This window comes from Miscanthus floridulus, chromosome 8, assembly GCF_019320115.1.
Source record: "Miscanthus floridulus cultivar M001 chromosome 8, ASM1932011v1, whole genome shotgun sequence".
Taxonomy (NCBI): domain Eukaryota; kingdom Viridiplantae; phylum Streptophyta; class Magnoliopsida; order Poales; family Poaceae; genus Miscanthus; species Miscanthus floridulus.
Genome location: NC_089587.1, coordinates 30063722 through 30135596, shown reverse-complemented (window position 1 = coordinate 30135596; position 71875 = coordinate 30063722). Strand labels below are relative to the sequence as shown.

Sequence of the window (71875 nt, the reverse complement as noted above, 5' to 3'; positions counted from 1 at the left end):
GGTTCCCCACCCGGGAGCAAGCATCCAGGACTAAAGGGGGGTCATTTAGTCCCGGGTCAGGAACCGGGACTAAAGGAGGACCTTTAGTCCCGGTGGGTAACACCAACCGGGACTAAAGGTGTCTCCTGACATGCCACGATGGCCGGCACTTTTAGTCCCGGTTGGTAATACGAAACCGGGACTAAAGGTTTTTTTATTTTTTTCTTTTCTTTTCATTTTTTTGTTTTCTTTTCAAAATAGGTTTTCGAAGTCGTATTGTACGCTGCTAATTATACATTTATACGCGCGTATAGTATGTTTCAGTTCAAGCACAATGAACGTATTAAATCACACAATTCAAGCATAGAAATATATATATATATATATATGCATGCATGCATCATATATATTTACATGCATGCATGCATATGTGTATTTTACATTATATTATTTCATGTGCATATATTACAAAAAGATTGCATTACAGTTGTTGTGATATAACAAGTTTTCTCTCATCCTCTAGCTTGGCTTCCATGGTAGTGTTGGGTCGAAGTAGAACTCGCCCTTGGAATCGATGACCTGCTCATTAAAAAATCCGGCTATAGACTCTTGAATTGCTTTGATTTGGTCTTGCCGTATGACCTTTTCCTCCAACCATCGAGTCTACAGGTTTGAATTAAAGGAAAATAAATTAATATATGTACATATATATATATATAAAGACATAGTAACACAATCAATAATAATAATTAAATGAATATATAGTGTATTTTTAACGTACTTTTAGTCTCTCTGTAGGAGTTCTTTGGGAGACCACTTTGATAAACTTGCAAACATAGTAACCACAGTAGTTGTTCCCCTGTTCCTGCCTCAGACACCACTTTACGAGAAAAAGATTTGTCATCCAATCTGGTGATCCGGTGAAAGCTATATGTTTAATTAATAAAGATGATGCGATTTATGGGACTTACTTTCAAAGGGATTACATTCAGTGGCGCTTTGCATTTTCCCATGTGTTGCTTCTCAATAAAGGTTTTCCAAACACTGCCCAATAAAAAATTTGCCACATCATCATATATAGTTAATCATCATGTTTGTGTGTATATATAGTTGCTAGAGATACCGAAATTACCTCTGGATAATATCTATCATATCTTGGTAGTCTTGTTGTGGTTTTCTCATCGAGTCATAGATTATCAAGTGACTCGTCGAGTAAACAGCTCCAAATAATGTTTACAATGATTGGAACCCTCGAAGAGGTTCACAACAACACGCCAAATTTACAACAAATACAACAACACACGTTACATCGATAAAAAAATAGACATCAAGTCGACCCTTGGCATGCCATATCCCTCGCCATCTCCATAACTGTATTTTCAAGCACACTCTCAACCACTTCATCTGCTACACCCTTCATAGACTCAGCTATATCATCCACAACCACCTGCAAACCAACCTTCACCGACCAAAAATGATCGAACGAGGGCGAACGAGGGCAGCGGTGCTCCGCCGTATAAACCCTAGGGCGAACGAGGGCGGCGGTGCTCCGCCGTATAAACCCTAGGGAGAACGAGGGCGGCGGTGCTCCGCCGTATACATAGAAACGCATGGCGCTTATACATAGAAACGCATGGCGCTTATAGATGGCGCGTATACACTGGAGTTTTTTCGATCTGTTCCTTTGGCGCTTTCTTTCTTATAATAGTTAGCGCGACAAAGAATAATGCCCGTCTGAACGCCGTGTGCGACGTGCCATGAAAATTAGCTAAGTATACGTTTGGGTTTGTGATCGATACACACATTTGTTGACGTACGTACGTATGCAAGTGACAACCAACAAAGTTTCGCTACTGTATCAAAGCATGCACGTAGGAATAAAAAAACGTGAACAACATGTATGTACGGTTACCATGATCGTTGCCTAAAACATATGTACGTAGTGTTTCATGCATGGAGATCGATGGAATAGGATCGGAGCAAGCACAGCTAGCGTACCTCGGGGTGGCCGGCGGTGTGGCCGCGCGTCTGGCCGGGGCGAGGGTACCGGCGCGGTGTGGCTACGCGCGCGTCTGGCTGGGGCGGCCGGGCAGTAGCTGGCGCCGCGAGGTCGTCGGTGCGTGGGGTGGCGTGGGGACCACGGACACGCGCAAGGCGGTGGCGACGACCGACGTCGGGCGGGGTGGCGGCGCGGCGTCCTCGGTGTGGCGGGCCGAGTGGCGTGGGCGCAGGGGGAGAGGAATCGATGAAGAACGCAAGGAAGAAGATGGCACTGGTATATATATGCCATATCCCTTTACTCCCGGTGCCATCCCCCCACTGGGAGTAAAGGACCTTTACTCCCGGTGCGTGTTACCAACCGGGAGTAAAGGTATACCTTTACTCCCGGTTGGTAACACGCACCACTCCTGGTTGGTAATAAGCACCGGGAGTAAAGGTTTTTTTGGCGGGCCTCAAAACTGCAGGCCACCTTTACTCCCGGGTGGGCTTCCAACCCGGGAGTAAAGGTGGGATGCAGTTTCGTTTCCTGCGTGTTTTAAGCAATAGTCTTGTTAAATACAATAAAAATGCAATAGTTTTTGTTAAATACATAGTAAATTAAATAAAAGGCATAAAATTATTTTGTTAAAAATATGGATTTTCTTTTTCTTTATTGCACATAGGAAAAATCTATAACCTAACTTTTTTTATTTTTTGTTACAATTATAAAACATAATGTAACTAATATTTATTATTTCATTAATGCAAAAATGTAGTGTTTAATTAAAATTATTAAAACTATTGGTTTTGGACAGGAAATTTGTTTTCACATCATTTTAACGTTAATATTTTAATTTTTCATCACTCAATATCCTAATTTACCTTTTTGAGAGAGAAATCCCACCAAATCAAACATTGATTTAATTTGAAACATGACATAATAAACATTTGAATTCACAATTATTTCATAATATCTCAAACACACACTACATTAAATCACTATATCATCAAGTGGGCACAGCAGTGAACTTCTTCTTTACGTATGTCCCTTGGTTATGATCGCGTCGTAACCATGGAGTGTCCTCATCATTTACCAAGATGCTAGGGTCTTTGTTCACTTTGAATGGCGGAATTCGGTCATCCTTTTCATAATCTTCTGACATGTCCGACTTGTCCTCAATTCCCACGATGACTCTTTTCCCTGAAAGAACTACGTGGCGCTTTGGCTCTTTGGTTGAGTCATTATCGTTTTTCCCTCTTTTTGGTTTGGTAGACATATCATTGACCTAGAACACCTGATTCACATCCTTGGCAAGGACGAATGGTTCGTCTTTGTACCCAATATTACTAAGGTCTACTGTTGTCATTCCATACTCGTTGTCTACTGTTTCCCCGCCTCCGGTCACCTTGACCCATTGGCACTTGAACAATGGGATCTTCAAAGTAGGTGCATATTCTAGTTCCCATATTTCATCTATGCGTCCATAATATGTCTGCTTATTCCCATTCGGGTCTGTGGCATCTATGCGGACACCACTATTTTGGTTGGTACTCCTTTTATCTTGGGCTACTGTGTAGAATATGTTCCCATTTATCTCGTACCCTTTGTATGTGACGATATGCCATGATGGTTGCATAGCCAATAAATACAGTTGCTCATGGATGCTCTCATCACCTTGACATTTTTTTCGCAACCAACCGCCGAAAGTTTCCATGTGCTTACGCGTAATCCAAGCTTCAGTCTTCCCTAGAAACTCGGATCGTAAGAGATCCTTGTGTGTCTTAATATACGGATCTACCAAAGAGGAGTTCTGTATAACTGTGTAGTGCGCTTTATTGAAATAATCATCATCCGTACCAATATATGTTTTCCTCCCTAGTGTCCCCTTTCCGCTTAGTCTCCCCTCATGTCTCGATTCAGGAACACCAATCGAGTCAAGGTCGGGAATAAAGTCAACACAGAACTCAATGACCTCTTCTGTTCCATAGCCCTTGGCGATGCTTCCTTCTGGGCGAGCACGGTTGTGAACATATTTCTTCAGGACTCCCATGAATCTCTCTAAGGGGAACATGTTGTGTAGGAACATAGGACCGAGAATGAAAATCTCCTTGACTAGGTGAACTAGGAGGTGTGTTATGATATCAAAGAAGGAAGGAGGGAACACCAACTCAAAGCTGATGAGACATTGAACCACATCATTCTGTAGTTTAGCTAGATCAGTTGGATCAATTGCCTTCTAAGAAATTGCATTGAGGAATGCACATAGCTTCACGGTGGCTAGACGTACATTTGGAGGTAGAATTCCTCTTAATGCAACTGGAAGTAATTGCGTCATGAGAACGTGACAGTCATGGGACTTTAAGTTACAGAATTTCTTCTCTGGCACATTTATAATACCCTTTATATTCGAGGAGAATCCAGATGGTACCTTGATGTTGTTTAAGCATTCAAACATGATTTCCTTCTCCTCTTTGCTTAGAGTGTAGCTGGCAGGACATAAGTAATGGGGTCCATCATCTATCTTCTCTGGATGCAGGTTGTCTCTTTCTCTCAAACAACGTAGGTCCTATCGTGCTTCAAATGTGTCCTTAGGCTTTCCATACACACCCATGAAGCCTAGTAGGTTCACACAAAGATTCTTCGTCAGGTGCATCACGTCGATCGAGCTACGGACCTCTAGGACTTGCCAATAGGGTAGGTCCCAAAATATGGACTTCTTCTTCCACATGGGTGCATGACCATTAGCGTCATTCAGAACAGGTTGGCTGCCATGTCCTTTTCCAAAGACGACTTTCACATCATTGACCATATCGAGTACATCCTCACCGGTTCGGTTGCGAGGCTTGGTCAGGTGGTCTGCCTTTCCTTTAAAATGCTTGCCTTTCTTTCTTACGGGGTGATTTGCAGGAAGAAATCGACGATGGCCAAGGTACACGACCTTTTGACATTTTTTCAAGAATACACCTCTAATATCACCGAAGCAGTGTGTGCATGCATTATATCCCTTATTTGACTGTCCTGAAAGATTACTTAGAGCAGGCCAATCATTGATTGTTACAAACAACAATGCTCGCAGATCAAAGTGTTCCTGTTTGTACTCATCCCACACACGTACACCTTCTTTATTCCACAAAATGAGAAGTTCGTCAATAAGTGGTCTTAGGTACACATCGATGTCATTGCCAGGTTGCTTCGGGCCTTGGATGAGCACAGGCATCATAATGAACTTCCGCTTCATGCATAACCAAGGAGGAATGTTGTAGATACTTAGAGTAATAGGCCAAGTGCTATGACTACTGTTCTACTCTCCAAAAGGATTGATACCATCTGTACTTAAAGCAAACCTTAAGTTTCTTGCGTCATTTGCAAACTCCAGGAATTCTCTGTCGATTGCTCTCCACTGGGACCCATCAGCAGGGTGTCTCAACATATTGTCTACCTTATGGTCTTCTTTGTGCCATCGCAACAATTTTGCATGTTCTTTGTTTCTAAACAGACGTTTCAAGCATGGTATTATAGGAGCATACCACATAACCTTGGCAGGGATTTTCTTCCATGGACGTTCGCCCTCAACATCACCAGGGTCATCTCGCCTGATCTTATACCACGATGCATGGCATACCGGGCATGCATCCAATTTCTCGTACTCTTTGCCACGGTACAGGATGCAGTCATTAGGACATGCATGTATCTTCTCGATTTCTAGCCCCATAGGACAGACAACTTGTTTTGCTTCGTAGGTAGTGGCGGGCAATTCATTGTCCGTCGGAAGCATCTTCTTTTGGATTTTTAGTAACTCTCCAAATCCCTTGTCAGATACACCATTCTTTGCCTTCCATTGCAGCAATTCTAGTGTGGTTCCCAACTTTTTCTGTCCTGCATCACAAGTTGGGTACAACAATTTCTTGTGATCTTCTAGCATCCGCTCGAACTTGATCTTCTCCTTTTCACTTTCACATTCTCTTTGTGCGTCACGAATGACCTGACAAAGATCATCAGCCGGATCATCTTCTGCGGCTACCTCTTCTTCAGCTTCTCCCATTGCAGTATCATTGAAGCATGCACCATCGGGAATAATATCATTGTCGTCCCATTGTTCTTCTTCACCTTCTTCCATTACAACACCGGTTTCTCCGTGCTTCGTCCAACAAATATAGTTTGACATGAAACCCGACTTGAACAAGTGTTAATGAAGAGTCTTTGAGCAAGGATATTCCACTGTATTCTTATATATGGCACATGGGCAGCACATAAAACTGTCGCGTTTGTTTGCCTCGGCCGCACGTAACAAAGAATGCACGCCGTCAATGAACTCTTGGGAGCGGCGATCAGCATTGTACATCCAATGCCGGCTCATCTGCATTACATGACATAAATACCATATTAAAACCTAGATCATAATTAATTATTTATACAACATGCGTGCCACCACAAAAGGTACAAATTTATGAAAGCATCGCTACAATGTAGACAATCCCAACTACCACTAAAAGAACTAAAGCTAAAATACATTTCAGGAGCACAAGGATTTCGCGACCAATCTCAACTAAAACAGACAGATCCCCCGATTGTGCAACATCTTTGGGCTTCTTCGGCTGGATCACTGCCTCATTAGCCGCCGTATCTGCCTGTTGTGCAAGATATTTTTGCACGAGTTCAACATACTCTTCCTCCCAGTAGAAGCCTGAACATCGTCCACTGCCATCCCACTGAAATTAAAACAAAAAATTAGAACTTTAATCACAACCATCATGAAAATAGGTATAAACTAACCATAATCATTAAATACGATAAAATAACTCACATTGCGATCCGGACACTTGTAGAAGATACGATCCTTGTTGGGACCCTCCTTCTTCACTCGGTACTCCATCACAATCTTTGTCTCATCACGACACTTGCCACATGGAATGAGAGGGAGGCCCGGCCTAAGTTGCTTTGGAAACCCATGAGAGGCCGAGAACCCGGAAGCAGTTGCCATCTACTCTCTAAACTCATTTTTTAATACACTATAAATTTCTCATTTTATAAACAAATAAAATTAAGAAACTATAAAATTATCTATATCTCTAAACAATGAAGCAGTTGCCATCTACTCTCTAATACACTATAAATTTCTTATTTTATAAACAAATAAAATTAAGAAACTATAAAATTATCTATATCTCTATACTCATTTTTTAATACACTATAGCTCAAAAACATGTTTTAATAAATAACCATCCGTACTAGTTGACCTTGCTTACGTGATCATCTCGGCAAGCATTTCTCCACCGGACGGCACCGTACTTGGTCAAGGAAGAGCTCCGATTCTATGAGGAAGGGAACACGGTCTTCCACGACCGTTGTCGCTCTCCCTCATAGAATCAAAGCTCCTCCTTGATGTCCGTTACCGCTCGACAGAGAACATGCTTGCCGAGCTGAACACGGTCCGCAAGTTCAACTAGTACGAATTTTCTATAATTTTCTAACTATTTTCTAAGTTTTTCATTTCATAAAAAGTTAAAATAAAAAGTACGGTGATTGACAGACTATTGCGACGATATCGGGACATGTGAATAAATAACCATCCGTACTAGTTGAACTTGCTTACGTGATCATCTCGGCGAGCATTTCTCCACCAGACGGCACCGTACTTGGTCAAGGAAGAGCTCCGATTCTACGAGGAAGGGAACACGGTCTTCCACGACCGTTGTCGCTCTCCCTCGTAGAATCAAAGCTCCTCCTTGATGTCCATTACCGCTCGACAGAGAACATGCTTGCCGAGCTGAACACGGTCCGCAAGTTCAACTAGTACGAATTTTCTATAATTATCTAACTATTTTCTAAGTTTTTCATTTCATAAAAAGTTAAAATAAAAAGTACGGTGATTGACAGACTACTGCGACGATATCGGGACATGTGAACAAATAACCATCCGTACTAGTTGAACTTGCTTACGTGATCATCTCGGCGAGCATTTCTCCACCGGACGGCACCGTACTTGGTCAAGGAAGAGCTCCGATTCTACGAGGAAGGGAACACGGTCTTCCACGACCGTTGTCGCTCTCCCTCGTAGAATCAAAGCTCCTCCTTGATGTCCGTTACCGCTCGACAGAGAACATGCTTGCCGAGCTGAACACGGTCCGCAAGTTCAACTAGTACGAAATTTCTATAATTTTCTAACTATTTTCTAAGTTTTTCATTTCATAAAAAGTTAAAATAAAAAGTACGATGATTGACAGACTACTGCGGCGATATCGGGACATGTGAATAAATAACCATCCATACTAGTTGAACTTGCTTACGTGATCATCTCGGCGAGCATTTCTCCACCGGACGGCACCGTACTTGGTCAAGGAAGAGCTCTGATTCTACGAGGAAGGGAACACGGTCTTCCACGACCGTTGTCGCTCTCCCTCGTAGAATCAAAGCTCCTCCTTGATGTCCATTACCGCTCGACAGAGAACATGCTCGCCGAGCTGAACACGGTCCGCAAGTTCAACTAGTACGGATTTTCTATAATTTTCTAACTATTTTCTAAGTTTTTCATTTCATAAAAAGTTAAAATAAAAAGTACGGTGATTGACAGACTACTGCGACGATACCGGGACATGTGAATAAATAACCATCCGTACTAGTTGAACTTGCTTACGTGATCATCTCGGCGAGCATTTCTCCACCGGACGGCACCGTACTTGCCACGGAAGAGCTCCGATTCTACGAGGAAGGGAACACGGTCTTCCACGACCGTTGTCGCTCTCCCTCGTAGAATCAAAGCTCCTCCTTGATGTCCATTACCGCTCGACAGAGAACATGCTTGCCGAGCTGAACACGGTCCGCAAGTTCAACTAGTACGAATTTTCTATAATTTTCTAACTATTTTCTAAGTTTTTCATTTCATAAAAAGTTAAAATAAAAAGTACGGTGATTGACAGACTACTGCGGCGATATCGGGACATGTGAATAAATAACCATCCGTACTAGTTGAACTTGCTTACGTGATCATCTCGGCGAGCATTTCTCCACCAGACGGCACCGTACTTGGTCAAGGAAGAGCTCCGATTCTACGAGGAAGGAAACACGGTCTTCCACGACCGTTGTCGCTCTCCCTCGTAGAATCAAAGCTCCTCCTTGATGTCCATTACCGCTCGACAGAGAACATGCTCGCCGAGCTGAACACGGTCCGCAAGTTCAACTAGTACGGATTTTCTATAATTTTCTAACTATTTTCTAAGTTTTTCATTTCATAAAAAGTTAAAATAAAAAGTACGGTGATTGACAGACTACTGCGACGATACCGGGACATGTGAATAAATAACCATCCGTACTAGTTGAACTTGCTTACGTGATCATCTCGGCGAGCATTTCTCCACCGGACGGCACCGTACTTGCCACGGAAGAGCTCCGATTCTACGAGGAAGGGAACACGGTCTTCCACGACCGTTGTCGCTCTCCCTCGTAGAATCAAAGCTCCTCCTTGATGTCCGTTACCGCTCGACAGAGAACATGCTTGCCGAGCTGAACACGGTCCGCAAGTTCAACTAGTACGAATTTTCTATAATTTTCTAACTATTTTCTAAGTTTTTCATTTCATAAAAAGTTAAAATAAAAAGTACGGTGATTGACAGACTACTGCGGCGATATCGGGACATGTGAATAAATAACCATCCGTACTAGTTGAACTTGCTTACGTGATCATCTCGGCGAGCATTTCTCCACCAGACGGCACCGTACTTGGTCAAGGAAGAGCTCCGATTCTACGAGGAAGGGAACACGGTCTTCCACGACCGTTGTCGCTCTCCCTCGTAGAATCAAAGCTCCTCCTTGATGTCCGTTACCGCTCGACAGAGAACATGCTCGCCGAGCTGAACACGGTCCGCAAGTTCAACTAGTACGGATTTTCTATAATTTTTTAACTATTTTCTAAGTTTTTCATTTCATAAAAAGTTAAAATAAAAAGTACGGTGATTGACAGACTACTGCGACGATATCGGGACATGTGAATAAATAACCATCCGTACTAGTTGAACTTGCTTACGTGATCATCTCGGCGAGCATTTCTCCACCGGACGGCACCGTACTTGCCACGGAAGAGCTCCGATTCTACGAGGAAGGGAACACGGTCTTCCACGACCGTTGTCGCTCTCCCTCGTAGAATCAAAGCTCCTCCTTGATGTCCGTTACCGCTCGACAGAGAACATGCTCGCCGAGCTGAACACGGTCCGCAAGTTCAACTAGTACGGATTTTCTATAATTTTCTAACTATTTTCTAAGTTTTTTATTTAATAAAAAGTTAAAATAAAAAGTAAGGTGATTGACAGACTACTGCGGCGATATCGGGACATGTGAATAAATAACCATCCGTACTAGTTGAACTTGCTTACGTGATCATCTCGGCGAGCATTTCTCCACCGGATGGCACCGTACTTGGTCAAGGAAGAGCTCTGATTCTACGAGGAAGGGAACACGGTCTTCCACGACCGTCGTCGCTCTCCCTCGTAGAATCAAAGCTCCTCCTTGATGTCCGTTACCGCTCGACAGAGAACATGCTCGCCGAGCTGAACACGGTCCGCAAGTTCAACTAGTACGGATTTTCGATAATTTTCTAACTATTTTCTAAGTTTTTCCTTTCATAAAAAGTTAAAATAAAAAGTACGGTGATTGACAGACTACTGCAACGATATCGGGACATGTGAATAAATAACCATCCGTACTAGTTGAACTTGCTTACGTGATCATCTCGGCGAGCATTTCTCCACCGGACGGCACCGTACTTGCCACGGAAGAGCTCCGATTCTACGAGGAAGGGAACACGGTCTTCCACGACCGTTGTCGCTCTCCCTCGTAGAATCAAAGCTCCTCCTTGATGTCCGTTACCGCTCGACAGAGAACATGCTTGCCGAGCTGAACACGGTCCGCAAGTTCAACTAGTACGAATTTTCTATAATTTTCTAACTATTTTCTAAGTTTTTCATTTCATAAAAAGTTAAAATAAAAAGTACGGTGATTGACAGACTACTGCGGCGATATCGGGACATGTGAATAAATAACCATCCGTACTAGTTGAACTTGCTTACGTGATCATCTCGGCGAGCATTTCTCCACCGGACGGCATCGTACTTGGTCAAGGAAGAGCTCTGATTCTACGAGGAAGGGAACACGGTCTTCCACGACCGTTGTCGCTCTCCCTCGTAGAATCAAAGCTCATCCTTGATGTCCGTTACCGCTCGACAGAGAACATGCTCGCCGAGCTGAACACGGTCCGCAAGTTCAACTAGTACGGATTTTCTATAATTTTCTAAGTTTTTGATTTCATAAAAAGTTAAAATAAAAAGTACGGTGATTGACAGACTACTGCGACGATATCGGGACATGTGAATAAATAACCATCCGTACTAGTTGAACTTGCTTACGTGATCATCTCGGCTAGCATTTCTCCACCGGACGGCACCGTACTTGCCACGGAAGAGCTCCGATTCTACGAGGAAGGGAACACGGTCTTCCACGACCGTTGCCGCTCTCCCTCATAGAATCAAAGCTCCTCCTTGACGTCCGTTACCGCTCGGCAGAGAACATGATCGCCGAGATGAACACGGTCCGCAAGTTCAACTAGCTACTTTAACCTTCTTTCATGTAAATATGCAAGCTTGAAGTGATTTTGAGCTCAAATTGCTTACAAATGAAAAAAAAAATCACAATAAAGAACTATATATATATAGTGAACAAAATGAGATAAGACAATGGTGAAAACTAAGAGTATGAGATTGGTAACCTTTACAACTGAAGAATCGACGGAGAAATCGAAGAAATCGAGGGAGGAATCGAAGAATGGATGGAGGAACAATGGAGGGAGGGAGGAAGCAAGAACACTACTGCAGTGAGCTTCAAAATGTGCTGAGCTCGGGCTCGGGGAGGAAGGAGACGGCCGGGATATAAAGGGGGGTCCTTTAGTCCCGGTTGGTGGCTCCAACCGGGACTAAAGGTAACTTTCCAACCCCGGGCGCAGCCACGGCCCGGGAGTAGACCTTTACTCCCGGTTGGAGCCACCAACCGGGAGTAAAAGTATACCTTTAGTCCCGGTTGGTGGCTCCAACCGGGACTAAAGGTCCCTGCCACCTCTGTCTGGCGCAGTAGCCGTTGGGCAGGGACCTTTAGTCCCGGTTGGAGCCACCAACCGGGACTAAAGGTATCTCTAGTCCCGGCCGCAAAAAATTCCGGGACTAGAGCCCATTTTGGCCGAGGATCAAAGGTCTGTTCTCTACTAGTGATTTATAAATTGGCCAAATAATCATGGCAGGGTTGCTTGCACGTCCCCTAGGAGAGACGATTGCACAAGGAGAGTTAAAACATTTAGATTTAGAACACAAGTTTATTAGTATCCCCATGTTTCTTCTTCATAGATATTGTTTCCTGTAACAGGATGCACCATGGGAATCTTAACAAAAAATGTCTTTTGTGGATATGATTATGTTAACCTTAGTGTATATGAACTCTGCATCGGCCTTCTCTGTATGTTGTATGGGTGAAATTACAGTTGCTTAGATAGCATTGGCAGCATGGCGCCACGTATGTTCTTAGCATTCTTTAGGTGGCCACCTTAATTTTATCTGGCACCTTGCAATTTGTGTAGAGTTCTAACTTGTAATCAAGTGAGGTGAATTAATATTTTTCTTAATTAATTAATCCAGTGAGGTGGATTAGATTTGTCTTACAATTGAATGTTAGGCTAATTGCATAGCTGTAGTTAGTTTTTTTTTAGATAATGGAAACAAAAGTTTTGGCTTCATTGTTCCTCTCTAGAGGAAGAATCAGACCAATTATTACAAACTCACACTAAAAATAAAACCAGGGCACCAATCCTAATGTCCAAGGCGATAAGAGAAACTCCACCCATGAGAAGCAAATAGAAACATGGCATTAACTCTAAAAGCATGCATGCCTCCACAATGGAAGTCTTGTGCTCATCCAAGCGCTGTAATTGAGCCAATATGTCCCCCGGAATAGTACTTGCAAAAAAGTTTGTTTTTTGACTTTTGTTAAAAACGAAATCATTTCTTATGAGCAAGATTGCTCAACACAGGGCCGATGCTCCTGTCAAAACAAGCAAATTGTGTTTGCGGTGACCCAATTTTGACCATTCATCAAACAAGTGAGATACACTTGTTGGAGGGGTAATACCAAACACCCAATGAACTGCACGCCAAATAAAACGAGCATAATAACAATCAAAGAAAATATGTTGGATAGTTTCAAGTTTATTAAAAAAACAGTAAACTTTACTACCACTCCAATTCCTTCTGCTAGATTATCCTTTGTTAAAATTACCCCTTTTTTAGGAACCACATGAAGATTTTGTTTTTTAGGGGTATCTTCATTTGCCATATCTCCAGCGTGACTTTCAAACCATTGCTGACAAGGAACTTATACATTGAATACACCGAAATGACCTATTTTTATGTAAACCCTAAACAAAACTATCTAGCATATTGTTGAGGGTAACATGCATAATACTAGCAACTAGGCTATGCCTTTCTGTTAGTTTTGTTCCCACCAGAGCCCTTCTGAAGGACACATGTAGAGGAGCAGTTTGCAGAACCTCAGCTACCGTTGCCTGCTTTTTACGCACCACATTGTATAGGTTTGGATATCGGGTTTTAAATGCCTGATGTCCCAACCACTTGTCTTTCCAAAACCTGATTTGAGTTCCATTATTTAATATAAACCAACCTAGGTTTATGAACTGATCTTTGACACCCATAAGGCTATCCCAAAAATGGAAATCCCCTGCTTTCTTTTCAACTTGGCTCAACATTTTATTTTTCAAGTATTTGTTTTTAATCAAATCCTGCCACATGCCTTCTTCATTACATAACTTAAATAACCATTTACTTAGCAGACACCTATTTTGCAACTCTAAATTCATAATTCCCATTCCACCTTGGTCTTTTGGCTGGCAAAGAATAGGCCATTTGACTAACCTATACTTCTTTTTTTCCCTGATCATATTGCCAAAAAAATCTAGATCTGAAGTATTCAATCTTTTTTAGAACACCCCTAGAGATCGAAAAAAAGACATCATAAACATCGGTGGACTAGATAAAACAGAATTTATCAGGACTAAACACCCCCCAGCTCACAACAATTTACCATTCCAGCTGCTTAATTTTTTCTCGATTCTAACTTCTATCACTTTCCAGTCTTCTAACATGCATTAGGATGCCTAAGTACTTAAAGGGGAGTTGTCCTAGTTTGCAACCAAAGAGTTGTGAGTATTGTTCCTCGCACTCTTTGGCCTGCCCAAAACAAAAGATGTCACTTTTGTGATAGTTAATTTTTAGACCAGACAGTTGTTCAAAGACATAAAGTAACAATTTCATATTCTTTGCTAAGTCAATGTTGTGGTCTAAAAAAATAATTGTGTCATCAGCGTATTGCAAAATTGATGGTCCTTCATCAATTAGATGTGGGATTATTCCCCTAATAAGACCCTCCTGTTTGCCCCTATTTAAAATAATTGCCAACATGTCTGCCACTATGTTGAACATGATTGGAGATAAAGGGTCTCCTTGCCTGAGTTCTTTCTTGGTCTGGAAGTAAGGTCCCAAATGATCATTTATTTTAATCCCTACATTTCCTCCTTGAACCACCATCTTAATCCATTCACACCAAGTCGGACGAAAACCTTTTAGTCTAAGGGCTTGTTGCAGAAAGTTCCAATTTACTTTGTCATAGGCCTTCTCAAAATCGATCTTAAAAATCACTCCATCTTTTTTCCAAGTGTGCAGTTCGTGTAGCATCTCATGGAGAATCACTGCCCGCTCCATAATATTTCTACCAAGAATGAAGGCCGTCTGGGATTATTTTATCTGCAATTTTTATGATTCTGGTGGTAAGCACTTTAGTAAAGATTTTAAAGCAAACATATTGGTCTGTATTGCTGAATTTTGCTCGCATCTTTACTTTTTGGCAAAGGATTATTCTTCCAAAGTTCAGGCTATGGAGAGGTAACAATCCACAGTGGAATTCCCCAAAGAGTGCCAACAAGTCTTTTATTATCGTCCAGAAGACCTGATAGAACTCAGAAGGGAAACCATCTGGACCTGGCGCGGTGTTATGTTTCATTTTAAATAAAGCCTCCCTAACCTCTTCTTCCAAAAATTGTGCAACTAACAGATCATTTTCCTCGTTAGAAACTTGGGGTATGTCATCCTGGTAAGATTCAGCCATCATCACGGGAGGGCTAGATGTTGGGCCAAACAAGTTCTTATAATATTTTGTGATGTATCTTTTCAGCTCTTCTTCACCATGAATTACCCCCCTCTTCCTGGAAAATTCGTGTTTTTCCTGTGCCTGCCATTAGCTACCAAGTGGAAATATTTCGTATTCGCGTCCCCTTCTAATAGATGGAGCTTGTGCGCGTCTCTTAGGTATTCTCCGAATTGCACTTTATTAGTAATGATTGTGTTTCTTATGGTGCTACAGAGAAGACAAGGTTGTATTTTGATTGGTATTATTTAGACTCTGAAATCAAACAATGCAGATGAAACTAACAATGCATTTGTCATGATTATGAAGCTGAATTTGATTCTGGAATCTTATTTGATACAAATATTTAGGAGTGCATCTGGTTTTGTATCGTGTGCTTCCCTGCAGGCTGTTGTTGGTTCTAGCCTTGATGCAAGTGTTCCAGATGATTCTCCATCGACGACCAAGTCACATAGAAGTGTAACAAAAACACGAATTTTGTTGTTGGCATTGCTGGAATAAATTTGTATGATGATCATTCTGTTTGCTTGTTGCATGATATCCTTATGTTGATGTAATGTGACGGATTAATTCTAGGACTCGTGTATCGCCTGTCAAAGAAACAACAAACAATCTTTTACTGATAAAGATACTGGTTTCAAATATCAACCATCTTACGTTCAAGTTTCAGATACCCCTTGTTATAATCTGTAAACGTCATAACTGATGTCCTTTTCTGTTTACAGTGCCATCAAAGATACATAATCACCAGAAGATGAAGATCACGATGCTTTTGACTAGACCAGTTGTAGACAACTATTTATGTGTTTGCATAGATGTGACATGTTACGTTGTTGTGCCCAGCTCTGTCTTTCGAAAACATCATGGCTGCGAACTAAGTAGTTTGTTTCTCTTCTGTCTCTAGCGCTGTGAATCTGTCTAATGATCTCTATGCATATTTGGATTGGCATTCTAAGCCAATGATGTTCGGTACTCATGAATTCCGACCATGAAGTGTAATGTATGACTCGATAGAGTGGTCATGCATGTAACGAATGGCTGTGTAATGTATGGCTGAATAGAACCACGATGACGGCAGGGCCTTACAAACCGTGCTATACGTGATACTTTATATTTTTGTGCTATGCATCTAATGATGTCATATCCTTGATCTTGGATACTGGTACTAGGGGTGATCTTGAACTACCGAAGGGTGGACTAGGGGTGGTCGTGGCTCACCGATGAGGACGAGTACGACAGCCACGAAGAAGTTCAGCACGCTTGAGATGCGGAGGTGCTCCATGAAGCAGAACATCCATGTCCCCGAGCAAACACCTCTTTGCGAAGGATTGCAGTCCAGAAACAAGGTAACAACAAAGGCGGCGTAGGAGTAATATAATACACCGCCCTTGGCTGTATTATTAGCCCTGCTCTTACGCGCGCATGGGAGTCGGGACTCGAGGCGTCGTCAATCCTGGCCAGCGTGAGGCGAGCAGTTGCCATATGGAGACAGTCAGACATGCGTCGGCGTGACAAAAGAATTTTTTTTAACAACATCGTGACAAAAAGAATTGAAGAGCCCAGACGCCACCGATGGTTTCTTGGGCCGGGCTCTACTGAGCCGAGTAATGTGACTGTTGGAGGCCCAATAGGCAATATGTAGGTCACTTGCTGCCCTTCTCTCTCTCTCTTTTTTTGAACATAAAGTCGCAAGCTGCTTCGCAAATTAGGAATTCTCGATTTGTTGCTTTCTACGACGGCTTTTATGAACAATCAGGACGGTCTTGGGCCTCTACAGGCTACATGTTAAATATGTACATACATAGACAAAAAGAAAATGTTAAAGCAAAAAAAAAATTGACAAGAGAAAGAACAAAAGGAGAAAAAAAATAACAACCAAAACCCTATAGCCATTCTCGAAACGATTCGCCATGTTTTTATTTTTGAAATTTTCACCTCCACACGCGTTTCCTCAAACTTGTTTTTGGAATAGGACGAATTGGATTTATCTTTCACTTCTTATTGGAAATTTTAGTGTCTGCTTAGAACACGCTGAAGCCAGGAGATGGTGTAACACTCCCAATCCGGCGATCTCACAATGATGAGGACATAGAAACTCCAACAAGGTAGCCGGTTCTATTCGAGATACGGCGAGAAACCGATCAGGTGGTCAATTGGGTCAGAGAAATCTCAATATTTAATTCTCAATTTGAACGCTCTCTCTACATTTGACACCCTAATTTGGAGGGCCTTTAGAAATTTGACCCTGCGCATGTGAATTCTTTGAATCTGAAGGATTTCTCAGATTTTCTCCCATTTCTTATTTTCTGTGTACCACACATTTTTACTTTTCCTTAATTCCTATATTCAAACCTAAAACGTCTAATATTTTGGGATGCGGGGAGGAGGCTTGTATTTAGAACATTGCATGCATGTCTCAGTTATCTTTATAATTCCACTTTTCCACTTGCTATATTACTGGTTTATGAACATTGGTGCCATCTTTTTTTTCTCTCAACGAAAGGGATTGCAGGAAATTTCGCGTGGCTGCACAAAGGTACGAAAGGTTGCAGGTGACGCAACTGTTCCGTGTGTTCTCATGGACTAGGGACACGGTATCACTACGTAAAAACGGTTTGTAGTAACGGGATAAATTTTTTTGTAGGGGCGGCTGGTGATGGAGCCACCCCTACAGTGGCGTGCTCGAAAGCCCAGAGACCAGTCGCCCCTATAAATCGAACAGCAGGGTCGGCTGGTCATACGAGCCGTCCCTACAAATGGGTCGGATTTGTAGGGGCGGCTCACTCACTAGCCGCCCCCGATATTGTTATTTGTAGGGGCGGCTGGTGATTGAGCCGCCCCTACAAATGCCCGCGTATAAATACCTCTGATTTGTAGGTGCGGTTTCATCACCAGCCGCTCCTACAAATGACCCACATATAAAGCAAACTGCATCACCTTCTTCTCCCTCGGGTCACTCACTCCAGCCCGTGAAAGAAATGTGGTGAGGCCTTGAGCACCTCCCAAAAATTACTCTACTAAGGGGGGAAGGTTTTGGTCTCAAATCCTTTGGTGGAGAGATCGTAAACGGTAAGAAAATGCTATTCCACACTTTTTTTAAGTTTTAATGGTTGGTTAGTGAGTAATTAGAGTTTTACTTTTCTCTCTCTTCTATGATGCTTAAGCTACTTATGAAGCAAATTAGACCCAAGTTTTAAATGTACTAGGGTAAATTAGGGAGGGAAACAAGATCATACCCTTGTTTGGTTCATATTTCTTGATTTTAGTGAACAATTAGTTAGTTTTATGGATGTTTTATGTGCATGTAGATCTAGATCTAGGGTTTGTTTTTTTATTAATTTTGGTTTTGTAAATTTGTGTTTGATGAAATTAGACTAGGGTTTGCATGAAAGATATTGGGTAAAATATAATTGTTGCTAATTGTTGTCTTTGAAATTGTTTATTGTAATCAACAAATATGTATTTTAATTATTTATGGATAAATGGGCCATTAATTAATTTTCTTCTACCATGGTTTGTTTGTATGCTTCATGTAATTATATTTGATTTATATTCATATATATCTGAAGTATATACAATTATTCTCAAGTAATTATTAATTTGATTCATTTTTATATATATCTGAATAAGTAGTCCTTTATGTTTGTTTTGTTGTTGTTGTAAAAGATGGAGTACAGGAACTCTTGGATGTATGGTTCGTTAAGGTTTAAGGCAAGTTTCCTTGAAGAGGTGGATAAATTTATTGAGGCCGCAAAGAAGCATACAACGACATTGATAGAGAGCTAGCTGCTGCAAAGACTCTTCGGGAGAAAGAACACATCCGTACGGCGAAACTAAGGGAAGACTCCCTTAAGTTTGCGGCATACATTGCCCTGGCTTTCAAAATTCTCCAACAGCACTATACTATATGGCTACCATACAACTTCGAGTAAGTTCAACTCTATACTTAAAGCTTTGTTCGATATATTTTATTCGATGCAAAAGAGCTTATCTAGTTCTATGACTAAATTCATGCAGCAACCACTGGATTTGTATAGCCGTCGATGTCGGGAGGAGCATGGCATGGGTCTTTGATTCAATAGATAGGGACCCGGTGACATACAAAGACTTCATATCGGTTCTCAAGACGTATAAATATCGACAATCCTCATTAGCTCATATGTTTGTATACATACCTGTAACGTTCACTTTTGGATACTAACAAGTTGTATTTGCTAAAATAATTCGACCAGGGCATTTAGGTTCTATGTCACTAAACATCACGGAAGGCATAATCTAGCAAGGAAGGAAAAGCTGGCTATAAAAACACTATGTGCAGTAAGTGTAACTTACTTCTTCAGTACTCCATTACATGGATGTTAAAAGCATTACTTAACATTTTTATATGCAAAACATATAGTGTCCCAACCAGAAGCCTAGGAGTATACATTGTGGATACTATATATGTTCTATGATGAGTAACAACGGTGCCAACAGGAGACACCCCTTAAGGGTAAGTTTGAACCTCTTCACTCGTAGTATAAAAACTTCATACATGGTATGAAATACTAAACTGAAACTTATTCTCTTGTAGTGGAAAGAAGAGAAAGAAATGAAAAGAGACCCATACAAGGATGACCAACTCTTAAAGCTCGTCGGCGACCTTTGCAACTTCATATTGGACCAGATTGTACACGTCAAAGGCGTCTACCATGACCGAGAGTCTAACTTTGGTAGTAATCCTTAGTACCAACATGTCGGGTACCATAAAAAGGGGTCCCCTAAGCAAGAACCAAAAAAATCGCTTAGACCCTGTAAAAACCAAAGCCAAGGGACAACTACCGACAAACCCCCACCTCATCCGAGGCTCGGCTGGACCGCCCGGCCCACCTCGAACAAGATTCAGGCTCACCCGATGCGGGCTTGGCCCAAAATAGAACCACGAGGCCTCGGACGAGGTACCGATTCACCGCCTCGCTCGAGGCCCCGCACCTAAGACCTCGGACGAGGTACCGATTCTCCGCCTCGCCCGAGGCTCCAAACGAAAGGCCTCGGACGGGGTAGCAATTCTCCGCCTCGCTCGAGGCCCCGCACGAAAGGCCTCGAACGAGATACCGATTCTCCGCCTCGCTCGAGGCCCCGCACCAAAGACCTCGGACGAGGTACCGATTCTCCACCTCGCCCGAGGCTCCAAACGAAAGGCCTCGGACGGGGTACTGATTCTCCGCCTCGCTCGAGGCCCCGCACGAAAGGCCTCGGACGAGATACCAATTCTCCGCCTCGCTCGAGGCCTCGCACGAAAGGCCTCGGACGAGATACCGATTCTCCGCCTCGCTCGAGACCCCGCACGTAAGGCCTCGGATGGGGTACCGATTCTCTGCCTCGCTCGAGGCCCCACACGTAAGGCCTCGGACGAGGTACCGATTCCCTGCCTCGCTCGAGGCCGGCTCGGTAGCTACCCCGTCACCACCGCCTCGACCGGGACGTCACGTCCAACTAACGTGGCCAACCACTCCCGCGACGTCAGCTGAACGACGGCTCGACACAGCGGAGTGATGATGAGATGGGAGTCGCATCAACGCCATGCCGACTGAGACTGGATGGGGCAGGGGTTACCGGCCGCTGTGCTCGGCACTGTGCCCATGACTGACACCTATGCGGCACTGTGCTACCTAACCCCACCTGCTCCAAGGATGGTGTGGCATGGGGAGTCAAGTCTGGGTCCCTGTAGCCTCGGAATCAGCGTACAAAGACCAACTGCTCCCTCCAAGCCTCGGCTATCTGCTTTGGGGTCCCTGTAGCTTCGGGACTCACGCCCGCCGAGCCCCCCACAATGGTTCGGCCTCGGCACCGACTGGGCCTCGGCTCTCTACGTTGTCAACATACAGCGACCGGCATGTCGTTCATAGTATGCGCCATGCTCTGCGTCAAGCCATCACAGGAGCTCCCACGTCGCATAGGATCGAGCGTGACCGGCGCGTCGCTCCAGTGCACCGAGGACAAGATCGCTCCATCGACCATGCCGCCACAGTGACAAGCTACAGGGCTCGGACATGCCGCCTTTGTTCACACAACGCCTCGTAGCAACCACATGTATTGCCCCTGTTCCCCCTTCAACTATAAAAGGGAGTGACCAGGGCTGCTTATAGAGAGAGACTCACGACGCACGCACAGACAGAAACATCGCTCAGACACACACACATGGACGAACAACGCACAACGCTCTGTAACTCACACTCCTCCGCATTGCAAGAGATCAACATCTCAAGCAACCCATGCCGCTCCACGCAGACCTGGGACTAGCTCCCTCTCTGTCCCAGCTTGTAAACCCCTACTACAAGCACCTCGGTGCAAGGAATACAAGATCGCTCTCTCAGACTGGACGTAGGGCACCTATTGCCTGAACCAGTATAAACCTTGTGTCTCTTTGCATCACCATCCGGGATTAGAGGCACGTAGTACACTTTCACTAGTTGGTTGAGGGCTCGACGGTCCAAAACACTGACAGTTGGCGCGCCAAGTAGGGGCCTATACTGCGTGTCAGCTTCGTCATCCCAACAAGTTCTAGATGGCAGACCCCGTGCGATCACTGCGTCTCGGCATGGTGATCTGGCTCGGGAGCCTTGAGTTCATGTCTCTAGGATGTGAGTACAATATGGTACTCCTCACACCCAAAGCCCTACCGAGCGACGATGACACCACGCACCGGCAGCCCAGGCACATGCGGCACCCGGGCCGCCGCTGTCGTCACGCTCGCCAGGCACGATGCGGGCGGGACCACCCTGACACCGCGTAAGCTTAGGGCGACGCACTGCGCTCTGCCGGTAACCCATGCCCGGCTGTTGGTATAGAGTCCCTGGTTGGGGACCTATCCGGCCTAAGCCTGGGCAAGGGAAAGACGCCGGTGGCGCGCAGCGATGCCCTGTCGTCAAGCTCTGCTCCGCCACTACCTGAGGAGTCGACTCCGGCAGAGTGAAGCCCAGCGATGGCACCATCCCCGTACCCCTTCGGGTTGAGTAATGCCGCCACCGCCTATGCTTCCGCCTACGCTTCCGCTCACGCGGAGCCCTCAGGACGCCACCAACGCTTCGCCCTCGACCTCGACGCCGCTACTTCGACCCACACCCACGCTGACTCCTCAGAGGAGGACAAGGCGTGGGCCGGAGCGGACTTCTCCGGACTTTGTGACCCTGAAGCCATGCGCCGCTTCTTGGCCGCGAGCGACTACTGCTTTGGCTACTCTGACTCCGATGACGAAGGCACTTACGACCCCTCTCGTGAGTGCTTCCATGTTGAGCTCGGGATGCCAAGCACCGGCAATGAGGATGAAGGGGCAGGTTCTCGCTCCCTGCCCCCCAAGGGGGCAGGCGGTGCCACACCTCCACGCATCGAGCCCCGGGCAGCACGCAACGAGAACCTTGCCCCCGAAGAACTTCGACACCCGGACCTAGAGCAGTTCCGTGAGCTTTAGGCCAAGGTCGAACAAGACCGACTCCTTCTGCAGCAGCTCTGAGACACTCTCGAGCAAGAGCAGCGGGGTCGCGGTGATGGCGGAGCAGGCCGGCGGAGGGCTCACGACGTCAACCGCCACATCAACAACGACGAAGGGGACGATCAACCCCCTATCTTCCATCACGCTAGCCAGAACATCGCGGCAGCGGCGATGCTACTCCGAACGATGCCCGAGCCCTCTACCTTGGAGGGGCGATGGGTCCACGGCGAGCTCTGGGACCTCCTCGAGACCGCCATGGTACAGCAGGCCGAAAGTACCGCCTCTCGACGGCGCGGAGGCGCCTCAGAACTACCCACGGCACTGCCTCGACAGGATAGAGAGGCCTCGGTTCGTCCTGAGCCCACTCGGGCACCGACAGCCAACAGGCCCCACCCGAGGCTACCACCCACACCGAGGTGGTCGCTACGACAGTGAGGAGGATCGCAGTCCTTCTCCTAGGCCACCTGGCCCTCGAGTCTTCAGCAAGGCCATCCGTGGCGCTCACTTCCCAGCCTAGTTTTGGCAACCGGCCAACCTCGCAAAGTACAGCAACGAGACCAACCCCGAGCTGTGGCTGGCCAATTACCGCCTAGCTTGTCAGCTAGGCAGCGTGGATGATGACCTATTCATCATCCGCAATCTCCCCCTGTTCTTGTCAGACTCGGCGCGAGCCTGGCTAGAACACTTCCCTCCCTTGCAGATCCAAAACTGGCGCGACTTGGTAAAGGTCTTCGTCGGGAATTTCCAGGGCACATACGTACGCCCCGGGAACTCCTGGGACCTCAAGAGTTGTCGCCAGAAGCCGGGCGAGTCTCTCTGAGACTTCATCCGATGCTTCTCCAAACAATGCACTGAGTTGCCCCGCGTCGGTGACTCGGAAATTGTCCAGGCGTTCCTCTCTAGCACCTCCTGCCGAGACCTGGTCCAAGAGTTAGGCTGGAACATGCCGACCTCGGCGGCCACGCTCCTCGATATCGCCACCAACTTTGCCTCGGGCGAAGAGGCTGTCGGGGCCATCTTCCCCAACAATGACGCCAAGGGGAAGCGGAAGGACGTGGCCCCAGGGCCTCAGCCCACCACCTCCCCAAGAAAAAGAAAAATGGTCGCCAGGGGAAGCAGGAGGTCCTTGAGGCCGATCTGGTCGCGGCCGCAGATCGTAAGAACCCCCGAGGCCCCGCTAGAGGCCCCGGGCTCTTCGACGATATACTTAAGAAACCCTGCCCTTACTACTAGGGCCCAGTGAAGCACACCCTCGAAGAGTGCACCATGCTCCGGCGTTACTATGCCAAGCTCGGGCTCCCCAACGATGATGCCAAGAAGAGGGGCGCCGATGACAAGGACGACGACAAGGACGACGGGTTCCCCGAGGTGCACAACGCCTTCATGATCTTTGGTGGGTCTTCAGCGTGCCTCATGGCACGCCAGCGAAAGAGGGAGCGCCGGGAGGTCTTCTCAGTTAAGGTGGCCACTCCCCGGTACCTCGACTAGTCTCGGGAGGCGATCACCTTTGATCGGGATGACCACCCCGATTATGTCCCAAACCCTAGGCAGTACCCACTCGTCGTCGACCCGATCATCGGCAACACCCGGCTCACCAAGGTGTTGATGGACGGAGGCAGCGGCCTCAACATCCTCTACGCCAACACCCTAGAGCTCCTAGAGCTCGACTAGTTGTAGCTCCGGGGTGATGCCGCGCCTTTCCACAGCATCATGCCAGGGAAACGCACGCGACCCCTCGGGCGCATCGACTTGCCCATCTGCTTTGGCACTCCCTCTAACTACCGCAAGGAGGTCCTCACCTTCGAGGTGGTTGGGTTCAAGGGGGCCTATCATGCCATCCTGGGGCGGCCGTGCTACGCCAAGTTCATGGCGGTCCCCAACTACACCTACCTCAAGCTCAAGATGCTGGGTCCCAATGGCGTCATCACTGTCGAGTCCACATACGAGCACGCATATGACTGCGATGTCGAATGCATCGAGTATGCCGAGGCTCTCGTGGAGGCCGAGACCCTCATCGTCAACCTCGACCGACTTGGTAGCGAGGCGCTTGACTCCAAGCGTCGTGCCGGGACTTTCGAGCCCATGGAGGCCGTCAAGCTCATCCTGGTCGACCCCACCCGCTCTAACGACCGGGCACGGAGGATCAGCGCCACCCTCGACAGCAAATAGCAAGCCATGCTCGTCGACTTTCTCCGCGCGAATGCCGATGTTTTCGCATGGAGTCCCTCAGACATGCCGGGCATACCAAGGGAGGTTGCTGAGCATGCCTTGGACATCTGGGCCAGCTCTAGACCAGTGAGGCAGCGCCTGCGCCGATTCAACGAGGAAAAGCGCAGGGCCATCAGTGAGGAGGTACAGAAGCTTTTGGTAGATGGATTCATCAAGGAGGTGTCCCATCTGGAGTGGTTAGCTAATCCTGTATTAGTTAAGAAGAAAATTGGGAAGTGGAGGATGTGTGTAGACTACACCGGTTTGAATAAAGCATGTCCAAAAGTCCCTTTCCCATTACCTCGAATCGACCAAATCGTTGACTCCACTGTGGGATGCGAAACCCTATCCTTCCTTGATGCGTATTCCGATTATCATCAAATCAAGATGAAAGCATCCGACCAGCTCGCGACTTCTTTCATCGCCCCATTCGGCATGTACTGCTATGTGACTATGTCGTTCGGCCTCAGAAACACAGGGGCCACATACCAGCGGTGCATGACCCAGGTCTTTGGTGAGCACATCGGGCGAACCGTCGAGGCCTACGTGGATGACATCGTGGTCAAGTCCAAGAAGGCCAGCAATCTCGTCGATGACTTGGAGATAGCCTTCAAATGCCTCAGAGAGAAGGGCATCAAGCTCAACCCCGAGAAGTGTGTCTTCGGGGTCCCCCGAGGCATGCTCCTGGGATTCATAGTCTCGGAGCACGGCATCGAGGCCAACCCAGAGAAGGTCTCAGCCGTGACCAACATGGGACCAATCTGAGACCACAAGGGAGTGCAGAGGGTTATGGGATACCTTGTGGCCCTGAGCCGCTTCATCTCGCGCCTTGGTGAAAAAGGTTTGCCTCTATACCGTTTCTTGAGAAAATCCGAACGATTTTCTTGGACCCCCGAGGCCAAAGAAGCCCTCGCCAAGCTCAAGGCACTGCTCACCAATCCTCTTGTCCTGGTACCGCCAGCAAAAGGCAAGGCCCTCTTACTCTATGTCGCCGCAACGACCCAAGTGGTCAGCGCGGCCATAGTAGCCGAGAGGCAGGAAGAGGGGCATGCTTTACCCGTCCAATGACCTGTTTACTTCATCAGCGAGGTGCTCTCCGAGACTAAGACACGCTACCCCCACATCTAGAAACTGATCTATGCCATAGTCTTGGCTCGATGCAAGCTGCGTCACTACTTTGAGACGCCATAGTCTTGGCTCGACACAAGCTGCGTCACTACTTCGAGTACCACCCGGTGACCGTGGTGTCATCTTTCCCCCTGGGAGAGATAATCCAGAACCGGGAGGCCTCGGGTAGGATAGCCAAGTGGGCTGTTGAACTCATGGGGGAAGCCCTGTCTTTTGCGCCTCAGAAAGCAATTAAATCCCAGGTCCTGGCCGATTTTGTGGCTAAATGGACTAACACCCAACTGTCACCTACTCAAGTCCAGGCGGAATGCTGGACCATGTACTTTGATGGGTCCTTGATGAAGACCAGGGTAGGCGCGGGTCTGCTCTTCATCTCACCCCTCAGAGTGCACATGCGCTACATGATTCGGCTCCACTTTGTCACCTCCAAAAACGCAGCCGAGTACGAAGCCCTCGTCAACGGCTTGCAGATCGCCATCGGACTTGGAGTACGGCGTCTCGACATATGGGGTGACTCGCAGCTCATCGTCGATCAAGTGATGAAGGAGTCAAACTACCATGACCCTAAAATGGAGGCGTACTGCAAGTTGGTACGTCGCCTAGAAGACAAGTTTGATGGTCTCGAACTCAACCACATTGCGTGAAAATTCAACGAGGCCGTGGATGAACTGGCAAAGATGGCGTCGGCATGGGCCCCGGTCCCCCCGAACATCTTCGCCAGAGACCTCCACAAGCCTTCCATCGACTACGCCTCGGCGGTAGAAGAGGGCCCACCGGTCGAGCCCACCGAAGGGCCTGAGGCCCCCTCTGTCACTGAGGCCCCCACGACCGAGCCCGAGGCCATGGAAGTCAGCACGGAGCCTCCCAAGGCCAACCAAGGCATGGACTGGCGAGTCCCGTTCCTTGATTGCCTCGTTCGAGGAGAGCTTCCTATAGACAGGACCAAAGCTCGACGGCTTGCGAGACGAGCCAAAACTTACGTCCTCAGCAACGGCGAGTTGTATAGGCGAAGCCCATCTGGCGTCCTCCAACGATGCATCACCACCGAGGCAGGCCAGGCCCTGCTTTGTGACTTGCACGCGGGAGCCTGCGGCCACCATGCAGCGCCTCGAACGCTCGTCGGAAACACCTTCTGCCAAGGGTTCTACTGGCCAACGACGGTTGCTGATGCCACCAAGCTAGTACACTCCTGCGAGGGATGCCAGTACTATGCGCGGCAGACACACCTCTGTAGAAGGCCCCCGGGGGCTATACCCATTTGCTGGTAGCAATCGACAAGTTCTCCAAGTGGATCGAGGCTCGTCCGATCACTCAAAACAAATCTAAGCAAGCGGTGCTGTTCTTCACTGATATCATCCATAGGTTCGGGGTTCCAAACACCATCATCACTAACAACGGGACACAATTCATCAGCCACAAGTTCCTGACATTCTGCGATGACCACCATATCCATGTGGCCTGGTCGGCTGTAGGACACCCTAGGACAAACGGCCAAGTAGGGCGCGCCAATGGCATGATCCTGCAAGGCCTCAAGCCAAGAATATACAACTGGTTGAAGAAATTTGGCAAAAAATGGCTTGCCGAACTCCCGTCGGTCATCTGGAGCCTAAGGAACACTCCGAGCCGAGCCACGGGGTTCACACCGTTCTTCCTGGTCTATGGAGCCAAGGCCATCCTCCCCACTGACTTGGAGTACAGTTCCCTGAGGCTTCAGGCCTACAACGAGCAGAGCAACCGCACTGCTCGCGAGAACGCCCTCGACCAACTGGAGGAAGCCCGAGACGTTGCGCTGCTACACTCGGCCAAGTACCAGCAAGCCCTGCGACGCTATCAAGCCCGGCGCATTCGAAGCCGAGACCTGAAGGTGGGTGACCTGGTGCTGAGACTGAGGCAGAGCAATAAGGGCCACCACAAGCTGACCCCGCCATGGGAAGGGCCATACATCATCGCCTAAGTGCTAAAGCCTGGGACCTACAAGCTGGCCAATGAGAAGGGCGAAATCCCCACCAACACTTGGAACATAGAACAGCTACGTCGCTTCTACCCTTAAATTTCCAAGCATTGTATACTTTGTTTCTCGAAATACAATAAAGAAGCGTTCTTTAGTTGTTCTATTTTTTCGAGAAACCCCCCGAGCCCATCGATGGGGGGTCGGCGTTACGATAACGCTATAAGGGAGACTCGGCTCTGCCTCTGCAGAGGTGCCCACCGTGGGGCTCGAACAAGACTCGGCTCGGCCTCTGCAGAACTGAGCCTCCCTCACGGGCTAGAAGGGGGGATCCCCCCTAAGTCCCAGAGACTGTTTTTTAGTCATTCTTTCGAAAAAATTTCTACGCCAAACTCTCTCGCGTACTTTGACAAATTGATTGTAAAAAACCTAAGGACCGAAAGTCTATCTTAGGGCCAAAAGGCCGGTCGAGCCGTGAGATGGCCTACGCCTCCGGGCTATGGCAACTCCCTCACCACCTTTTGCCCGAGGGGCAGCTTAGGCTCCGAGGAAGTTTTTTGCAAGGAATATGTTCAAAGACGTGACAGAGGGCAGAGGCTCGGAAATACAATAAAAAACGATTAAAAAGCGTATACGCATAAGTACTTTAAACAAGGCCTTGACGGCCACAAGCGTTATGGTACCATAATGTAAATCCTAATCTAGTCACATGGCCCCTTTGGCCTAGGTCAAGACTCTGGATCGCCAGCGTCAGCAGATGGCATGGGGGGAACCACCTCCTCTTCGAACAGCTTGGCCAGCGCCATGCCAGGGGCCTCAGCCGCCTCCACCAGCTTCATGACATCCTCCTCGGCCTTCTCGTCATCATCAGCCACGACGTAGCTATCGCTGATGACCTCGAGGTCCATGCCGACGTAGTGCAAGGACACGACGTCCAGGGCGCGCTTGACACCCATGTGTAGTGCCCCCCGGAGTCGCTCGCGCACTTGGCCGCTCAACGCGATCAAGCGGCTCCCAAGGGAGCTACCCGACTCAACCTCCAGGGCCTCGCAGGCGGTATGGGTGGCGCTCTGTAGCGCGTTGTGCTCCCCGATCTTGGCCTCAAGCCCCGCCTGCACTTCAACGGAGGCCTCAGCTGCCCGAGAGACCTCCTTCTCCAACCCTGCGCCAAGATAAGCGGGACGGGGTTAAGCACAAAAGGAAATAAGCCGAACAGGGGCGAAGGCCTATGGGACTCACCCTCAGTTTTCTCTTTCCAACTTTGGACCTCGACCCAAGAGGCCTCGGCCACCCTAGAAGCCTCCTTCTCCAGCCCTGCGTCACATCGGGGAGTTAGGGATTGAACGCAAGAAAAACAAATGAAACAAGGGGAACAGGACTCACCCTTGGCCTTTCCCTTCTAGACTATAGCCTCAACCCGGGAGGCCTCGGCCACCTTGAGGGCCTCCGCAAGGGCACCTTTCATCAGTAGGTGCATGCCCTGCTCCGCCCCCAGCTGCCCAGCGACGGCCTTGGCAGAGACCTCCAATTGTGCGGCCCGGGACCTGAAGGCGTCCTGCTCGCCGGCCACCCGGGTCAACTCCTCCTCTAGCTCCTTGATCCGTGCCACCAAAGGGGCGGCCTGCTCTTGAGCTATGGCCACCTCGGCCATCATGTCAGCACAGCAAAGGCGGAGGTCCTCCACCTCCGTGCTCCACACCGATAGAAGCTCGTTGGCATGGGCGAGCAAGTCCTTCTGCCACTGGAGCTGGTCCCAGACGTCCCTCTCCCACCGGAGGAACATCGACTTCCCGAGGGACCAGGCCTCGAGCTCCTGGGTAGGTAGAATAGGGGTCAAGTACTGCGAGAAAACTCAGAAAAAGACGACACAGCACTAGGAAAAAAACGTGTACCTATGCAACGCCGGGCAGATCATCAGCCACGACGGACAGCGCTGTCCGTAGCGACCGCTCCGCCAGACGGCGGTATTTCTCGAAAGAGCTCCAGCGTCCCCCCTCGGCCGCGTCCTCGAGGGCAAATAGAGGCTCCCCCTCAGGGTCATCCCGGCTCCACCACAAGACACATGGGTGATCCCACCTGTGGGGCTCGAGTTGTACCCACACGAGGGCGAGCTTCCCTCGTCAGAAGTCGGAGCTGGCTGCTCTGCGGTGCCGGCCGCCTCGGCATCCGCCACCTCCCTCCCCCAAGAAGTATCGTCGGAGGAGATCGAATGGACCTCCGCTTCCCAGGCGTTCTCCTGCGACGGCGGTGGGTCTTGGACCGGAGGTGGTATTGAAGCTTGCCCCGCCTCCGTCTCTGCTTCCTGGGCCTCCGGCTCTGCCGCGCCCACGCCGGCCTCCCCCACCTCGGCCTCGGTGGTCCTGGGAGCTCCGGCCTCTGCCACCTCAGCCTCGGTGGTCCTAAACGCCTCGGCCTCCGTCGCCTCAGCCTCAAAGGTCCTAGGGGCCTCAGCCTCGCCCTCGGTGGCCTCAGCGACTAAGGGCACCTCAGCCACATCTGGCTCGAGGGCCTTGGACTCACGGGGCATAGGCGCCTCCTCCCCAACTTGCTTTGTGGCCACCTCGGCAACCTCTCCTTGGGCGACCAGCTCCTTCGGGTCGGCCCTGGCCGTGGCCACGCCACGCTGTATGGCGGCCTATGCCTCCACCACCCATCGGGCGGTGGAGCTGGTGCTCACCTTGAGTGCCTTACGTGGCACCAAGGCGGGCGCCTCCGCCTGACGCTTCTGGCTGAAGACGAGATACTTATGTGGTCAGCATACGACCAAAGAACGAATGGGAGATGCCGCAAAACTCCACTAACAAAACACTCACCTTGAGTGGGGACACAGCACCTTCTGCACTGTGCCCCTCATCCTCTGCAACGGCGGCAGTGGCATGGCCCCGTGCCCATCGATGCCGGTCGGCCCTCGCCGGACCCCAGCGCCGCCTCGACCCTCTACGGAGGCTGTTGGGTCACCTCCTCCATCACCTGCTCCACCTCCGTTGTCGAGCCCACCAGGCTTATGGCGCGCTTCCCTAACGCCCGTGCCTCAAGCGTGTCAGCCTTGGCCCCGGGACGGGCGATCGCCAGCCCCGAGGCATCCTCTCCTCCCCCTCCTAGAGACGCCGGGTCGCTCGCCGACGCCCCGAGCGCCGTCCCCTTGACGTTAGGGAGATGGTCCAGGGTACCCCGCCCCACCTCGCCCTCATCGTCGTCGCTCGAAGAATCCGTCGACGACGGTGACGGCGACAGAGACAGCTCCACCGGGAGACCGTCGTGCCTCTGCTACCGGCGACGTTTCTCCAGCTCCTCGTGCTCAAGGTTCTTCCTCTTGCGCCTTACCTTTTCGGCATCCTTTCGCTTCTTCTATGCCTCGGCATGCGCCCTATTCACCGCTCGCTGCTCTGCGTCCTCGGGAACGGGCAGCGGGGAGACTCGCACATCTCTCATCCCCTGCAGAAACGGCGAACGCAAATAAGGGAATAGGAAAATGCAAGGAGCAAGAAGGCCTCGGGGGCAGCAGCGGCGCGTGACTCACCAGGGAGATGTACCCCCACGTCGGGCGCATCAGGAATGGGGACAGACCACTGCTCCTCAGCTGCCCCTCCACCGTCTCTCTCACCCGACTTAGAATCTCCTCGTTAGAGAGGGCGACGGCAGACAACCAGACGCCATCGATCGGCTCATCCGGTGTCATCTCGAACAGGCGTTGCTGCCAAGCCATCAGCGGTAGCACCCTCCGGCGGTGGAAGGCCACCACAACCACAGCCGCTGTAAGGCCGCGGCTGCGCAGCCTCTCCAGCACCTCTAGGAGCGGCCGTAGCTTGGGCTGATCAACCGTCGGGATGCCATACCTCCACTTCTTCGGCTGGCTCTCCACGACCCGCTCGGTATAGGGGGGAAGTCCGTCGTCTTCATTGCAGAGGTAGAACCAGCTGTTGTACCAGCGACGGTTGGACGACACGAGCTGGGCCAGGATGTAGAGGAGCTGCCGGTCTTGGCGCACTTGGAGAGTGCAGTCGCCGGCCCTCATCACCTTCCGCATGCCCATCGTGCCCGTTGGCTTGGTGGTGAGCCCTGCCCGAAAGAGGTGGAGCCATAGCACCCAGTGGGGGGCAATGCCTAGATACCCCTCGTAGACGGCGACAAAGATGGCCGCCTGTGCGATGGAGTTGGGGTTGAAGTTGTGGAGCTCCACGCCGTAGTAGTGCGGGAGCGCCCGCATGAACCGGTCCACCGGTAGGCCGAGACCACACTCATGGAAGGCCACGAAGCTCACGATGTAGCCATCGCATGGCCTTAGCTCCCACTCGCCCCTCGGAGCGTTCCACTCTGGTCTGTTGGGGTCAATAACCGGGCGGAGGAGGCCATCGTCGACAAGCGACTGCAGCGTCACCGGGGACACGTCGGACGGCCCCCAAGGATCCGCTTGAACAACAACAGCGCCGCCGACCATGAATGCGGTGGAGAATGCGACTACGGTGGTAAGGCGAGCTCTCGCTATCCCTCTCTCTCTCTCTTCCCCCTTCTCCCTTCTTCTCCCCGGCGCTCTCTGTTCTTAGCAACCGCTCGAGGGTAGAGAAGTCGAACATATGCAGGCAAGGTAAGGAGGGGAGGGGCGAGGCTCATCATGTATTTATGAGGGAAGGGGGCGAAACAGACGGACGACAAAGCCGAGGAAGTTTCCCTCAGATCTGGCGCAGTTAATCCGGATCTGATTAAACCGCTCATGCGTCCGCCTTTTCCTTATTAACCGCGCATGCACAGTAATGTCCCATCCACAGACATCGCATGGCATCCAATCGCAGTGACGGCAGGCACCGTTCCGTCTCCCTGAGAAACCACCTCAAAAGGCACGCCCGCTGTTGTCAGCCGATGGGAGGGGAATATCCCCCACCCGATTCCTTTCAGACTAAGGAACTGGGCACCGAGCCCGTTATGATCCAGGGGTTCGAAGGCTGGGCCCCCGAGGGTCTCGACAGCCGCCCTAGGACAACTGAGTCAGGGATGACTATGGGTGAGCCTGTACATGGCCGAGGCCCATGCTAGTGATCGCTTGGGATGCCCTAAGTCGTGTCCGAGACCGGCAGGGAGGTCTCTAAATGGGATCCCACCGCAGGGAGGCACCGAGCCCCCGGGGCCAATCGAACGGCCCTAGGACCCACTAGAGAAGCCCTCTGGTACTTTTGGAGTGCATCTCTGGACCACTTGCTGACCCCTATTGAATGGGGCATGGGCCTCCACTTGGACTTACCCAATAATAGCTCACCGGAGGTGTCACTGCTCGCGCCCACCGAGGGTAGCCTGGCGTACTCCACCCCTCCTTCCGAACGAAAAGGATGCGTGAGGGCCATACAAAAAAGATATGGAAACTCCTGATCGCTCTCTTGCTCTGCGCAGAGGCTCGGGGGCTCTTCCTGCATACACGCTGAGGCCCAACAACCCAAACTCGCACTCGGGGGCTCGGCAAACGCGAAAAAGGGGCACCGAGCCCGTTATGGTCCAAGGGTTCGAAGGCTGGGCCCCAAGGGTCTCGATAGCCGCCCCAGGACAACTGAGTCAGGGATGACTATGGGTGAGCCTATACATAGCCGAGGCCCAAGCAAGCGATCGCTTGGGATGCCCTAAGTCGTGTCCGAGACCGACAGGGAGGTCTCTGAATGGGATCCCACCGCATGGAGGCACCGAGCCTCTAGGGCCAATCGAACGGCCCTGGGACCCACTAGAGAAGCCCTCTGATACTTTTGGAGTGCGTCTCTAGACCACTTGCTGACCTCTATCGAATGGGGCAAGGGCCTCCACTTGGACTTACCCGATAACAGCTCACCGGAGGTGTCACTGCTCGCGCCCACCGAGGGTAGCCTGGCATACTCCACCCCTCCTTCCGAACAAAAAGGATGCGTGAGGGCCATACAAAAAAGACAGGGAAACTCCTGATCGCCCTCTTGCTCTGCGTAGAGGCTCGGGGGCTCTTCCTGCATACACGCCGAGGCTCAACAACCCGAACTCACACTCGGGGGCTCGACAAACGCGAAAAAGGGGCACCGAGCCCGTTACGGTCCAGGGGTTCGAAGGCTGGGCCCCCGAGGGTCTCGATAGCCGCCCCTAGACAACTGAGTTAGGGATGACTATGGGCGAGCCCATACATGGCCGAGGCCCAAGCCAGCGATCGCTTGGGATGCCCTAAGTCATGTCCGAGACCAGCAGGGAGGTCTTTGAATGGGATCCCACCCCAGGGAGGCACCGAGCCCCCGGGGCCAATCGAACAGCCCTAGGACCCACTAGAGAAGCCCTCTGGTACTTTTAGAGTGCGTCTCTGGACCACTTGCCGACCTCTATCGAATAGGGCATGGGCCTCCACTTGAACTTACCCGATAACAGCTCACCGGAGGTGTCACTGCTCGCGCCCACCGAGGGTAGCCTAGCATACTCCACCCCCTCCTTCCGAACGAAAAGGATGCGTGAGGGCCACACAAAAAAGACAGGAAAACTCCTGATCGCCCTCTTGCTCCGCGCAGAGGCTCGAGGGCTCTTCCTGCAACCAAACCGAGACCCAGCGACCCGAACTCACACTCGTGGGCTCGGCAAACACGATAAAACCCCTCGCTCAACATGAGAAAAGTCTTAAGAGGAATAAATCCACTCCTCCAGGGCCTCGTGGGCTACACCCGGCGGGTGCGCTCGCGCGCACCCACCGAGGCCTCGAGTACGAAATACCATCCCGCCAGAAGCTGCCGTGAGCCAACTCTCGTCAAAACCTCAAGAAGAGCGCTCACACTCTCCCCGAGGCTCGGGGGCTACTGTCGGGTACCATAAAAAGGGGTCCCCTAAGCAAGAACCAAAAAATCGCTTAGACCCTGTAAAAACCAAAGCCAAGAGACAACTACCGGCAAACCCCCACCTCATCCGAGGCTTGGCTAGACCGCCCGGCCCACCTCGAACAAGATCCGGGCTCACCCGATATGGGCTTGGCCCAAAATGGAACCACGAGGCCTCGGAAGAGGTACCGATTCTCCGCCTCTCTCGAGGCCCCGCACCTAAGACCTCGGACGAGGTACCGATTCTCTGCCTCGCCTGAGGCTCCAAACGAAAGGCCTCGGACGGGGTACCGATTCTCCGCCTCGCTCGAGGCCCCACACGAAAGGCCTCGGACGAGATACCGATTCTCTGCCTTGCTCAAGGCCCCGCACCTAATACCTCGGACGAGGTACCGATTCTCCGCCTCGCCCGAGGCTCCAAACGAAAGGCCTCGGACGGGGTACCGATTCTCCGCCTCGCTCGAGGCCCCGCACGTAAGGCCTCGGACAAGGTACCGATTCTCCACCTCGCTCGAGGCCGGCTCGGCAGCTACCCATCACCGCCGTCTCGATCGGGACGTCACGTCCAACTAACGTGACCAACCACTCCCGCGACGTCAGCCGAACGATGGCTCAACACAGCGAAGTGACGACGAGATGGGAGTCGCATCAACGCCATGTCGACCGAGACAGGACAGGGTAGGGGTTACCGGGCGCTGTGCTCGACACTATGCCCACAACTGACACCTATGCGGCACTGTGCTACCTAACCCCACCTGCTCTAAGGACAGCGCGGCGTGGGGAGTCAAGTCTGGGTCCCTGTAGCCTCGGAATCAGCATACAAAGACCAACTGCTCCCTTTGAGCCTCGGCTATCCGCTTTGGGGTCCCTGTAGCTTCAGGACTTGCGCCCACCGAGCCCCCCACAATGGTTCGGCCTCGGCATCGACTGGGCCTCGGCTCTCTACGTTGTCAACATACAGCGACCGGCACGTCATTCATAGTATGCGCCATGCCCTGCATCAAGCCATCACAGGAGCTCCCACGTCGCACAGGATCGAGCGTGACCGGCGCGTCGCTCTAGTGCACCGAGGACAAGATCGCTCCATCGACCATGCCGCCACAGTGACAAGCTACAGGGCTCGGACATACCGCCTTTGTTCACACAACGCCACATAGCAACCACATGTATTGCCCCTGTTCCCCCTTCAACTATAAAAGGGAGTGACCGGGGCCGCTTATAGAGAGAGACTCACGATGCAAGCACGGACAGAAATATCGCTCAGACACACACACACGGACGAACAACGCACAACACTCTGTAACTCACACTCCTCCGCACTGCAAGAGATCAACATCTCAAGCAACCCACGCCGCCCCACGTAGAGACCTGGGACTAGCTCCCTCTCTCGCCCAGCTTGTAAACCCCTACTACAAGCACCTCGGTGCAAGGAATACAAGATCGCTCTCTCAGACTGGACGTAGGGCACCTATTGCCTGAACCAGTATAAACCTTGTGTCTCTTTGCATCACCATCCGGGATTAGGGGCACGCAGTACACTTTCACTAGTTGGTTGAGGGCTCGCTGGTCCAAAACACCGACACAACACCTTCGTGAGACTGAAAGGCTAGCTCTAGGACGTTGATAACAATGTGTATGGAATTTGACATTGGTTTTACCTTGTGAATTATGTCTATTTAATGATAGATTATATATATTCTTTTGAATTGGACTTGTAATTGTAGTTTATATAATACTCTTGTGCTTATAGTCTACGGGGTTCGGAATGCTGGTCGTGGGGCATTCGGCAACGCGAACGCGGTTCGGAACGTTGGTCGCACGACGTTCGGCAACGCGAACGCTGGATGGAATACGCGGAAACAAACAGTGTTCTGGTCGAGTTTGAATTGTAAATTTAAATTTTTTTGTGAGAAAACGTACAGTAGGGGCGGTTCTAGACTGAACCGCCCCTACAAACAGATATTATAGGGGCGGCTAGTACTACAGCCGCCCCTATAAATCGATTTGTAGGGGCGGCATAAGAACTGCCTCTACAAATGCATAATTTATAGAAACGATTTGGTAGGAGCGGCTGGCCAAACCACTCATACAAAGGGTTATGAGCCGCCCCTAAAAAAACGTTTTGTAGTAGTGTATGGTACCTATATAAATTGCGTACCATACGGCATGGCAATCGCAACAAGCAGGCTCCGATGATACACTCCAAGCTCACACTAGCAATGCCTAATGATGGCATACGTGCCGTGGGGACAATGATGCCCATCGCACGAGAACCGCTGCTGCAGTGGCAGGACGACGCAGCACCGCCGCCCCAGCCGTGTGAGGCCAGCGATGGGCAGCCGTCGCTCGACGCCGGCGGGGGGTCCTCAACCGACTAGTGAATTTGTTCTGCGTGCTCCCGATTCCGGATGGTGATGCAAAGAGACACAAGATTTATACTGGTTCGGGCAATCGGTGCCCTACGTCCAGTCTGAGAGATCGAACTTGTATTCCTTGCACCGAAGTGCTCGTAGTAGGGGGTTACAAGCTAAGGGAGAGAAGGAACTAGTCCCAGGTCTCAGCAGGGTGTCGTGTGGGCCATCTAAGACATTGCTCTCAAGCGGCTGGAATGTGTGCGTGTGTGTTACCCAGTGTTCTTTGTTGTCCCCCCCCTAAGTGGCCCAAGTCCTCTCCTTTTATAGTTGAAGGGAGGACAAGGACAGTACATGTATTACTATGCGGCGTCGTGCCAATAGGGGTGGCATGTCCGAGCCCTGTGGCCTGTTCCTGTGGCGGCGTGGTCGTAGGAGTGGTCCGTCCTTGGAGTACTAGGGCGGCGTGGTTGTCCCATCAGATCCTGTGCGTCGTGGGAGCCCTAGGAATGCCTCGGAGTGGACGCGGCGGCGAACGTGCAAGCCACTGTGGATGGACCGTGCGCGAGGCTGAGACTTGGTCGGTGCCGAGGCTTGCACTGCGGTGGGGGGGTCTCGGCAGGCACGAACCCCAAGATCGTCGAGGCCCTGGTGTACAGTGCCGAGGCCTTGAGCGGGCGGCTGGTCGTGGGTACAGCGTTAGGACACAGTGGTCGGTAATCCCCGTCGTACCCTATCCCAGCTGGTATGGCGCTGATCATGGACACAGTGTTAGGACATAGTGGCCGGTAATCCCCGCCGTGCCCTGTCCCGGCCGATATGGCGCTGATGCGACCTCGGGTCGCGTCGGCCATTCTGTGGCGTTGAGCTACCGTCCGGCCGAGATTGCGGGAGTGGTTGAAGTATTAATGAGACGTGACGCGCTGTCGGGAGGGTCGACCAAGGCGGGCTGCGACGGGCTGCGGACGAGCTGACCTCGGGCGACATGGAGAATGAGGCCTCACGCGAGACAGAGATCAGGCTCCTTGCCGAGGCCTCGCGCGAGAGGCCTCGCGCGATACGGAGAATGCACCTCCTACCGAGGCCTTCTGTGGAGAGCCTCGGGCGAGGCGGAGACGGCGTTCCCTGCCGAGACCTCCTGCTCGAGGCTCGAGGCGAGGAGGAGGAGGACCCAGTGGGCTTGGTCGTGGCGGGTGAGGGGCCCACGACTTACCTTCTAGTTTTTATTTTTTAGATGGGACTTTAGCGACCCATTTGATGTTTGCTTGGGGTACCCCATTCTAAGGTACCCGACAGTAGCCCCCGAGCCTCGGGGGGATTGCGTGCATTCCCCCTGAGGGTTTGCCGAGGCTTGGTTTATACCTGCCCCGTAGGAATTGGGGTTTGTTTTTTGAGATTCCGGTGGGTGCGCGCGAGCGCACCCGCCGGGTGTAGCCCCCGAGCCCCTGGAGGAGTGGAGTTACTCCTCCAGGGGCTTTCTTTATTTTTGCGTCTGAACGAGTAGTTCTTATTGCATTTGCCGAGCCCCCAAGCGCAAGTTCAGGTTGCGGGGGTCTCGGCGAGGCTGCAGGAAGAAGCCCTCTAGCCTTCGCACGGAGCGAGAGGTTCGTTAGGGGTCCCCTGACTTTAGGTATGATCCTCACGCTTCCTTTCGCTTAGAAGGAGGGGTGGAATGTGCCAGGCTACCCTCGATGGGCACGAGCGTGGACACTTCCAGTGAGCTGTTAGCGGGTAGTCTGAGTGGAGGCCCGAGCCCCGTTCGCTAGGGGACAGCTAGCGGTCCAGAGACGCACTCCAAGAGTACCAGGGGGTTTCTCTAGTGGGTGCCGAGACCGTTCGCTGGCCTCGGTGGCTCGGTGCCTCCCTATGGTGGGATCCCATTCGGATACTTCCCCGCCGGTCTCGGACACGACTTAGGACGCCCCGAGCGACCGTTCGCTCGGGCCTGGGCCATTCGTAGGCTCGCCCCGATGTCATCCCTGACTCTGTTGCCCTGGGGCGGCTGTCGAAACCTCTTGGAGGCCCAGCCTTCGAACCCCTGGACCGTAACGGGCTCGGTGCCCTTTATCGTGTTTGTAGCGAAACCTCTAGCGCGGTTTTGGACCGTTTGTCTTTGTCTTAGGTGTCCTGGCCTTTCATCTGACCTTCACATGTCCTTTTCGTATGGACGGAGGGTTTGTTTGCCGAGCCCATTCTGGTCTCGGCAAGGTTGCAGGAAGAGCCCCTAGCCTCTGCGTGAGAGGGCCGTCGGGAGTTCCCCTAGCTTTTTATACGCCCCTCGCGCGTGAGGGTTTGTTTGCCGAGGCCCTTTTGGGCGCGAGCCCAGGTCGTGGGGCCTCGGCATATTTGCAGGAGGAGCCCCCTAGCCTCTGCATAGAGCGAGAAGGCCGTCGGGGGTTCCCCTGACTTTTTATGCGACCCTCGCGCTTCCTTTTCGCTTGGAAAGAGGGGTGGAATGTGCCTCGCTACCCTCGATGGGCACGAGCGGTGGCACTTCCGGTGAGCTGTTATCGGGTAGTCCGAGTGGAGGCCCGAACCCCATTCGTTAGGGGATGGCTAGTGGTCCAGAGACACACTCCAAGAGTACCAGAGGATTTCTCTAGTGGGTGCCGAGGCCGTTCGTTGGGCCTCGGTGGCTCGGTGCCTCCCTACGGTGGGATCCCATTCGGATACTTTCCTGCCGGTCTCGGACATGACTTTGGGCGTCCCAAGCGTTTCGCTTGCTTGGGCCTCGGCCCCATATAGGCTCGCCCGTAGTCGCCCCTGACTCTGTTATCCTGGGGTGGCTGTCGAAACCCTTTGGGGTCCAGCCTTCGAACCCCTAGATCGTAATAGGCTTAGAGCCCGGTTCCTTCCTACGAAAGGAACAGGCCGCGGGGAATATCTTCCCTATTGGCTCGGCAATAGGTGGTGCGCCTTTTGAGGCGGTTTCATGGGGAGGCGAAACGACGCCTGCTGCCGTAGTGGCCGAGCGTAACGTGATGGACGGGACGTAACTATCCTCGCGTTTAATGCGGGAGACGTGGGCGCGTGGGCCGACGAAATCGGCTCGTGGTTAACCGCGCCGGATGGGGGGAAAACCTCCCCGATTTCGTCGCCCATTCGTTTCGCCTCCTCCCTACATAAATACCCGAGGAGTCTCGCCCCTCCTTGTCTTACCTTGCCTACATTAGCACCACCTCCATCGAGCCGTCGCTAGAGCAGCGGGTGCCGGGAAGAAGAGGAGAGAAGAGCGAGCCTAGGGAGAAAGCGAGAAAAAAGCGAGAGCGTGGGAGGGAGAGAGAAAAACTCACCGCCGCACCCGATTCCTCCATCGCACCCATGGCCGGCAACGTTGTCGTTGTCGAGGTGGACCCTTGGGATCCGTCGGACGTCACCGAGGAGATGCTCCAGTCGCTTGTCGACGGTGGACTCCTCCGCCTGGTGACAGACCCTAGTAGGCCAGAGTGGATTGCTCCGTACGGCGAGCCGGAGCCGAGGCCCCGCGACGGCTACGTCGTGAGCTTCGTCTCCTTCCACGAGCGTGGCCTCGGTGTCCCGGCGGACCGGTTCATGCGGGCGCTCCCGCACTACAACGGCGTGGAGCTCCACAATTTTAATCCCAACTCCATCGCTCAGGCGGCTATCTTTGTTGCCGTCTGCGAGGGGTATTTAGGGATCGCTCCCCATTGGGAGTTGTGGCTCCACCTATTTCGGGCGGGGCATACTACCAAGCCGACGGGCACGTCGGGTAAGAGGAAGGCGTCGAGGGCCGGAGGCTGCACTCTCCAAGTGCATCAGGACCGCCTGCACCTCTACATCCTAGCCCAACTCACGTCCTCCAACCGCTGGTGGTACACGAGTTGGTTTTACCTCCGCAACGACGACGGAGGACTTCCCCCCTACACTGGGCGGATTGTGGGGAGTTGCCCGGAGAAATGGAAGTGGGGCATCCCAAAGGTCGACCAGCCCAAGCTGGAGCCGCTCCTGGAGGGGCTGGCGAGGCTGTGGGGCCATGGCCTCACCGTAGCTGTGGTCGTGGCCGCCTTCCACTGTCGGAGGGTGCTGCCGCTGATGGCTCGGCGGCGGCGGTTGTTCGAGATGAAGCCGGGTGAGCCCATTGAGGGCACCCGGATGTCCTCCTCCGCCCTCTCCGATAAGGAAATTCTCCGTCGGGTGGGGGAGACGGTAGATGCGAAGTTGAGGGGCGGCAACTTAACCCCCTTCGCGATGCGACTGTCGCGGGGGTTCCTTTCGCTGGTAAGTCGAGTGCCGCTGTAGCCTCTGAGCCTCCTCAATCTCCCCTTATCCCTTGTTTCCTTATGCGCGTTTGTCGTTCCTTCAGGGGATGAGGGACGTGCGCTCCTCTCCGCCGCCCATTCCTGAGGACGCGAGGCGGCGGGCGATCAACCGCGCTCACGCCGATGCGCAGAAGAAGCGAAAGGATGCTAAGGCGGTGAAGCGCACGAAGCACATCCTCACGCGCGAGGAATTGGATAAGCGCCGCCATCAGCAACGGAAGGATGGTCTCCCGTTGGAGGAATCCCCGTCGACGTCGTTGTCGACGGAGGCCTCGGACGGGAACGACAAGGGCGAGGGAGGGCGAGGTCCCCTAGACCACCTTCCTGACGTCGTGGAGGTGGCGCCCGGGGCGTCGGCAAGCAGCCTGGCACCCTCGGGAAGGGGAGGAGAAGCGGACCCGGGGCCGGCGGTTGCCCGCTCTGGGGCCGAGGCCGACACGCCCGAGGCGTGAGCGTTAGGCAAACACGCCGTCAGCCCGGTAGGCTCGGTGGCCGTGGTGGAGTAGGTGGCGGTGGAGGCGACGCCACCGCCCCCGCAGAGGACCGAAGGGGCGCCGGGGTCCGCTGAGGACCGACCGGCGCCGATGGATACGGATGCGACGCCACTGCCGCCGCCTCCGCCGTTGCGGATGAGGTTTGCTGTGGCGAAGCGGGGGCCGCCCCGTTCAAAGTAAGTGTATTTTTGGCAGGGTCATAGTGTCTTCCGTTCGCTTTTTTGGTCTCGCGCTGACCCTGTAGGTTAATTTTCTTTAGTCGGAAGCGGCCTGCGGACGACCTCCCCTTGGCACCCCTTAAGGCGCTTAAGGCGAGCCCCGGGTCCTCCGCCCACTGGGTGGCGGAGGCACAAGCCGCTATCCAACGCGGCGCGGCGTCGGCGAGGGTCGACCCAAAGGGACCGGCCGCCCAAGGAGGGGTGGCCGAGGCGGCCCCTACGCAGACGAGGGAGGGAGTGTTTCTGCCTCTTGGGGGCGAGGCTCACAAGTCGGATGGGGCCGTCGTACCCTTTGTTGCCGAGGCTCCCAGGGTCTCCGGGGCTGAGGCGACGGAGGCCACGGTGCCCACGACCGCCGAGACCGCAGTGTCCGCGGTCGGCGTCTCTGCGTCTGCCGAGGCCACCATGGCGGAGGCCAGAGCCCCCGAGACCGCTGAGGCCGTGATTGCAGAGGCCGGAGCCCCCGAGGTCACCAAGGCCATCGTGATGGCGGCGAGGCCGTCTGTGTAGGAGGTGGAGATGCAGGTGGTGGAGGCCTCGGTCGTGCCCTTGGTTCAGGGCCCGCCGTTGTTGCGAGAGAGCGCCCGGGAGGCGGAGGTCTATCCGATCTCCTCCGATGATACTTCCCGGGCGCGGGAGGTGGTCGATGCCGAGGAGACCGATGCCGTGGAGCAGCCGGCGCCGCTCTTGGACGAGGGAAGCTCAGCCCTTGTGCGGGTGCGACCCGAGCCTTGTGGGTGGGATCACCCGCGGGTACTGTGGCGGAGCCGGGACGACCCTGAGGGGGAGCCTCTGTTTGCCCTCGAGGACGCGGCCGAGGGCAGGCGCTGGAGCACCTTCGAGCAGTACCACGAGCTGGCGGAGCGGTCGCTACGGACGGCGTTGTCCGTAGTGGCCGACGAACTGCCCAGAGTCGCCTAGGTTCGTGTTTTCCTTTCTCGCGTGACGTTGTTCTTTTCTTGGTTTTGTCGCAATCGACGACCTCTGTTCTGCCTCCTTAGGAGCTCGAGACCCGGTCCCTCGGGAAGTCGGTCTTTCTCCGGTGGGAGAGGGGCATCTGGGACCAGCTTCAGCGGCAGAGGGGCCTTCTTGCCAATGCTAACGAGCTTCTGTCGGTGCAAAGCGCGGAGGTGGAGGACCTCCGCCTTCACTGTGCCGACGCGAAGGTCAAGGAGCTGGAGGAGGAGCTTACCTGCGCCATCAGCGATCGGGATGCCTTCAGGTCCTGAGCCGAAGAAGCGACAGCCTCGGGCAAGGCCCTCGCCGGGCAGCTGGGGGCGGAGGAGAGTGCGCACCGGCTGACCAGAGGCGCTCTGAACGAGGCCCTTGCTGCAGCTGAGGCCTCGCAAATCGAGGCTGTGGTTTTGAGGGGGATGGTCGAGGGTGAGTTCCAGTCCCCTTGTTTTGTTTCCTTCTCCTTATGTTCGCTCCCTAACTTCCTTGTATGACGCAGAGCTGGGGAGTGAAGCTTCTAGGGCGGCCGAGGCCTCTCGAGTCGAGGCCCAGCGGTTGAAGGAGAAGGCCGAGGCCTGCCAGGCCAAGACTCGACGCTGGGAGCAGAAGGCCAAGGGTGAGTTCCGTGGGCTTCCGTCCCTAACTTAGGTTGTTTTTTCTCTGGCTTGACCTCATTCCATTTTCCGCGGTGCAGAGTCAGAGGCGGAGTTCACTCGGGCCGCCGAGGCTTCCAGCGCGGTGTAGACAGTGCTCGATGCCGAGATCAAGGAGCATGAGGCGCTGAAACATGCCGCCCTTTCTGCCTGTGAGGCCTTGGAGGTCGAGGGGGTTCAGTCAGGCAGCTCCCTTGGGAGCCACTTGATTGCGCTGAGCAGCCAGATGCGCGAGCGGCTCCGAGGGGCGCTGCACACGGGTGTCAAGCGGGCGATGGCCGTCATCTCCTCTCACTACCTTGGCGTCGACCTCCCGGCCATCAGTGATGGCTATGTTCTGCCTGATGATGACGAGGAGGCCGACGCGGTGGTCGCGAAGCTGATGGAGGCGGCGAAAGGCCCTGGCACGGCGCTAGCGATGCTCTTCGAAGAGGAGGTGGTTCCTCCCCTACCACCTGCCGGTGCTAAAGGCCCTGAGCCTTAATCTGGGCCCCGGGGGCTATGTAAAGATAGAATAGGGGTTATTTCTGTATCATAACGTTTGTGGCCGTCGAGGCCTCTATTTCTGAAGTATTTGTGTTTCTTAGTTGTTTTTCTCCTGTTTCCGAGCCTTTGTCCTCTGTTGCTTCTGATCAGATTTTGTTTGCAAAACACCCCTTTGGGGCCTAAGCCGTCCCTTGAGCGAGAGGTAGTGAGGGAGTGCCGTAGCCCGGGGGTGTAGGCCGTCTCGCGACTCTACCGGCCTCTTGCTTAGGAAACAGACCTTGGTCCGAGGAGTCTTTACAAATGATTCGTCAGAGCCTGCTAGAGTCTTGGCGTAGGAATTTTTTTGCGAAAAACAACCGAAGAATGGTGCGTGGGACCTAGGGGACACCTAGGGGGGTCCCCTATCTAGCCCCCGAGGGAGTCTTGGTTCTGCTGAGGCGGAACCGGGTCTCCCTTGCCGTGTTACTGTATTGCCGAGGCCTACTATGGGCTCGGGGGGTTTCTCGAAAAATTTAGACCAACTAAAGAACGCCATTTAATTGTATTTCGAGAAACGACATATACAATGCTTGGAAATTTAGGGATAAAAGCGACGTTGCTGTTCTATGTTCCAAGCGTTGGTGAAGACTTCGCCCTTCTCGTTGGCCAGCTTGTAGGTCCCGGGCTTCAGTACTTGGGCGATGATGTACGGTCCTTCCCATGGCGGGGTCAGCTTGTGGCGACCCTTGTTGCTCTATGCTAGCCTCAGCACTAGGTCGCCTACCTTTAGGTCTCGGCCTCAGACGCGTCGGGCCTGATAGCATCATAGGCTCTGCTGGTATTTGGCCGAGTGTAGTAGCGCAACGTCTCGGGCTTCCTCCAGTTGATCAAGGGCGTCCTCTCGGGTGGTGCGGTTACTTTATTCGTTATAGGCTTGCAGCCTCGGGGAACCATATTCCAAGTCAGTGGGGAGGATGGCCTCGGCCCCATAGACTAGAAAGAAAGGCGTGAATCCCGTGGCTCGGCTTGGAGTGTTCCTAAGGCTCTAGATGACCGACGGGAGTTCGGCGAGCCATTTCTTGCCAAACTTTTTCAACCGGTTGTGAATCCTTGGCTTGAGGCCTTGTAGGATCATGCCGTTGGCACGCTCCACTTGGCCGTTGGTCCTTGGGTGTCCTATGGCCGACCAGGCCACACGGATGTGGTGGTCGTCGCAAAACGTCAGGAACTTTTTGTCGGTGAACTGCGTCCCGTTATCGGTGATGATGGTGTTGGGGACCCCAAACCTGTGGATAATGTCAGTGAAGAACAGCACTGCCTGCTCGGATTTGATTCGATTGATCGGACGAGCCTCGATCCATTTGGAGAACTTGTCGATTGATACCAGTAGATGGGTGTTGTAACAGAACCGACCAAATCATAAGAACGTAAGTACAAAAACAATCACCGAAGCGATCAAATTCCTGTACTTAAGCTCCCATAATCCCGGTAGTCCGGAAATCACGAAGGATTTCAACCAACTCTCGACATACAAACCAAGATCGTAATGATTCAACACAACACATCATCTGTTACAACATTTCATAAGTAGCATTCGGATTACATCCATCAGAGTTGAAATAGAATATTACAAACCAAGTTTGAGTGCGCGGAAGCAACATAGTTTAGTACAACATCATAGTTTTCAAATACATTGCCAAGATCAGAGTCATGTCCCACAAAAGCATTATCAGGTACGAGAACTAGTAGAAACCGCGCCCAACGGTCTAGTCTTCATCCCCAGCAGGGAGAAGGCAGTACTTGCAGCAACCAAAGTAGAACTGGTCATCTGCAACAGGTGGGAAATAAACCCTGAGTACGAGAAGGTACTCAGCTAGACTTACCCGACAACAGAAATAAAAGACACCAAGGATCATGCAAGGCTTTTCAGGTGGACTAGCTTGACACAGTTGCATAAAAGAGCTTAAGATTATAATAACCACTTTAAACTTAGTATAAAGCTTATCATTATTTACCTGTCCACTAGATTAGCACCTGTACTAGAGCACTCACTTATTAGGAGCAAACAGTATTAACCATAGCAGGTATAATAAGGCTGTCATCATCATATCATCATTTCCGAACCATTAAGTTATTAAGTGTATCTACATTGGAGATAAGCCTGTCAAGTTCTCACTAACCGGGAGAGACGGCGATTCGAATCGAATTACAACTCAGCTGAGGGGGTATTCCTAACCCTCACCCTGGCATACTTTGCAAGAGTAGCCGTGGGTCACCTTTGGGACATCTCAGGAACCAAATTCGCGGGTTCGATCAGCGCCAGCACTCTCAGGGATTACCCTTCTGCCAGGACGATCAGGACTTTTAACTCACCTGCCCTTGGACTCACGCCTACGGCCCCCTTCCGAGGCGCACTTTATACTTATCGACTCCCGGCCTGAGGTGAGCTACTCGGCTTCGCGGTCGGTCATCGGGCCGGCCAACTAAGAGAGAGGCATGCGTTCAACATGAACAGGAAAGGCTCCAAGATCCAGTCCTTAATCGACACAGACGGAGTCACTGCAAACCGGCAAGCCTCCGTCCGGTCTTCATTTCAAATTAAGACTGGTTCTTTTCCACGATAGCAAATATAGCCAACCGTGCCACGTGTATCTTCCTATATCTCGCAGGTGACAGGAAATCACCCGACTTCTACCGCGTTAAAGCAGGGCTAAGCACTACTCGAGCCTGAGCTACATAGGATTCAGGGTAACAATATCTGGACAAGGAATGGGTAACCAATGCAGCAAGTGTTTGCATCCAACACCTAAACTTAATGCAACAATATATGTAATAATAATACTGTAACTGCAGTTCGGAAAATAGGAGGCTTAATATGCTCCGGGGCTTGCCTTTCACAAAGTTGCAAGGACGGTGGTCAGGGCACTCAACGGCGACCTCGTCTGGCACTTCTCCTGAAGGCTGCTCCTCCTGAATCTCCGGTGTCGGCTGCTGCTGCTCGTTCAGTTCCTCGAATTCCAGCAGGGTCACTCCTTCCGGTACACCTATTGCATGCCGATGCAAAAGATAAATACCATGGATGCATAAGGTATGACATGATGCTCATGATGAATGGATCGTAGTAAGTGTTTACGAAAGTATTACTGGACACTCGTTTACCGAGTACTTAGCTCTATTCAAATCACTTTAAGCATGTATCCAACTTAACTTAAATAACAAGAGCAACTTACCTAGCTTGCATAACCTAAGATAAAGATGCTCATCTTCAGTTAAAGGCCTAACACCTAGGAACAGTACCATGAACTTAGGATAGTAAAGACATACTTAAAATAACATTTAAAGCTTCATATGCAACAAGTAGCAACTTAATTCTATCATAACCAGAGTTCTATAACTCCAAATGACGTACAAGAGGACATTCTGGAAAGCTTATGAAATTCTCTACAATTTATTTGTAAACATCAAAGCATGATTCTAAAGTTGACCACTCCAATTTCAGTAGACCTAGAATCTGTCCCGCAATGACAGGGTTGCTAACTTAATTATTTAATGATGGTGCAAAAGCCTAATTTGACCAAACCAAGTTAACCAACTTGTTTTTCATACCTAAGCAACATCAGAAAGTACAGTGCTAACTTCTAAATAAATTCTTTAATATCCTTTTCTAATTTATCTAGTTAATTAGGTGATTAAAGCAATATATAGTAAACCTGTTCAGAAAAATCTACAAAAATTACAGTAGCTATTTCATGCTTCACATAGACTACTATAAAAATTTCAAAGCCATTGAGTAAGTATAACAGTCTACACAAAAATGATAAGGCATACTAGCTTAAAATGGCATAATTAAGAAATCCTAATGAAAAGTGTCAAGCAACAGATTTCACATTTTTCCTAGCATCATGATAGCATAATAATAGTACCCATAAAATTTCACCTTCACTGGATCTATAGAAAAATTATGAAAATTCACACAAGATCCACCTATTAATAAAAGGAAATTCTATAACTTAAAAACTACACATGCACTAGCTCTGAAATTTTTACCAGAGCTTCTAATAAACCTAAATAGAGGACCCACAAAATTTCATAATTTTTGGACCACAGAAACTCAAGATAAAATTCAAACAAGTTTGCATGCTCCTAAAAACACATTTCAAAGTCCTATTTAAATCATCAAAAATTTCTAAAACAAGTGCCCATATAATATTTTTGTTAAATACTAGACATGACCAGGAACTTAACAAAATTTGAACCATAGCATTTGGATCTATATACTAGGAGCTACATATTTTTCAAGATGTACATAACTCTGTGAAATAAATAAACGAAATAAAATGGGAAAACAACACTCAGCCCTACACGGGCCAGCCCAAGAACGGCGGCCCAAGACTACGGCGCGGCCCGAGCTGGACTCCCGCCTGAACCACGACGCTGACAGGGAGGGCCCGCTCGGCAGTGAGCGAAACAGGGGAGGAGCGTCGGTCGGTGGCGTAGCTCGCCGCCGGTGGCTCCTCCGGCGAGACCATCTACGCTACGACATTCGCCTTGAACATGCGCATCTATTGGTGACCTCAATCGGTGCTATGGTGGTGGCTAGCGGGGTCGGCGACTGACACGGCGGCGCACGGCCACGGCACGGCCGGCTCCGGTGGACCGACGACGACACAGCTCCTAGCGGTGACCCTACAAGCCTCAGTGGTGTTCCTATGACCTAGCGCGCGGCCGAGGAAGGAATGGGAGCGGCGCGAGGGCAGCTGGCCGCGTGGAGCGCCAACTCCGGCGAGCTCCCGCCATGGCCGCGGTGGGGAAAAACGGAAATGCGCTCTTACCGAGGCTCAAACGACCCGGCTGAAGGGTGGAGGAGGTGGAGGGGGTCACGGCGAGGCTGCAGGCGGACGGGGCAACGCGTTTTCGTGGTGGTTAGCTCGTACGGCAGCGGCGATGCTTGGTCGGCAATGGCGGACCGCAGAGCTCGTGCGTTGCTGCGTTCTGTGGGAGGAGAGGAAAACGAAATGGGGAGGCGAGTGCGTCGGACAGGCGCGCGGGGTGCTCAAGACGCGGCTGCGACGCCAGGAGGTGCACGGCGCGTGGCCAGCGCGGTCAGCCGGCCGTCGACGCGCGGCGCACACGCGTCCGGCGCTTTCTGAACCCGGTCGGCCATGTTCACTGAATCGTTCTTCTGAAAACGCGATTCAGTCATCGTCGAAGGCGACTGACAGAGCAATTTCAACGATCATTTGCTCCCAAACCGTGACGAGTTAGTGGAAGATTTGAACATCAAAACTATAGACCTATCTGCCCTCTACACTTTCTTTTCAAAGATCAACACCTAAAAAGTCATGGATCCGAAGTTACATGAAGCTAGAGTTGGCTTGATGCAACTGGAAAACACTATGACTTAGAATATTTTTCTAAGTGTTGAAAACAGCATGTATCTCTGACTTGTGGGCCATGTTTGACCATGTTCCACACATTTTCATGACTTGGCTATAAAACAACTTTTGTTCCTTGGTAAATTTGCTACAACTTTTGTAAAGAGTGCACAGCCATGCAAAGTCTCTAAGTTGCACTTTTTAAACAGTCAAACAATGAGACTCTTATGGTCAATTCTAGTCAACCCTTCACTTGAGGGCAAATCTGTCATTTTGACCTACATGAACAATGTTCCAACAAGTAAACTAAATGTAGTTAAGGTGTATTAGACCATGATCAACCATTTTACAAAGTTGTTATTCCACTTCTACTGATCACATGTGATAAAGAAAGTAAAACAAGCAATTCATACGTATGTTTCAATACAATGTTTCACATGTTGCACTACTACCATTCTAAGCAATCAAGCATGAAACACATACAATTTAAAATGTTGCATATGTATGTTTCACAGATAATGACATGATGACATAGCAAATGCACATGTTTATGAATGACATGCAATTAGTGGAAGCCAAACACCTAGGGTGTTACAGGTGTAGCCCCCGGGGGCCTTTTGCAGAGGCCCAACCATGTCAAGCCCCCACACGGCGAACGGCCATGTGATGGGGATGGTTTGTAGGGCCAGGGCCGGGAGATGTGTCTGCCGAGCATAGTACTGGCATCCCTCGCAGGAGCGTACTAGCTTGGTAGCGTCGGCGACTGCCATCGGCCAGTAGAACCCTTGGCGGAAAGCGTTCCCTACGAGCGTCTGAGGCGCCGCATGGTGCCCGCAGGCGCCTGCGTGTAAGTCCCAAAGCAGGGCTTGGCCTGCCTCGGAACTGATACATCGTTGAAGGACACCTGAGGGACTTCGCCTGTACAATTCGCCATTGTAGAGGGCGTAGGTCTTGGCTCGGCGCGCAAGCCGTCGCGCTTCGGTTCTGTCGTTAGGAAGCTCCCCCCGATCAAGCCAATCGAGGAACGGGACTCGCCAATCCGTGTCTTGATCAGTCTGCGGGGGCTCGGCGTTGACTTCCATGACCTCGGGCTCAGTCGGGGGGGTCTCGGCAGCAGAGGGGGCGTCGAGCTTTGCCGTGGGTTCCATAGGTGGGCCCCCCTCTGTTGCCGGGGTGTAGCCGATGGAAGGTTTGTGGAGGTCTCTGGCGAAGACGTTCGGGGGGGCCAGGGCCCGTGCCGAGGCCATCTTTGCCAGCTCGTTGGCGGCCTCATTGTACTTCCGCGCGACGTGATTGAGTTCAAGACCGTCGAACTTGTCTTCTAGGCGTCGTACCAACTTGCAGTAAGCCTCCATTTTGGGGTCAAGGCAGTTCGACTCCTTCATCACTTGATCTATGATGAGCCGCGAGTCGCCTCAGACGTCGAGGCGCCGCGCCCCAAGTTCGATGGCGACTTGTAAGCCATTGAGGAGGGCCTCGTATTCGGCCACGTTGTTGGAGGCGGCGAAGTGGAGCCGCACCATGTAGCGCATGTGTACTCCGAGGGGCAAAATGAAGAGCAGACCCGCGCCTGCCCCGGTCTTCATCAGGGATCCGTCGAAGTACAGGGTCCAGCACTCCGTCTGAATTTGAGCAGGTGACAGTTGGGTATCTATCCATTCAGCCACGAAATTGGCCAAGACCTAAGACTTGATCGCTTTTCGAGGCGCAAAGGTCAAGGTTTCCCCCATAAGCTCAACAGCCCACTTGGCTATCCTGCCCGAGGCCTCCCAGTTGTGAACTATCTCGCCAAGGGGGAAGGATGATACCACAGTCACTGGGTGCGACTCGAAGTAGTGACGCAGTTTGCGTCGGGCCAGGACCACGGCGTAGACCAGCTTCTGGATGTGGGGGTAGCGTGCTTTGGTCTCGGAGAGCACCTCGCTGATGAAATAAATAGGTCGTTGGGTGGGCAGAGTATGCCCTTCTTCCTGCCTCTCTACCACTACGGCGGCGCTGACCACTTGGGTCGTTGCGGCGACGTAGAGTAAGAGGACCTCGTCCATGGCTGGGGGTATCAGGACGGGAGGATTAGTGAGCAGCCTCTTGAGTCTGTCGAGGGCTTCCTCGGCCTCGGGGGTCCAAGAAAAATGCTCGGACTTTCTCAAGAGTTGGTACAGAGGCAAACCTTTTTCGCCGAGGCGCGAGATGAAGCGGCTCAGGGCCGCAAGGCATCCCATGACCCTCTGCACTCCCTTGAGGTCTCTGATTGGTCCCATGCTGGTTATGGCCGAGACCTTCTCTGGGTTGGCTTCAATACCGCGTTCTGAGACTATGAATCCCAAGAGCATGCCTCGGGGGACCCCGAACACACACTTCTCGGGATTGAGCTTGATGCCCTTCTCTCTAAGGCATTTGAAGGTTATCCTCAAGTCGTCGACGAGACCCTCGGCCTTTCTGGTCTTGACCACGATGTCGTCTACGTAGGCCTCGACGGTCCGCCCAATGTTGTTGCCAAAGACCTGGGTCATGCATCGTTGGTACGTGGCACCTGCGTTTCTGAGGCCGAAGGGCATCGTCACGTAGCAGTACATGCCGAATGGTGTGATGAAAGAAGTCATGAGCTGGTCGGACTCTTTCATCTTGATCTGATGGTAACCAGAATACGCATCAAGAAAAGACAGGGTCTCGCACCCTGCAGTGGAATCAACGATTTGATCGATTCGGGGCAATGGAAAGGGGACTTTCGGACAGGCTTTGTTCAAACCGGTATAGTCTACACACATCCTCCATTTCCCATTTTTCTTCTTGACTAACATGGGGTTAGCCAACCACTCTGGGTGGGACACTTCCTTGATGAAGCCGACCGCCAAGAGTTTCTGTATCTCCTCACCGATGGCCCTACGCTTTTCTTCGTCGAAGCGGCGCAGGCGTTGCCTCGCCGGTTTAGATCCGGCCCGGATGTCCAGGGCATGCTTGGCGACCTCCCTTGGTATGCCTGACATGTCCGAGGGACTCCATGCGAATATGTCGGCGTTCGCGCGGAGAAAGTCGACGAGCACGGCTTCCTATTTGATGTCGAGGGTGGCACTGATCCTCAGGGCTCGGTCGTCGGGGCAGGCGGGGTCGACCGGGATGAGTTTGATGGTTTCCGCGGGCTCGAACGCCCCCGTGCGACGCTTGGAGTCAGGCACCTCGCCACTGAGTTGGTCGAGGTGGGTGATGAGGGTCTCGGCCTCCGCAAGAGCCTCGGCGTACTCGATGTATTCGATGTCGCAGTCGTATGCATGTTCGTACGTGGACTCAACCGTGATGACACCGCTAGGGCCTGGCATCTTGAGCTTGAGGTAGGTATAGTTGGGCACTGCCATGAACTTGGCGTAGCACGGCCGCCCTAGGATGGCGTGGTAGGCTCCCCCGAACCCGACTACCTCGAAGGTGAGGACTTCCTTGCGGTAGTTGGAGGGGGTGCCGAAGCAGACAGGGAGGTCGATGCGCCCGATGGGTCGCATGCGCTTCCCTGGCACGATGCCGTGGAAGGGGGCGACGTCGCCTTGGAGCCTCGACCGGTCGATCTCCAAGAGCTCTAGGGTATTGACGTAGAGGATGTTGAGGCCGCTGCCTCCATCCATCAACACCTTGGAGAGTCGGGTGTTGCCGATGATCGGGTCGACAACCAGTGGGTACTGCCCGGGATTCGGAACACGGTCAGGGTGGTCATCTTGATCGAAGGTGATCGCCTCTCGATACCAGTCGAGGTACTGGGGGTGGCCACCTTGACCGAGAAGACTTCTCGGCGTTCCCTCTTGTGCTGCCGCGCCGTAAGGCATGCCGAGGGCCCACCGAAGATCATGAAGGCGTTGCATACCTCGGGGAACCCATCGTCCTTGTCTTCGTCCCGGTCGCCGGTGCCCTTCTGCTTGGCGTCGTCGTCGGGGAGCCCGAGCTTGGTGTAGTAGCGCCGCAGCATGGTGCAATCCTTGAGAGCATGCTTGACCGGGCTCTGGTGGTAAGGGCAGGGTTTCTTGAGCATGTCGTCGAAGGGCCTAGGGCCTTTGAAGCCTCGGGGATTCTTGCGCTCTGTGGCTGCGACCAGATCAGCCTCCAGGACCTCCCACTTCCCCAGGCGCCCCTTTTTCTTTCTCTTGGGGAGGTGGGAGGCTGAGGCCTCGGGGGCCTCGTCCCTCCGCCTACCCTTGGTGTTGCTGTCGGGGAAGATGGCTCCAACAGCCTCTTCACCCGAGGCGAAGCTGGTGGCGATGTCGAGGAGCGCGGCAGCAGAGCATGGCACATTCCGACCTAACTCTCGGACCAAGTCCCGGCAAGTGGTGCCGGAGAGGAAAGCATGGACGATCTCCGAGTCGCCGACGCTGGGCAACTCAGTGCACTGTTTGGAGAAGCACCGGATGAAGTCTCGGAGAGACTCGTCCGGCTTCTGGCGACAGCTCTTAAGATCCCAGGAGTTCCCAGGGCGCATGTATGTGCCCTAGAAGTTCCCGATGAAGATCCTAACCAAGTCGCGCCAGTCGTGGATTTGCGAGGGAGGAAGGTGCTCGAGCCAGGCTCGCGCCGAGTCCGACAGGAGCAAGGGGAGATTGCGGATGATGAGCAGGTCATCGTCCGCGCCACCTAACTGGCAGGCCAAGTGATAATCGGCAAGCCAGAGTTCCGGGTTGGTCTCGCCGCTGTACTTAGCGAGATTGGCTGGTTGCCGAAACCGGGCAGGGAAAAGAGCAGCGCGGATGGCCTTGCTGAAGACCCGAGGGCCTAGCGGTTCAGGGGAAGGACTGCGGTCCTCCCCACTGTCGTAGCGACCACCTCGGTGTGGGTGGTAACCCCAAGCGGGCACCTCATTGTCGTGGCGTCGTCGCCTGCTGACCACCTCATGGTCTCCCTGCACCTCGCGTCGATTGCCAAGGCGGTCCAGAAGCACGGGGACCCTGTGGGCTATTGGCGCTCGGTCGGGCTCGGGACGAGCCGGGGCTTCCCTGTCCTGTCGAGGCGGTGCCGTGGGCAGGTTCGAGGCGCCCTCGTGCCATCGGGAGGCGGAACTCTCGGCCTGCTGAACCGCGGCGGTCTCTAGGAGATCCCGGAGCTCGCCACGGACCCGCCGTCCCTCCGTGGTAGAAGGCTCGGGCATTGCGCGGACTAGCATTGCCGCAGCCGTGACGTTCTGGCTAGCACGATTGAAGACTGGGGGTTGCTCACTTCCCTCGTCATCATGGATGCGGTGATGCACATCGCGGGCCCTCCATCGGGCTCCTCTGCCTTCGCCGCGACCTCGCTGTTCTTGTTCGAGAGAGTCTCGAAGCTGCTGTAGAAGGAGTTGGTCTTGTTCGACCTTGGCCTGGAGCTCACGGAGCTGCTCTAGGTCTGGGCGCTGAGGTCGTGCAAGAGCGACGTTCTCATTTTGTGCGGCCGGCAGGGCATTGCGTGGGGGCGTGGTGGCGCCCGCCCCTGGACGAAGCGGGGAATGGCTACCTGCCCCCTCATCCTCTTTGCCGGCCCTCGGCATCCCGAGCCCAACGTGAAAACACTCGTGAGTGGGGTCGTAAGTGCCTTCATCGTCGGAGTCGGAGTAGCCGAGGCAGTAGTCGCTTGCGGCCAAGAACTGGCGCAAAGCCCTAGGGTCATGGAGTCCGGAGAAATCCACTCCGGGCCATGCCTCGTCCTCATCCGAGGAGTCGGCGTGGGTGCTCAGGTTGAGAGCGAAGCGCTGGCGGCGTTCCGAGGGATCCTCGTGAGCGGCAGTGTAAGCGTGGGCGTAAGAGGCAGCGGCATTTCTCAACCCAAAGGGGTATGGGGATGGTGCCGTCGCCAGATTCTGCTCTGCCGGGGTCGGTTCTTCAGGGAGTGGTGGAGCGGAGCTTGATGACTGGGCATCGCCGCGTGCCACCGGCGATTTTCCTTTGTCCAAGCTCAGGCTAGATAGGTCCCCAGCTAGGGACTCTGTGCCAACAGCTAGTCGTAGGATATCGGCAGGGAGTGGCGCGCCGCCCTGGGTTCGCGTAGCGTCGGGGTGGCCTTGCTCGCGTCGTGCCTGGCTAGCGCGGCGAGAGCGACCGCCCGGGCGCCGCCTGCGCATGGGCTGCCGGTGCGTAACTTCATCGTCGGACGGTGGGGCTCGAGGAGTGAGGAGTACCATGTCGTACTCATGCCCTAGAGACATGAACTCTAGGCTCCCGAACCAAACTACGGTGCCGAGACGCAATGGTCGTACGGGGTCTGCCATCCGAAACCTGCTGGGATGATGAAACTGACACGCAGAGGCCCCTACCTGGCGCACCAATTGTCGGTGTTTCGGACCGGGGGGTCCTCAACCGACTAGTGAATTTGTTCTGCGTGCTCCCGATTCCAGATGGTGATGCAAAGAGACACAAGATTTATACTGGTTCGGGCAATCGGTGCCCTACGTCCAGTCTGAGAGATCGAACTTGTATTCCTTGCACCGAAGTGCTCGTAGTAGGGGGTTACAAGCTAAGGGAGAGAAGGAACTAGTCCCAGGTCTCAGCAGGGTGTCATGTGGGCCATCTGAGATGTTGCTCTCAAGCGGCTGGAATGTGTGCGTGTGTGTTACCCAGTGTTCTTTGTTGTCCCCCCCCCCTAAGTGGCCCAAGTCCTCTCCTTTTATAGTTGAAGGGAGGACAAGGACAGTACATGTATTACTATGCGGCGTCGTGCCAATAGGGGTGGCACGTCCGAGCCCTGTGGCCTGTTCCTGTGGCAGCGTGGTCGTAGGAGTGGTCCGTCCTTGGAGTACTGGGGCGGCGTGGTTGTCCCATCAGATCCTGTGCATCGTGGGAGCCCCGGGAATGCCTCGGAGTGGACGCGGCGGCGAACGTGCAAGCCACTGTGGATGGACCGTGCGTGAGGCCGAGACTTGGTCGGTGCCGAGGCTTGCACTACGGTGGGGGGGTCTCGGCAGGCACGAACCCCAAGATCGCCGAGGCCCTGGTGTACAGTGCCGAGGCCTTGAGCGGGCGGCTGATCGTGGGTACAGTGTTAGGACACAGTGGCCAGTAATCCCCGTCGTACCCTGTCCCAGCTGGTATGGCGCTGATCATGGACACAGTGTTAGGACACAGTGGCCGGTAATCCCCGCCGTGCCCTGTCCCGGCCGGTATGGCGCTGATGCGACCTCGGGTCGCGTCGGCCATTCTGTGGCGTTGAGCTACCGTCCGGCTGAGATTGCGGGAGTGGTTGAAGTATTAATGAGACGTGACGCGCTGTCGGGAGGGTCGACCGAGGCGGGGGGCGACGGGCTGCGGACGAGCCGGCCTCGGGCGACACGGAGAATGAGGCCTCACGCGAGACGGAGATCAGGCTCCTTGCCGAGGCCTCGCGCGAGAGGCCTCGCGCGATACGGAGAATGCACCTCCTGCCGAGGCCTTCTATGGAGAGCCTCGGGCGAGGCGGAGACGGCGTTCCCTGCCGAGACCTCCTGCTCGAGGCTCGAGGCGAGGAGGAGGAGGACCCAGTGGGCTCGGTCGTGGCGGGTGAGGGGCCCACGACTTACCTTCTAGTTTTTATTTTTTAGATGGGACTTTAGCGACCCATTTGATGTTTGCTTGGGGTACCCCGTTCTAAGGTACCCGACAAGGAATAAATCCACTCCTCCAGGGCCTCGTGGGCTACACCCGGCGGGTGCGCTCGCGCGCACCCACCGAGGCCTCGAGTACGAAATACCATCCCGCCAGAAGCTGTCGTGAGCCAACTCTCGTCAAAACCTCAGAAAGAGCGCTCACACTCTCCCCGAGGCTCGGGGGCTACTGTCGGGTACCATAAAAAGGGGTCCCCTAAGCAAGAACCAAAAAAATCGCTTAGACCCTGTAAACCCCCACCTCATCCGAGGCTCGGCTAGACCGCCCGGCCCACCTCGAACAAGATCCGGGCTCACCCGATATGGGCTCGGCCCAAAATGGAACCACGAGGCCTCGGACGAGGTACCGATTCTCCGCCTCTCTCGAGGCCCCGCACCTAAGACCTCGGACGAGGTACCGATTCTCCGCCTCGCCCGAGGCTCCAAACGAAAGGCCTCGGACGGGGTACCGATTCTCCGCCTCGCTCGAGGCCCCACACGAAAGGCCTCGGACGAGATACCGATTCTCTGCCTTGCTCAAGGCCCCGCACCTAATACCTCGGACGAGGTACCGATTCTCCGCCTCGCCCGAGGCTCCAAACGAAAGGCCTCGGACGGGGTACCGATTCTCCGCCTCGCTCGAGACCCCGCACGAAAGGCCTCGGACGAGATACCGATTATTCGCCTCGCTCAAGACCCCGCACGTAAGGCCTCGGACGGGATACCGATTCTCCGCCTCGCTCGAGGCCCCGCACGTAAGGCCTCGGACGAGGTACAGATTCTCCGCCTCGCTCGAGGCCGACTCGGCAGCTTCCCATCACCGTCGTCTCGACCGGGACGTCACGTCCAACTAACGCGGCCAACCACTCCCACGACGTCAGCCGAACGATGGCTCAACACAGCGAAGTGACGACGAGATGGGAGTCGCATCAACGCCATGTCGACCAAGACAGGACGGGGCAGGGGTTACCGGGCGCTGTGCTCGACACTATGCCCATGACTGACACCTATGCGGCACTGTGCTGCCTAACCCCACCTGCTCTAAGGACGGCGCGGCGTGGGGAGTCAAGTCTGGGTCCCTGTAGCCTCGGAATCAGCGTACAAAGACCAACTGCTCCCTTCGAGCCTCGGCTATCTGCTTTGGGGTCCCTGTAGCTTCAGGACTCGCGCCCGCCGAGCCCCCCACAATGGTTCGGCCTCGGCATCGACTGGGCCTCGGCTCTCTACGTTGTCAACATACAGCGACCGGCACATCGTTCATAGTATGCGCCATGCCCTGCATCAAGCCATCACAGGAGCTCCCACGTCGCACAGGATCGAGCGTGACCGGCGCGTCGCTCCAGTGCACCGAGGACAAGATCGCTCCATCGACCATGCCGCCACAGTGACAAGCTACAGGGCTCGGACATACCGCCTTTGTTCACACAACGCCACGTAGCAACCACATGTATTACCCCTGTTCCCCCTTCAACTATAAAAGGGAGTGACCGGGGCCGCTTATAGAGAGAGACTCACGATGCACGCACGGACAGAAATATCGCTCAGACACACACACGGACGAACAACGCACAACGCTCTGTAACTCACACTCCTCCGCACTGCAAGAGATCAACATCTCAAGCAACCCACGCCGCTCCACGCAGAGACCTGGGACTAGCTCCCTCTCTCGCCCAGCTTGTAAACCCCTACTACAAGCACCTCGGTGCAAGGAATACAATATCGCTCTCTCAGACTGGACGTAGGGCACCTATTGCCTGAACCAGTATAAACCTTGTGTCTCTTTGCATCACCATCCGGGATTAGGGGCACGCAGTACACTTTCACTAGTTGGTTGAGGGCTCGCCGGTCCAAAACACCGACACAACACCTTCGTGAGACTGAAAGGCTAGCTCTAGGACATTGATAACAATGTGTATGGAATTTGACATTGATTTTACCTTGTGAATTATGTCTATTTAATGATAGATTATATATATTCTTTTGAATTGGACTTGTAATTGTAGTTTATATAATACTCTTGTGCTTATAGTCTACGGGGTTCGGAATGCTGGTCGCGGGGCATTCGGCAACGCGAACGCGGTTCGGAACGTTGGTCGCGCGGCGTTCGGCAACGCGAACGCTGGATGGAATACGCGGAAACAAACAGTGTTCTGGTCGAGTTTGAATTGTAAATTTAAATTTTTTTGTGAGAAAACGTACAGTAGGGGCGGTTCTAGACTGAACCGTCCCTACAAACAGATATTATAGGGGCAGCTGGTACTACAGCCGCCCCTATAAATCGATTTGTAGGGGCGACCTGAGAACTACCTCTACAAATGCATAATTTATAGAAACGATTTGGTAGGAGCGGCTGACCAAACCACTCATACAAAGGGTTATGAGCCGCCCCTAAAAAAATGTTTTTGTAGTAGTGTATGGCACCTATATAAATTGCGTACCATACGGCATGGCAATCGCAACAAGCAGGCTCCGATGATACACTCCAAGCTCACACTAGCAATGCCTAATGATGGCATACGTGCCGTGGGGACAACGATGCCCATCGCGCGAGAACCGCTGCTGCAGTGGCAGGACGACGCAGCACCGCCGCCCCAGCCGCGCGAGGCCGGCGATGGGCAGCCGCCGCTCGACGCCGGCAGCTTCCTGTGGCTGCCGGCCACGGGGTTCGCGTACCTGACGTTTAGCTCTGGGATGGCGCTGCACCGGTGCTGGCCGGACCGCGGCGACGCCACGTTCGTCGGGTCGGCGTACGCCGACTTCCTCCTGCTATTCTGGTGCCTCCGGCGGTACGAGCGCGCGGAGCCGGGTTCCTCCCTCAGGGAGTGGCTGAAGCTGGCGGTGTGGCTGCTCACGTCCGCGCTCACGCTCCTCTTCTCGTACAAGGTGGCCGCCGTCACGGCGGTCGTGTGGGTCATGGGCCTCGCCACCACCTGCGGTGGGTTCCTCGCTTTCTTCTGCTTCCAGAAGACGACGTGAGCGTGGAACGTGCGCGCTGTTGCTTGTGACGGAAGCAGGCACTCGAGCGCACTGCACGCGGCGGCAAGGACAGATAAACGCACAAGGGTTGGGTTGTTTAGTTGTGTGCTCCCGGCCAGGCAGCAGCCTGAATCGCTGCCTGGCCGGCGAGTTAGCTCCCGCGCCTCCCACGCTCTCCCATCCCGTGCTTTCCTCGCCCTCTGGACTCTGGCTCTCGAGCTCGTCCTCGGCTCCTCGCCCTCTCGTTCTCAACTTTCAAGCTGATCTCTCCCGGCCTCGCTGGCCGGGCCGCGGTCCCTCTCCTCTCAAGTAATCTCAGTTCTCAATGCTCTCGCTCCAATCGAAGCTAGGCAAGCGCCTGGACCCGGCAGCAATCTCAGGCGTCTGATTTCAGACGCCTAGCGGCGGCTCCCAGGCCAGGCGGTGTCATCTCTCCTGTGATTGAAGCACGCAGGCGCAGTTGACCTCACCACTGCTGGTGAGTCAGGCGATGACGGCCTCTTTCAGGCTCCTCGGTCGGGCCCGATGGAACGAAATTAAGTTGGCTCTCATTACCCCCATCCGTGTGGGGCGGACGTGGATGTCCAAGTGGCCAGGTCCCATTTTCGCCGACGGACATCGCACGCGCATCCCATCTGCACCGCGCGCCACTTCCGGTTGCACTTGCACACCCTGTCAGGACTCAGGACGACGTACGTCTGTGGCAAGGATCGAGTAGGTCGTTTTGGGTTAGATCACCCTCACCCCTGAGGTTAACTCCACTATTATATAGAGTACCTCAGGAGAGAAAAAACAATACTCGATCTTTCCCCGGCAGTAGTACTAGTGTCTTCGGTTGAGCTTTCGTTTTACTAAATAAATATAAGTGACCAATATACACATATGTACATTGTTTTTTTAGGCGCTAGGCGGTGACCCATCGCCTAGTGCCTAGGCCTGCCCAATGTACAGTTATGTACATTGTTTTTTTAGGCGCTAGGCGGTGACCCATCGCCTAGCGCCTAGGCGTTTTCTAGGCGTACAGAGCAGGAAGATAGAAAGGAGCAGTCGAGCAGAGGAGAGAGGAGCAGGGGGCGGGCGGACCTCACCTTGGGGTTCCCGAGAGGCGGAGCGAGGAGCAGCGAGGCAGGTGAGGCGTGGAGCTCACCAGCAGTGGCGGCCCGACGAGGAGGGGGTGCACGGGAGCTCCAGGGGCGGCGGCGGGCCGGCGGACGGAGGCGGCGCGAGGAGGCCTGCACGGAGGGAGAAGATGCCCGGTGATGCGGAAAACGGGTCCACGGCGTCAAGTAGACGAATAGGGTAGTACATGATGTAAAAAATATGAACTCCGGAGAAAAATCAGCAATGGCGATGAAATAGCATATGTAGCTCGGCGATCAGTTGGACCGAAGATGTATTTATATTTAATATAAACCACCCGGCCAGTTGGTGTGTAGCTGAGTCTCCAGTCTTAGCTAGCCTATAGTTCATAATGTCAAGCGCGGAGCCCGTGCACGTGTAGGAGGAATAGGCGTCGCTAAGGAGCCGCTGCCGACCACCCATAACGCAGAGGGCAGACGCTCGTGCACGTGTAGGGAGGAGCCGGAGACATGGCCGTCTCTGAGAGCGTCCGAGCATCAACATGACCGATAAGGGGTTTGGAAAATTGTTTGGAGAGCAAACATGGATAAAATAGTTCGGAGAAACATTATGGCGATATACGGAGATTGGCGAATATTTAGAAGAATATTAAAGCGTGACTTAGCTTTAGACAGAAAGTCTGGTCGGCGACGTATGACGTTATCTGGTCGGCGTTGACGGCGAGCTCCTGGCGGGCGGTGAGTTATTGGTGAAGGCGACCTCGGAGGTGGTTCCGAGATCGGATCTGCTGTCACGGGGCTGGTGTAGCCAGCGATGAATCGTCGTCGTGGATCGGCATAGATCTCCACGAGATTGATGATGAGAACACGCTGTTGATTTGAGGTCCATCTGGCTCACCATGAATCAAGCGCACACCCCTACCTGGCGCGCCAACTGTCGACAAAAAATACTCGGCAGCTCACCGAGGGGTATCCTACGATGGTAGATTTATCATAGAGATGAGCGAGATCAGGAGCGGGATGGTAATACAAGCACCAAGACACAAGATTCGTCAATATGACGTAATACATACATCATATGTTCTGATGTATTGCATTGAGATGTATTGCATTGAGATGTATATATCTGTCCACTAGGGGACCTCTGCATCTTTTAATATACTCTGAAGGGGTAGGATTATAAAAAAAAGTATCATATTTGGTACTATACAATAGCTTGCGGTGTACGCCGAGCAGCGTCGTACACGTCTTGATCTTGAGAGCTGGGGCACCTCTGATGGTACAGCCCATGTCTTGTCTTGTGGATACCGGAGGCCATACCTCCACGTACAGGCACTTCATGAGTCTACATGCCTGTTTGGTCACGCTTCGAACAAATTCTCCGTAAGAATTGTTCTTTCTTAATTAATCAAACAAGTACCGATTCTAATGAGTCCAGTATATTCAGGCTGGCCAGCCAATAAGGTGAAAACAGTAAAAAAAATGATAGTGGGGAAACATCTTCTTCGATCTTGTTACCATAATTTTACTGTATGAATCCTGCACCAAAAAACGGACTAATGGACAGGGTCACGTAACTTGTTAATCTCTAGCCATTAGATCAGGCCAACATGAGATCTAGGCATCTTAACTTATCTTACTATATGAATCTTGCACCCAAAAGCGGACTAATGGATAGGACCACGTAGCCCGTTAGTCGCTAGCCATTAGATCAGGCAAACATGAGATCTAAGCCGTTCGATGTGGGTCGGTTCGGGTCTGCTACCCGCTTCATCATCGTCCATGGCAATCGCGAACCTTCGCGGGCGGCACCTGGTTCCGCCGGCTCACCTCCGCCGCTCCGCGTCCACATTCTTTCCCGCGACCCCTCCTCGGCTTCGCACTGGCGAGGCACGCGCGGCCGCGGTCGTGACGACCAGTGGTGGCGGAGCCCACACGTTCCAGGCCAGCGGCAGCATGCGCCAAGGCAGAGGTGCGCGACCAGCGGGGTGGGGGTGGAGGTGGAGGCTCAACCTCACCGAGTCTGTCCGCCTTGATCCCCCTCGGCTTTGTGAGGCCCGCCTCAGCAGTCAACACCCAGCAGGATGAGTGCTGCACCACCGCCTGGGCATCTAGGCCCAGCTTCTTCGCCTCGCCGATGACCCCGTGCCTACGCAGCGGGAAGAGCTGTGCTACTGTCGCTGATTTTGGATCGCTGGTGAGTCTCTTACTCGTGGGTGCGATGTACGGAGGTGCGAATGCTCGCGTAGCTTCCCAGTTTAATGGTTGCTGATTCGTTTCCAGTAACGGTTAGTCTCAAATTATGTTCAACCTGCAAAAAATTATATTACAACAAGCAGTATTACTGGGATCTTAATAGTCAGTTGGTTGAATTGAACACAGTACTCGGAGTCCATACAAGCAGCAACAGCTTTGTTTAGGTAAAGATGTTTCCTTGTTTCTTCTGGGACTAGCTGACCTGGTGATTCTGGATGAAATGAGGCGCCGAGGTAATTAGTTAATAAAGGAAGATAACCTTGTGCAACTTGAAATTAGGTGATTCACTCGCCCTTCTGAGAGTTGCATTTCTTTTAAAAACTAGCCCCACTAACTAACAGCTAAAACCATTCCTAAGGCAGTAAGGCTCCAAATATCAGCAGTTCAAGAAATCATGATGTCTTTATGAAGCCTTGAAAATATTACAGACATACATGATACATGTTTTCTTTCGCATAGAGACATAACCAATGATCCAATTAGAGGCTGTACATATCCTACTAGTATCAATAGCGTTTGCCAAACTGTTTCTTATGGAGACTGGAAACCAAGAATATGACTCTGCATTTGTCAATTAGGTCTACCAAAATTATTTCTTAGTCCTTACAGATGACTATTTGAACAGGACTTCACTGGTATGTGGTATCATTTCTACATGAGAGAGGATGGCGCCAATATTCATATGGGGTAGTTTCCCAGGCCTAGAAAGAGAGGTCCGACTACTTAACAACTCCTTTCGTTCTAAATTATAAGTCATTCCAAGAATTTTAGAGAGTTAAAGGATCTTAAATTTGACCAAATTTATAAAAAGAATTAAAAAAATTTATGACATCAAATAGTTTATCAAATTTATAAAGAGAATTAAGCTGCGGGGTGCTCCAGAGGATGGCCGTAATTTTTGTTTTCTTAAGGCTTCGTTCGTCAGAAGCCAGGAATGGCTTGGAATTATTTCAGACCCAAAATAATTCGATAATTTATACTGAAAAGGAACTAATCCTGGGTTAGAATGGCCGGGAATGCCAAACCGAACGGCGCCTAAGGGTGCCGGGGGACTGGATGTATTGGTTCTTTTCCACTGAGTGTGGGCCAAACTGCAGGCGACAGCTGCCAACGTGGGCAGTGGCACAGCTGCCAACGTGGGTCCCACGAAGCGTACGATATCCATAGACTCCCTTGCCACTGAGTGTGGGCCAAACAGCAGGCGACGCGGTTTTTCCGCGTTGGAGTAATGGAGTTGTTGTCGTGCGCGTGCATCACGACACGCTGACAGCGAAGGCGCGCAACTTCGAGGAAGCTTCCTTGCCCACTCGCACTTTCTCTTTTCTCTTTTTCTTTTTTACTTTTATATTTTCATTTTCAGACGAAGCCACGCACGAAGGCACGCCTTGGACTGAGCTTCATCGAAGCTTCACAATCGCATCGTCTGCAAGAGTATAAAGAAGCTCGATCGACGCAGTAAGCGGCACTACCATGCAAAGGGCTTAGATTTTGCAAGTGAGTTTATCCCTGTTGGCGGGAAATTAACCTTATTCAATTCCTGTCGGAGTCGGACATGGCCACCGCTCTTCAAGCTGCCGTCCCCAGGCCAGACAGTGCGGGGGAGCAATTCCTTCTGAAGGATCAGGAGGCGAACAACCCCGACGTCCGCCGCGCCGAAGATGGCGACAGGAGAGTCCCCTGGTTCACCTTGCTGGGTCTCACCATTCTCACCTTCAACTCCGGGATGGCTATCGTCCGGTCGCAAGGAGATGCGATGGCCATTGCCTTCGTCGGGTTTTCCTACGCCGATCTACTCGCACTGTTCGCCTGCCTGAGGATGTACGAGCGAGCACCTGCCGGCTCGTCCACGAGAGGGTGGCTCAAGGTCGCTGTGTGGATCTTGACGACGCTACTCACCTTCGCTTTCTCTTCCAAAGTCGCGGCCGTTATGCCACCCACGGTGGCGCTGCTTGTGTGGCTCGTGGCTTTCGCGATGGTTGCCGGAGGATTCATCGCCTTCTTCGTCTACGAGGAGAAGCAATGATTAAGGTACGCATGTGCGTTGAAATAACGAATCGAGTAATCACTCTTGGGAGTTTCGAGTTTTTTCGCTGGTCGCTTGTATCTTGTTTCTGCGGTTGATGAACTGAGAGTGAATGGTGTGAACCACCTGAATACTGTATGGATGGTTTCTGCAGTGAATGGCCTTTGCCCTTGAATTCTTAAAAAAAAAACGGAAGTGCTGGCCGCCAGAACGTCTGGACGGACGCCCACGCGCTACACTCGGTTTCGTGCTCCACGTGGGGCCGGTGCTGCCCGAGCGACAAGTGGGGAAGGGCGCGCGGTGCTTCCGATTCAAAAGGACCTGGCAGCGGCGTCGTATGGATGCCATGCCGGCGCCAAGAGAGACGATGCAGCAGAAGGTGGGGAGAAGAGATGCAACACCCGATCTACTTTTGAAACATCTAAATTATAAAACTTGCACACATACGTCTAAAGATAGTTGAAACACTTGAAACATGCTTCTAAAACATCGGAAAAACACCTCAAAACACTTGAAAACCATTGCAAATATACGTAAATATCCAAATAAAACACATGCAACGTATGTGTGAAACATATGCAACATCTAGATAAACACACTTGTAGCATGTGTCCAGAAAACACAGATGAAACATACATCTGGAACATCTAAAACGCTCGAAACATACTCTTGCAACATGTCTCTGAAATAATTGCAACATATGCAACATCCCCCGATCTACTTTTGCAACATCCATATGAAACAAATGCAACATGCATCTGAAACATACATATGCAACATAGGGAGAGAGAGATAGCTTGGCACAAGGAGCGCCATGGCCGCCGAGGTGGGGAAAGCACGGTCGCCGGGGTGGGAGAGGGCGCTGCCGGGGGTGGGGAGCGCGTCTCGCCTGGGTGAGGGAGCGCCACCGACTCCCCTCGCCGTGCCACCTCCAAAGGATCTCGCTCGTGCTCCATGGATCTCGCGCGGTGTGGGGGAGAGGGCCACCGGATCTGCGGGCGTTGGGTGCTCCTGGTGGGGGAGGATGCGGGGGTGATGAAGGATATCGGGGTGGGGGAGAGGCGGCGCCAGGGTAGGGGAAGGAGCTGCCGGGGTGGGTGAGGGCGTCACCGCCAGCCAGGGAGGCAGGCATGGCCACGCGTCGGGATACCGGAGGGTGCGCGCCGAGGTGGGTGAGGGCACCGCTGCCGGCCATGGAGGGAGCTGGCGGCGCACGCGATGGAAGGGACGAGAGGCGAACGAGCCAGCGGATGAGTGGAGGATTTTTTTTAATAGCAAGCGAATGAGTGGAGGAGCTGTGTCCGACGGATCGACTAACACCCCGGTTGTCTAATAAGTAGCATTACCGCTAAAGGTACGCATGTGCCTGCCATCATGGATCTTCCCCGGCCGTGCAACAAATTAAAGTTATTATCTGATGTCTGGTCCATCGCTGCTTGAGTTTGTGAATTGCATCCTCCATGCATGGTTAGTGTTTTTTTGGCACGAGGTTGTAGGCTTGTAGTTGTAGCTACCAAAAAAATTGGTTATGCCATCGTGACCCGAAATCTACTGTTCATTTTTGTTCAATGTCAATCATATCGCTTTTTTTCTTTCCAGTCAATCATAGTGGCGAATGCCCTGGCATCGCGCCGCCGACGGCACAGGAGGCGTGGCGGATCGAGCTCACCACCGCCGTCGGGTGAGCAGAAGCCTATCATCGCGCTTCCGGCATGGATGACGAAGAGCATGGCCTCACGGTGGGTCGGTGGTTGGCGTGAAGGTCCAGCCGTTGGTGCGTGGGAGGATGCGCGACAGTGGAGAGAGCACGGCTGACACAACGGATTGCGGTGCCACGGCCTGAATTTTTTTATTTTTTGGTCCTTTTTTGATAGTTTTTCACAAATATGCCCCTAGAGGAATGCTTTCAATATCCGGACCCTTAGCTCGGTGCCATCGTTGGGGGCGCTGAGGTTATACATCTCTACACCAGAGGGTTTAGCTCCTAGGTCGGGGGGCCACGTCGGCATCAAAGTAGAGCAGAGGGTGACATGGCAGCCAGCTCGGCGCCGTGGATCTTGGCACCAAGCTTGGCACCGTAGATATTGGAGCCAAAGATCCTGGCGCCACGTCGGCCTTACAGGTGGGTCCGTTTCCTTTCTCTCTTCCTTCTCTTCCTTTCTCTCCCACTCTCTCTCTCTCTCTCTCTCTCTCTCTCTCGCCCGACACCTCCCGCCACCGACGCCGCTTGTCCTCGCCATCCCCCGCCCCGACCATCGTCGTCGCTCCTGGCCGGCCGTGCGCCCCGCCTCGCCGACCGGTTCGACGCCCTGTCCCACGCAGGCCAGCACGGCCGTGACCCGCTCCCCCACCTCAGCGTCCCCGCCGTGGCCGCCGTGCTGTGCCCCACGACGCCGGCCGTGCGCCTCGCCCCTGTCCCGCCCCGGCGCCGGTTGGCCGCGCGCCGGCCCATGCGCCCCGTCCCACACCCCGCCCCGCGCGCCGGCCAGTCGCGCCCCGCCCGCCCCGGACCATGCCCCCGTCCCACGCGCTGGCAAGCCACGCCCTGCCCCACGCGCACTGGGCCACCGAGCCCCGCGCGCCGTGCTACGCCGCGCCGGGCAGGAGTGCCCGGCCACGCCCATCCCCACCCCCACGCGCCGAGCCATGAGGCGTCGTGCCCCACCCACGACTGTTGCGCCGTCCTACCCGTCATCGAACCTAGACGGGAGCGACCACACAGTACCTGCTGCACCGCCCTCCCTTGCCCGCTCCACATGAGCAGTGGGGGCCGTAGGCCGGTAGCATGGTGCCGTTTGCCGGCCTCCTATGGCCGCTCGCCCCCACCCACTTGGCCACTCCGGTTACTGGCCGGGTGCACGCGTGGGCGCACGACAGCTTCCCCGCCAGCCATCTCTGCCTCTTGTCGACTACTGCGCCTCCCCAGCACTCGAGGTACATTAGTTTTAAAATTTTGTTATTTAACAGTGGTTATTAGTTGGTTAGTGTGGTAGTGATTTAGATAGGTAGAAAGATATTTAGATTGATAGGTTGATTGATGGATACTTTACATAGTTAGATATATAGTTAGTTACATAGTTATATAGTTAGTAAGATAGTTAGTTAAATAGTTATATACTTAGTTACATAGTTAGTTAGATAGTTAATTGACATAGTTAGTTAGTAGTACTTAGTAGTTAGTAGTGAATTGATAGTATCTATTTAGTTAGTTATTACATACTAGAGACCTTGTACTTAGTATGCTTCATTTATATTGGACTAAAGTAATTGTGCACCCTTATGTGTATGAACTAGATGGATAACCTAGTGAGCATATATCATGGAGGCACCGTGGAAAGAGATGGCTATGGTTATGTTGAGTTTATTGAGATGCAAAGTGTGCATGTGTTATTCAATGAAAAGCCTTCATTTAGTGAGTTGGTTGCAAGGGCTCGGGAGGTGCTACATTACCATTGAGCTGATGATGATGATGGCATCGCAGTCGAGGGTGTACTTCACCTAGGTTCCCCTCCCAACATCCTAAGGAAGATGATCCCAATTGGGTGTGCAGACCAGTGGAAGAACAATGTGAGATCAGCTATGAAGTGCCAGTTCCAAAGTTTGGACGTGGTTGTGCGTCGGGTGTTAGTTGATCCTATCCCTCATGGGTTTTCTCCACCAATGGGTCAGCAGACACACTTTGACCCTCCTATCTTGGAACCTGATATGGATGTGGAGGTTGCACCAACGGGTCCCGATGCTCAATCTGCCCCCAATGAGCTAGTTGGATATGCTTATCAGACTCATGATGTTGTGGCAGATTCTCCTCATGAGATCCCTTTAACACAGAACCATCCAAGTAAGTGTCTTATCCGCATGGTTATTGGGAGCTTACCCCTTACTTACATCCATTTTTTTCATACTTTCCTCATTTTTCTATTTATGTTGTAGGAGACATTCCTGACAATGTGGATGTGCCCACTGTTGCTGCATAAGTGTACTGTGGAGATGGATTCCGTGGCTCCAATAGTGTTGAAATTATGAATGATTCGGTTTGAAGCCATATGAGATGGCAAGGGCTCTTGATTCTAATGATGTTCGCCTTGCGCAAATGAAAGGGCTGGCACACATGAGGTTACATGTTTTGACCACGCTATAGGGACTTATTAGGCCGAGCATAGGGGCGGTACAACATCCGACGACGAGGTCCGAGAGTCGAGGATGCATGTGGTAATCCTCCAAGATTTCACATGCACTTGTGGTAAACCAAGGCAGTACCACTTTCTATGTTCTTATTTAATGGCAATAGCTAGGCATCGCAACTTTAATATCAAGAGCATGATACCTCACGAGTTCAGTGTCGACACGCTTGTGCACATATAGAGCCCCCGCTTCGTGCCTTTTTGGGACCCTGGAGAGTGGCCTCCATATGATGGGGCCAAAGTACATTGCGGATCCAGTTTACTGTTGGAACAAGCGTGGATAAAGGAAGAGGACGAGGCACAGGATGGTTATGGATTAGATACCCGGAAGAACGAGACATGGGAGAGAAACCCCATTTCTTACTAACCCCGAGCAGTACGAGTGCGGCAAGTGCAGTAGACTAGGCCACAATTCACGCACTTGCCATTGGCATATTAGTGAGGTGCGACTATTGGTTGTTTTCGTTATTTCATATTTGTCGTATTCATTCAATTAATTATGTATGTCTCAATTTATGCTTGTAATTGTGTCAATTACTTATACATTTCTAAGTTTATGTTTTATTGTATATTGAATTTCTAAGGGAAATAACATTTACAGTGATTTGTCATGTCACTGTCAAATAGACTTTTCAGTGTCCTTCGAAATAGTGATTTAAGTCTGAAATCGAATAGGCTTTTCAGTCATGGAATCTAGGTTCCCCAGTGTCCTACAATGTAGGCTTTTTAATGATTCTGAGTAGACTTTCTAGGAGCATTTATAGCATAATACAATGGCTAGGAAACCTATCTCCACCTATATATATGCGTTCTAGGATACATTGCTAACCAAAAGGAAAACCAAACTAGTATCCGGTTTCGTTGGAGTAGAAATGTCTGGAGGGTCATCTAGAGGAAAGAGTTTCGGGAGTAGGAGAGGAAGGGGGGGACGAAGGGAACTCCCATTGTGTGGGAGGGGTCTCTTAGGCCTTATTTCTTTGAGGAACCAGTGTATCAGTTTCCCCCGATAGCAAGAGTGATTTCACTAAAATTAGCAGCAGGTACAAGGAAGACGAAGACGACGACAACAACAATAGTGCAAGTTCATAGGAGGCACTCTGCAATGATCCATATTGCACCTGCCCTAATCACAAGAATAAGAGACCTCTGTCTTCACCCCCGTCACCACCACCACCAACAATGCGAGGCTACTGTGGAGAAGGTGCAACACAATTTACTATGTGGCCACACTACTAGGACGACCCTATCTTATTCACATGGCACATCAATGTGTTTGTTGTTTGGTTTAATTACCTAAGGCATATTAGGTTTAGTCGAAGGAACTATGTACCCTTGTTTGGCATATGTTCTCACATGCCATTTCGTGTGCTCGTTGTTCGCTTCAATTACCTAAGGCATGTTAGGTTTAGTTCAGGACCTCTATACCCTAGTTCGGTATATGTTCTCACATGCCATTTTATATGTTGTGTGTGTTAAATTATATAATGCCCTACTTCGTTAGGTTTTATTTACAGCACGTGATCACATTTTACTACGTCCGCAATATTAAACTGAATATTATGACCACAAATAATAAAAACAACTACATAATGAAAAGTCCAATACTATGACACATTAAACAACACAATAATAATAGAAGTATGTGCCGATAAACTAAATAATGCAGTACATGACCTAAGCATGCCCATACTTAAAGTGCATTACATGACAACACAATAAAAAGTCCAACAATAGACAATATTGTTCATTAATAAATCATAGAACTAGCAAGTAATGGAGACTACTGAGTGCAACGAGGCCATTTTTCCTTCCTCAGAGCATCGGAATTCTCCTCCATCGCTGCTTTTGATCGTCGTGCACGCTCAAGCTTCTTTTCCCTCTCCTCTCTGTACGCAGCAACACGCCTCCTTTTCTCCTCTTCTTTGTGCTCCTTTTCTACAGCATCCTCTCCACGTCTCTTCTCCATCATCTCCTTGTCCTCTGTCTCCCACCGCAACAGTTATGCATCTATTCCTTGTTTTCAGGCTTGATCTCAGTATCGATCGACTGCTCAAAATCATAGAGCGGTGGAGGGGCCTGCAACAAATACAATTGTTATAAAACAAAAAATCATGCAAGATTTCATATGACACAAAATAATTATTACACAACATCAATTCCTCACCATCTTGTTAATGCGGCGCTGACGAAGTGTAGGCTCAAACGTAAAATTGGAACGCATCCAATACCTCTGCCTATACATGTCCTTT

The 71875-nt window shown here is 52.2% G+C and overlaps 2 protein-coding genes and 1 long non-coding RNA gene across 6 annotated transcripts; all 3 read left to right on the top strand.

Annotated features, from left to right (window-relative positions):
• Positions 1–24545: 24545 nt before the first annotated feature.
• Positions 24546–24848, top strand: LOC136468790 (uncharacterized). The gene has a single exon (XM_066467230.1). It carries the CDS (start codon positions 24546–24548, stop codon positions 24846–24848), a length of 303 nt encoding a protein of 100 aa, XP_066323327.1.
• A 34739-nt stretch (positions 24849–59587) lies between these two features.
• On the top strand, positions 59588–60940 carry LOC136471454 (uncharacterized). Its single transcript, XM_066469184.1, has one exon. The coding sequence runs from the start codon at positions 59611–59613 to the stop codon at positions 60085–60087; it is 477 nt and encodes a 158-aa protein (XP_066325281.1). The 5' UTR covers positions 59588–59610; the 3' UTR covers positions 60088–60940.
• Positions 60941–62983: 2043 nt separating this feature from the next.
• Positions 62984–65583, top strand: LOC136476088 (uncharacterized). 4 transcript variants are annotated; one of them, XR_010763420.1, is made up of 4 exons: positions 62984–63363; positions 63549–63655; positions 64048–64135; positions 64520–65583. It is a non-coding gene; the product is annotated as an uncharacterized lncRNA (long non-coding RNA). The 4 variants fall into 4 exon arrangements; XR_010763419.1 differs by having other exon boundaries at positions 62984–63454; XR_010763418.1 differs by lacking the exon at positions 63549–63655.
• The last annotated feature ends 6292 nt before the right edge of the window (positions 65584–71875 follow it).

Coding starts and splice junctions, on each gene's coding strand:
- LOC136468790 (XM_066467230.1), top strand. CDS start 24,546: ATGGCGGTCCCCAACTACACCTACCTCAAGCTCAAGATGCTGGGTCCC.
- LOC136471454 (XM_066469184.1), top strand. CDS start 59,611: ATGCCTAATGATGGCATACGTGCCGTGGGGACAACGATGCCCATCGCG.